Source organism: Arachis stenosperma, chromosome 9 (assembly GCF_014773155.1).
Source record: "Arachis stenosperma cultivar V10309 chromosome 9, arast.V10309.gnm1.PFL2, whole genome shotgun sequence".
Taxonomy (NCBI): domain Eukaryota; kingdom Viridiplantae; phylum Streptophyta; class Magnoliopsida; order Fabales; family Fabaceae; genus Arachis; species Arachis stenosperma.
Genome location: NC_080385.1, coordinates 140,030,690 through 140,102,778, shown reverse-complemented (window position 1 = coordinate 140,102,778; position 72,089 = coordinate 140,030,690). Strand labels below are relative to the sequence as shown.

Sequence of the window (72,089 nt, the reverse complement as noted above, 5' to 3'; positions counted from 1 at the left end):
TCTGTGGAGAAAACGCAGTCCTTTTCATGTCGAAGACCCGAAGCAATCCGGATAGATTATTTCTGGGCTGTCCCTTTTACAAGGTATGAAAACGAAATGTGATGCACGTTTGGTTGAAGATTTGTTAGGGTTACTAATTTTTAGGGTTTGAATTATGTGGGTTGATTTGCTGCAGGCAAGACAACCGTATTGCAAATTTTTTGTGTGGCTTGATGAGCACGTTGCTGGACTTGGATTGACAGCAACAAAGTATATGGGAGAGAAAGAATCTGTAGATGTAGAAGATTATCACAGGCAGCAGGACATGGAAATGAGGATAAGTTGCTTGGAGAAGAGGATATTAGCTCTAGAGATGAAAAGAAAGCCAATAAAATGGTGTATCTGTGTCATTGTCATTGTGTTGATTTTTGTTGTTCTAAGTTGTAAGAGTTGACAAATGAATAAAAAAGTGTGTAATATTGTTGCAGCAATTATAGGTGAATTCAGTGTTATTTATATGATTGATGATTATATTGCCTTGAACTTGTTGTGTAAGATGTGGAGGAAATTAAAATTGATTCCCTAATACATAACATACCATTGCATTAGTCATCCAAAAAAGTTGTTTAGTTAACATCCATGTTTATCTGACCCACAAAGGGTGTTCAAAAAGTATGGGACAGAAACCTAAATTGTTTGTACAACTTGTCAACAACCATTACATAGACAAAAAGTTATCACAAAAAGCACCTAATGACAGTAGTCTTCATTCTTTCGAGTCCTTTGTTTTTGGAGAATTTGGCAAACTTTGGGGTCGAGCTTTTTGATTTGGAGCTGCAGATGGGATGGTTGGTGGAGTTGGCTGTTGTGTAGTAGTGTTGATTGTGGATGCAGTGACTGGAGCTGGCGGCCTGAAGATCTTCTGCTTTGGTCTGAACCTGGACTGTTGTGGGCGAGATGTGTCATTGGCTTTCGCTGGAGGTTTAAATGGACGGCCTATAGTTGGGGCTGGTGGCCTGGTTTGAGTAGTTGTTGGCCCTGGAGGTGAAATGATAAGTGTGGATCTTGTCACCCTTGTTGGAGCTTGTGGCATAGGTGGATTGCTTGTGGTAGGTGATTCCACAACAGTGGGATTTGGGGAGCTGGCTGGTTGGCTGATGGATGCATCCTGCAAATATGCATGTAAGATGTGAACAGAGTAGTATTAGGAAGACAGATTAGTCCCCAAGCTTAGCAGTACTAATACAGAATAGTCCCTTGGCATATCAGTAATCAGACATGGTAGTCCTTAACTATTTCTATACTAAGACAGATTAATCCCTAACATTAGTAGTCCTAATACTAAGACAGAGTAATCACTATAGGGTTCTTACCTCTGAACCTGGAGCAGATTGTGACAGTGGAAGCACAATCAGTGCCTGAGAGGCAGTAGCTGATTTCTTGCTAGGGCGCCTTGTCTTCGGCTTCCAGTTTGGGTTGGAAGGGACTCCTTTACATGTTTTGTAGTTGTGACCCTTCTCACCACACTTGCTGCAGGATACAACGAATGACCTTTTCAGTTTTCCTTTTTGCATGAGTGGCTCAGCCGGATCCTTTTGCCTATTATGAACCTTTGGCCGTCCAATTGGCCTTTTGATAATAGGTGGGTTTGGCTTCGAGAACTCAGTTCCAACCCGAAATTCTGGACTTGGAACAGGCTTAATACAGTGTGCATATGTCCTCCTAATGGACTCCATGCATAGCCAAGGGTGAACATAGTCCTGAGGTGTGTCATGTCTCTTCCTTATGGCAACAAATGCATGTAAGCAGGGCATGCCTAAGGTAATGCAGCGAATGTGAGTAATATAACCAAAGTAACAGTAAAGAAAATTCATATCAACATAGCAATGAAACTGGACCAAGTACTGTATAGGAGTTACCAGTCAGTTGCCATCGATTGCATGAGCAACTGTGCCTAATGAGGTCCACATCCACCTTAGTTCCTTTCCGAGAAACCTCAAACCTCTTTCGTTCATTATCACCAACCCATTCAGCCGTCCACTTGGTGCTTAGGTTTAACAGCTTCTCCATCCTCTTTTCCTGAACTGGTGCTAGCCTCCCTGAGTGATTCTCCAAGACCCGTTTATGATTCACCATCCGCCTCATGAGATAGCATCTGATTTCTTCACACATGGTCAGGATAGGCTTGCAGCGATAGCTTACTATTTTTGCATTAAAAACCTCACACATATTGTTTGTGAGGTTATCCACTTTTGGCCCATGGGAGAAGTAAGCCTTCACCCATGTCTCAGGTTGAAATTTGCTGAGGTACTCCCAGGCACCTTTGTTAACTGTCTTCAACTTCTCCATGCATTCCTTGAACTCAGCAACAGTCGTGCACCTGGCACACTCCCACACAACTTGTCGAATGTACAGATCCTTGTAACGATTGATGAAGTTTTTCCACATATGCATAACGCAATTGCGGAGCTTAGCATGAGGCATGACCTCCTTCAACGCAGGCAGCAAACCCTGGCCACAACATAATCAACCACACAGCAATGAAATTAACCAAGTAGGTAGCAATGAATATCATCAACAAATTATAAATGATCTAAATCAAATGCAGAGCAATGACAATAACCATAAACTGGAGTTACCTTCTGTTGGTCTGAAATGAAGTTCCAGCCATGGTTAGCATCGTCTCCTATGTCCCCTTGCAGATTGGTCAGGAACCACTTCCAGGCTTCCTTAGTCTCAGCCCTGACCACTCCATAGGCAACAACATAGAATTGGTTGTTTGCATCCTGAGCAACTGCTGCTAGAAGCCAACCACCGTAATATGTCTTCAGAAAACACCCATCCAAATGCAACAGGGGACGACAACCATCTTTGAAACCTTGTTTGCAGGCCTCTAGGTAAATGTATAGTTTATCAAAAACAGGAGGACCATCTGGAATTGGCATGAGCTCAAGCCTGGCTGATGAGCCTGGATTGCTCCTCAGTATTTCCTCACAATAATCCCTGGATCTCTTGTATTGTTCCTTTTCATTTCCTTGGATCTTCTCCCTAGCCTCCTTCACTGCTCTATAAACCATTTTAGGATGGGGACAGAGGGCAAAGTCCTCCTTAAGAAAATTAGTAGCCTCCTTTGTATTCATGTGTGGTTGGGTGGACATCCGCTTTTCAATCTTCTTACTTAGCCAGTGTTGATCAGCAGCGTTGCTGACCAAATCCCTCGCACAAGTGTGTTCTGGATGGTAGGTCTTCACTTGATAACACTGCAGACTTTTGTTGTATGACAAGTGAACCAGGTAAGGGCACTCCTTATCCCCACACCCCACTCTCACTCTCTCTTTGTCATTTTTTATCCATTTCACTTCCCGACCCTTAGCGATGAAACAATCCTTAACTACCTCCTTGAACCTGTCTACAGTGGACCTAGTTCCTAGCTCAAACCTGCCCTCACCATGAGCATACTCATCATTAAACTCTGGAAACTTTTCACCTCTGCCTTCATCACCAGATGATATGGGAGTATGTAAGTCTTCAGACTCATACTCAAACATTATCTCCTCCACCTCCGTTGGGAGCTCACTGACATAAAACCCACCCCCGACTGCATAATCCGGCTGGACATCAGGTCCTTGATCCCCTGCTTCACCACATGCATCAGTCCCATTCCCACTCCCTTCCCCTCTTTCATTAACCCTTGTGCGAAATTGTCTTTTCTTCTTCCCTTGCTTCCTTGGTGTAACTACCTTCTTCCTAGGAGTATTTACCTTCTTCTTAGGAGTAACTACCTTCTTCTTACCCTTCACACATCTTTTCCTCTTCCCAGCAGTGACCCCACCATTGCTGTCACTCTCACTGCTGTCACTCTCAATTCCAGCCGGTGGAGGTTTGTACAAGATGTCCTCTGTGCTCTCGTACCCGTCCTCAGATGAAGAGGAAGAATTCACTTTCTCTGCAGTTTCATCCACCTCCCCTGCAGTGTCTCTGTCCTGGGCAGCATCCTGAACAACCTCCGGCTCGTCGACAGGATGGTCAAAGTATATATGGAACTTACCTCGCCCTGGGTGCTTCATTAGGTTCTCTCGCATTGCATTGATCCCGACATCGCCAGTCAATATGTTCATCCCGGATTCAAATTCAGTGCTTGATGGATCATACCAGTATACTGCCTTGTATGACTGGTAGCCCAAACCCTTAAATAGTGTCACTAGGTCTCCGAAATTCACAAAGTCTAGGTCCATCTCAGGGAACCTCTCCTCCTTTCCATTCTGATAAACCATTTTTCCACCAACTCCTCTTACGAAGTTCCCTCCATGATGAAAGACCGGAACCACAAACACGTCAACCATCTGAAATTGACCAGTGCAGAACTAGGATTAAAAAAGAAAACACCACAACATATGGAAGACTACATTTCCCGAACACAATCCCTCCCCCTAATCCTACACAGCACGCAATACACCCCTTTTTCACTTTCTTTCTTACTCTGTAAACATGCAAACACATTGCATTCCTAGCTAAGCATAACAATCTTACCTTGTGACGACGACACCAGCCACGACCTCAGACGAAGCTTCTCCTCAGCCTCTGCCACCAGCGATCACCCCTGGCCTTTTGCTCTTCTACGTGTTGTATGTTTTGGAGGGAGAAACAGAGACGCAGGAGTTTGATCATTTGGGTTAGGGTTTTCTGTAATTTTCTCACTCAACTATGGGTCTTCTGGGTATTGTATATGGGGATTCAACTATTTTGAATGGGGGAGGAGACGAAACGGCGTCGTTTTCGTCTCCAGGGACTTATATGTCCTATAACCTTTTGCCCCAATGCCACGTGGCCTCCGTTACGTGCCACCTCAGCGCCAACTGTGCCACCTCAGCCTTCTCCGTTGAGTGAAAACAGAGTAAATCAAGGAGGGACACAAATGTCCACGTTTTTCAACGGTCAGGGGTTTTAATGTATTTTTCATTGCTTGAGGACGAAAATGTCCGCAAAAAAAAAGGTCAGGGACGAAAATGTCCTTTACTCAAATTTTTAATTAGGTCTTTATATTTTTTTTTCTTTTCAATTGAATCTTTATACATTAATTTTTTTTAACTTAATCCCTACTATAATAAATTTGTTTAAAATAACAAAATATTCTGTTAAAAAAATAAAATATTCTCCTAATTGAGTTACAGTACCTAATTGAGATCTCCATGATTTTTTTTAAAATACCAATGATACCCTTTGCATTTTGTTTCCCAAATTAGAGAACCTGACCAGCCCTTACTTAGTTTCCTATGTTTCGAATTGGGTTTCTCCTTCGTCGCACTCTGCTGCCGTCTTCTGTGGTGTCGTCCTTGTTCGTCGCTGGGTGGTCATCGTTCGTCTGCGCTATCCTTGGATACTCTGCTCTGCTCGTCCGCCTTGCCCATTGCATCGCCTCGCCTCGCCTCGCCACGAATCGCCTTGGCACACCGCTGTTCGACTTCGTCTTGCTTCCTAGATTTGCTCTGCAACAACGTGTGGTTGCTAAGACAGAAGAAAAAATATTGGAGTTGCTATTTCTTCGATGGAGTGAGCATTATAAAAGACTAAACAATTTTATAAGGTTTATGAACTTCATAACTAAAATAGATTTATTCTCAGCAAACACCAATGAACTTGCAGGGTAGTTTAAGTCACCAAGACTAGTCAGAGAATGTGCACATGACCTGTTTGCGTATTTGCCAAAGACACTTAACTGGTTTGGAGTTAGATTCTGAGTGCACAGAAAATCAAAGTAATCTTGTGGCTTGATATTATAGACTAAACTTGGCTCTAGTACTTTTGTGGAGTTAATGTGACTGGCACCATCCTCACAAGGACTTGAAGGCTTTTTAGCATTTGATGCATCGTTCAGGGGATGCTTAGCCTTAATCAATGCAGCAACAAAAATATTTTATTTTATGCAAAATAATTTAAAAAATGGCTTAAAAGATGTTAGAAGTACTATAAATATTTGTAATGTCCTAATGACTTAGGACATTAAAGAAATACTCTACATAATCACTTATAATTTAGAAATTAAAGAAAAAATATTTTTATCACGTATTTACCTAAATCACTAGAATATTACATACCTTTATAGTACTCATATCATCTTTTAAGCCTTTTTTAAAATTATTTTGTATAGAATAAAATATATTTTTTAATTGTTTTGTATGGAATAAAATATTTTCTTTCATTTCTAAATTATTATTGACTATGTAGAGTATTTTATTTAAAATTTGAGTACATGCATGTATTTACCTAAGTCATTCGAACATTACAAATTTTTATAGTACTCTTAACATTTTTTAAGCCTTTTTTTAAAATTTTTTTACATAGGATAAAATATTTTTTGTAGTATAATTTAAATAAATTTATTAAAAAAAATTATTAAAAAATATTCATGAATTATTAAAAATTGACAAAAGAGTATTGTACGGAATTCGAATTGATAGCTCATTAATATTTTAAAGAAGTCTCGTCATTAAATATTTTGTTAGTTTTTTTTAATGTATGAAATAAAATATATATTTTTTATTTTTAAATTATTAATTTTTTTAATAAATTATTAATTTTTTAACATCATAATTCGAATTATACCATGAATAATTCGAATCAGTCATATTCGAATTACTTGAAAACGCTTGTGTGGGTGTAGTTCGAATTACCCTGATTCGAAGTACTGTGTGTAATTCGAATCAGGTTGATTCGAATTAGTGTGTGTGCGTGTGTATAATTCAAATCAAGGTGATTCGAATTATATGTAAATGGAGTTCGAATTTAACTGGTTCGAACTACATATAAATGTGCATTGGTTGATTCATGAACTAAATTTTGGTTTGACGAATTTGTGTAAAATTTTTCTCACCATGGTTTAATTAAGTGATTTGCCCTAATATTTGTTAGAAGTGAATTAATTAAAGATTAATGACATGTTGTTGTGTGTGGTTAGATTAGATTAGAATAGTTAGTTAAGAATATTTGTATGTTTATGTTAGGAGTGGACATGTTAAAATTGGTTAGATAGAATAATAATTATTGGAACTGATAATTAAGGTATATTATTATTATTATTATTATTAATATTATTATTATTATTATTATTATTATTATTATTATTATATAGCATGAAGAATGAAACCGAATAAATTTAGTATAGTTTTGGTAATGAATTATGTTAGTAATACTAAATTTTAATTATAAATTTAATAAATGATTTATGACTATTGATAAATTTGGTGGTATAAAATTTATTTGTATAATAATAATTTAATTGGGGTGTTTAAAATTTTTTAAAATTATTTTGATTATATAAATAGAAAAAAAAACTGAATAAAAAATTTATTATAAAATAAATAGATTTTAGACATTAAAAAAATGTAGTTTTAACCTATAGAAATAATTAGATTTATATTTAAGAGTTGATTAAGGTTTGTTGATAATTATAAGTATCTAATAAATATGAATGTGAACTTATTTGTAAAATAGATTTAGTATATTTCGAGCAGTACTTTTTGGACATTTTATTAACCTTGATCAACCAATCACAACCTGCGCCATACTGGGTACATTTAACATAAAATGTCGTCGGTTCCGACTCATGCACCCGATAATCTATACCTTTACGGATGGTATAATCTTTCATTGTCTTAATTATTGTCTCCCTAGAACTGAATTTCATTCCCACGATGAATTCACTATCCGTCATAACAGGAAGCTATGCTGCATTCACGCCACAAAATTTACATTTCAATAAATAATTCTTAAATACGTGTCTCATTAATAAAATCTATCTATGACCCGTAAATCAACATTAAATCATTCAAAAGTTAATAAATTAATCAACTAGGTCATCAAATACTATTTAATAAATTAATAATCACACAAAAATGCAAAATACTAAATTCCTTAACATACATGCTTACTTGATAATTAAAAATTAAACAATTACTAATTATATGCTATATTTTACCTCTTTACCGTTGCCTTAAATATTTGTCTCAAACTCAAAACATATGTATAAATCATAATTTAAAATTATCATATACCTGCATTTATATATTGAGAAAATTTTGGTGCATACATGACCTTCAAATCCAACGACAGCATGAAAGTCGGCTCCTCAAACAGTTGTTGGTTTGCTACGCTAGTGCATTTGCCACATCCGCCACATATGCCGTCATAGCATCGTCAGCTTAATCTTCGTCTACACCCGGATCAACGACCTCATAGTTACTTTCAAACTCTTCCTCGCTATCATTGTTGTAATCTTCCAATTCAATATCTCAGTCCGCTGCAGATTGGTCAAACTCAATATACAGTTCGATGAACGATATTCGGGACCGACTTTCAAGATACATTGAAAATATTTTTTGTATGCTCGCTTCATCGGTCATATATTTTGTTTGAAATTGAACGAACTCACCAAATACAGATATAGGATATCAGTACAGAATACACGACACTCTCCTAGATATTTGAGAATACATCTTTTCACAAATCATACCTTTTAATTCTTCAAATGACCGTGTAAATAGAATTATAATATCTAATGAATTTTCACACACAAACTTTACTCCTTCAAATGTTTATAATAAAATTTGATCATGATAATACACTTTTAATATAACTCTATCATCCATGATAACATACACATATTTGCAACTCTCAACCTTGGAATTAATCTTTTTCAAGTAATAGAGAAGAAGAAAAACAACAAAGAGGAGCTTCAGAGATTTGAAGATGGTGAGAAGAAGAAGATGAAGTGGAGAGCTCGGTGATGGAATTGGTATATATAAAATTGAAATTGGACCGTTAGACCGCCTGTTTGACTGGTTCAAATTTTTTGAAAACATAAATCGGACAGTCCGATTAGAGGCACGGCCCGCAAAAAAAATTGTTTGCATCAAATCGGTGGATTTGATTTCATTGTCCAAAAAAAATTTGATCTCTAGCCTAGAAATCGGCAGGTTTAATTTCTTTGGACAAAAAAAAAAATTCATTCTGCCTGCATGAAATCGGTAGGTTCGATTTCTTTGCAAAAAACATATGCCCAACATAAATCGGACGGTCTGATTTGTGTCCCTTTTCACCTCCAAGAAATCAGGCCGTCTAATTTCTTTTCGTCAGTTAACTGTCATCACAACAGTGTAAAAGATCCCTAACTTTCATAACACAGCGTTACACCAACTTAGGTGTCATATTGAAAAAAATTAGCCATATCTTGCATATGTTAACGAGACATTAGATAAATTAAAAATTACATATAGTTATTCTCATGTAAAATTATTAATTAAAAATTATTAAATAATTGAACATATCTAATTAAATTATTATTAACTATTAATTTTAAAAATATTAGTACTTGACTTTTTTTTTAAGTTAGAAGTGAGTTTTAAATTTGAGACTTTTAGGTGAGAATAAAAATACTATGTTAATTAAATTATAACTTGTTACTTGAATCTTTGTTGTTAAGAAAATTTAAGAAAAAAAATTAAAAAAGAAAATAAAATTACAAAGACAATAGAGAAAGTGTGTAGAGGGATATTCAATATTGACAAAAAAAAAAGAAAAAAAATGGAGTGGATAGATCATAGAAAAAAATTTACAGTCATTTTAATATGACATCACTTATCGGAATCCAAAATCAGAAAAAAATCTTCGTTATCTGTACAACTTACATCTTCGGCGGTATTTTTACAAGCCTCAATTGTCCCTCCATGCTGGACGGTCATACGGGGGAGTGGAGGTTTTGGCCCCAACTCCTTTTTTTTTAATTAATAGTAATAAATTATTAAGTATAATTTAATTTTTTTAAAAAAATTATTTAATATTTAGTCTAGTATAAATAAAAGTTCAATTCAATTTAAATATCAATAATTTTTAATATTTAAAAAATAAGTAAAAATATTAAAAAATTTTAAAAAATATATTATTACTAATATTTTTTAATTAAATAAAAATATTCAAATCTCATAAAGTGAATTCTTTTTTTCTGTGACCGTTATTTTTTATTTATTTGGTATTAATTCTTTCTGTTTCAACGGCTACAATTAAGAGATCTTTTTTAACTATGAATATTATGAAAAATAATTTTGAAATAAAATGAAAGATAAATTTCTTGCTAATTATCTTTTAATTATATTGAAAAGAAAATTGCTGAAAAATTTGACACAAATTCTATTATCGATGAATTTTATCATACGGAGAATTGACCACTTCGTTAATGAAGAGTACGCACATATTTTTTTACTTTAAAATATATTTTCTATGGCGAAAGCTAGTGCACTCCAGGTAAAGTAGGGAGTGCAGCACTCTTTAAAAGTTAACCTACTATCAAAAGTGATCAGGTAAATTAAATTTATTTATTATTGTTATTATTTTTTTGTTATGGGGTGAACAAACAAACCGACACTAACAAAAAAAACTAATTCGCTTGTTTAACAGAGTACTATCTTTACACCAAAAAAATACTCAGAAAAATTTAATCTAATTCCTCTGTTACTTGTTATTGTTGATGTGATATCTTCAAGCATTTTCACTGTTTTGTTATTTTTACTATTGTTCTGTCTAGCCACAGATTTTGACGCTCTTGAACCCACTCCATTCCACCTCTACCATAAATGGACCTTGAAAGCTGAAAAAATTGCTGCCATAGAAAAGGAAGACGCTGTCTGTCGCTGCTGCTAGTTGGCTAACTCCAAACTGATTCTGTAGAAGAACCGGTCTCCATGAAGGCGCCATGATTCTCAGATGATGATGTAGTCAAAGTACAAAATACATGACAGTTATAACAAGTCCATTATCTTTTATTTCAAATTATCCTCAACTTGTACGTAATAGAATGAAAAATTAAAATATAATTTTATTTAAACAATTATTTGTATTATTTTTTATTAATTTATTCAAAAAATAATTAAATTTTAAAGCTAATTGGTATAAAATATTACAGATATAAAACTAAGAAAAATTTTTATTTGTATAAGAATGAGTCTAATAAATAATTATTCTATTTAAATATAATTAAGAGTATTTCTTTCTTTGTCAACGAGTTATAATTCAAATGACATAGTCTCTATATTCGCCTAAAAGTTGGTAAAAAAAAAGAATACTTCTTTTTTTATTAACTTTTTTAAACATTAATTATTTATTTTACATACTATATAGAAATAAATGAATATAATATTTATTGAGTAGACATAGTTACGTAAAAAAATTTTATTGTCATAATATTTGAACCAAAGAAAAGAAAGTATTATTTTAAGAAAAACTAACAATATATTTTTAATAATATTTTTAATACAAAATAATAAATTTTAAATATTTTTTAAATAATATATATTAACTAAAATAATATAATTATCCCAAATAATATATTATAAATATAATAAAATGACATATTTCAATAAAAAAATTGTTAATAAAAAATTATATGAATTTTTGTTTTGCACAAAATAAAATTATTATATGTTTGTTTGCTTTTTATGTTATATATATTGTTTTTTAAATTAAATTAATATAATACAAAATCTTTTATTATTCTATTCATATTTAATGTTTTAATTTTGTTTCTCACAAAATAAAATTATATATATATATATATATATATATAACACAAAAATTTTTATCATTGTGTTTATATTTAATATTATAATTTTATTTCACATAAAACAAAATTTATTTAAATTTTAATATTATATACATAAAATATATATATAACACAATTTTTTATCATTGTGTTAATATTCAATATTATAATTTTATTTCACATAAAATAAAATTTATTTAAATTTTAATATTATTTAAATTTTTTTCTAGATTTAGTACATGAATTTTTAACTTATTTTTTATGTATTATTTATTTTAATTCTAAAGTCCAATAATTTTTTTACAGACATATTTTTAATATTTATATACTATATTTTTATTTTGAATTTCAGCCCAATATCTGAGACTTATAAAAAAATTCTAAAATTTGTAAAAAATGATTAACCTGATTAATAGGTTACCTTTTTAAATTCAGACCATTCAAATAAAATATAACAAATGAAGAGTTTAGATTTAACGAATTTACAAGGTGTGCAGCACTCCATACTTAACAAGGAGCGTTTAAGAATGAGCCATTTTCTATCGATATATTTTTTTAATACATCTTATATTATATAATTTTTTACATAATTTTTAATATTATATATGTCATTGGTCCCTATAACAATATTTCTAGATCCGTCCCTGCCAGCACGCTACTCTTATTTGGCGATTTTTTTTGCCCAGTTGAAAAAACTGGACCGACCTAAACAGACAGATCGCAAAGCGATAACCCGGCTTCTTGGCCGGTCCGAGCAAAGTATTGGACCGTAAAAGGAACAAAATCGGTCTGAAATTGGTTTGAATCGGCCGGGTTTGCAAAAAGGTAAATCAGAGGGTTTGAAAAACCCAGACCAGTTCAAACATAAAATGCAGCCACAACAGCACATACAACAATAACAACACAACAAGCTAAGGGGTTTTTTTTCTTCTCCAGCATAGTAACCTTCTCCTCCAGAATAGCAATCCTATGATGGAATCCCTCATCCTCTTCAACAACTTCTGGCTCTTTCTCAACCACAGGTCTTTTATCAAAGACGCAACCACTGCTTCCAATTCTAGCCAAATGCTCATCCACCCAAAGAAAAAACTTGCAGTGCGGTTGGTTTCCCTGACAAAAACCCAAAATAAATGCACCATACAAAACCATTCCAACAGAACAAAATTCACAGGTTTCTTATCTTACCTTATAGAATGGGCAACCCATGAAGACTCTGTTTGGGTTCCTAATCGTCCTCGAGATATACATTATCGCATAAACTCCACAGAAGCATCTCCGGGCGACATCGTCCTTCGGGTCTCCGTCGTAAAGAACATAAGGGTCTGAGCTTGAGGCAGAATCTTCCTCTCCTACTCCCCTGTGGCTTCTTCTCGACGTTGCTGATGCTCCATTAGCAGCCATGGTTGATGCACGTCCAACTCCTCACCACTGGCCTCCAGAGACAAGGGCAATCAATTTAAGAATTAGGGTAGGGTGGCAAAACGATGTAGTTTAGTGGTGCAGGGACTTCATTGTCCAATTTTTGAAGGGAGCTTTCTACTCAGCAGTCCAGCTGTCAACCATGCGTGCCACATCATCCTCAGGGGAGCCAGATCAGACTTCTCCGATGGGTCCGGCGGAGGCAAATCCACGGAGGGACTCATCCGTCCAAAATTTCCTAAGGTCGGGGATTTAAAAGTATTTTCAAATGCTCAGGGACAAAAATGTCCAAGGGCCAAAAGCTCAGGGACCTATTTGTCCTTTTGTCATTTTTTTTTAATCGTCCACCCCAAATGACGTTGTTTGTCGTTTTAATTTAAAATGGAAAAAAATCTAGCTGAACGAACCCCACGCCCCCGGCCAGTTCTCTCACTCACTCTCTAGTCTCTACGGCACCCCATTGCCCATAGATACAGGGCAGAGCTGGGAGCTCACCTCGGTTCACTGCCAGCACATGCTCGCCGCCTTCGCCGCACCTCTCTCCGGATCCTCCTCGTCGTGTGCTCGCGTCTGACCTCTCTCCTCCGTCTGAATTCGGCTGCTCGCGCCTCTCTTGCCTCCGCGTCTGCTCGAGCGGTGCTTCCTGCTCGTGTCGTCGCCGCGCCCCCACGCCTCTCCCCCTCCTCACGTCTCTAATCGATCTTTGTCGTCCCTCGCGTGCTCGTTGCCGGCGGTCTTGCTCCTTATCTCTCATATGCTGCTGGTTCTCCGCGTTGTAAACATAAGGAGAAGGACTGCCGCAGTGCCGCCAGCTTATCCGCGTCACATTTTTGCTCCTTCTTCATACTCTGCTTGTTGGAAGGTCATCGAAGGTTACTTCATTTTTCTTGCTTAATTTTTTCGTTTTTAATCTGTTTTAAAAAAAATGCGATTTGGTTAATTTAGTTTTTAATGTGATCAAGATGATTTAGTTAAAAACAAGGGTAATGCTAGGTAGCCAAAAAATAATTATAATATAGAAATGTTATGTAAAAATTTTTATTCTCTTGATAAGCAAGTGAGATACACTTTCTTATCACTTATCCTCCTTATCACCTATCATTTTGCTGCATATTTAGAGTCATTAATGTTCTTTCCAAAATCAACTTCAGTTTCTCTCAAATCAAATCTCTAACATCTCTCAATCACATTATTATCCATTAAATGTAATAATTCTATGCAAAAATTATGAAAGTTAAATAATTAAAAAAATTTAACAACTTCTACTATACAACTTATATTTTATATATAGACTATTAAAAAATAAAAAATAAAATATAAAATATAAACAAAAATGGATGTTAAAAACAATTAATAAGATTCTTACGGTTTGTTATAAGTAATTCTCGGCGTTTATCTTAATGTAATTAATTAGCAATTTGATTTAATATAAGAAAAATATTAAAAGGTTATTAGAATTATTAATTATTTTTAATTATCATTTTTAGCTATCAATTTAATTTTTTTAATCTAATAATTTAATTAAGATGCTATTAACTTAACTAATTCATTTTGATTGGATTAGTTTGTAGTGAATTTACTTCGTGGTCATAAAAGGCATGGAATATATCCTATTATATCCATATATATGTGTGTGGGCAATTAGTTTTGTCTGCTTATTTTAGGTGTATCGACACAAAATGTTAGCTACAAAAGTCTAATAAATTATGGATGTTATTAATATGAAATTATAGATGTTATGTGGATAAATTTATGGATGTTATGAGTAAATTTATTATTTGAATAAATTAATTTAAGAATTTGATATTTTTTAAAATTCAATTATGATAAAATTTAAAAATATTTGTGTTAACTTAATAGTTACTTATGCAATAACTAAAAAATGATACGTATATAGTTGTAATATTTAATAAACATGAATTTAATTTTTAGATGTTAGTTGTATGTAATTATGGATGTTATGTATATAAACGTATGAATGTTATGTGTATGAACATAGTAGTACAATATAATTATAAATACACATAAAAACACACAAAAAAAAATCGGTTTATTATCATACCTTATCAAAACTAGTTAAAAACAATTTCTTGTAAAATTTTTTGACTTATACACTATTGTGCTTGCAATTGTGTTATTCTTGTGATTTTTGAATGAATATGATTGAATTAACATAAAGTATATATTAGGATAGGTTTCATGTTTCATATCTCCAATAATTGATGATAAATACCATAACGGACAAAGAATTAATTGTAATTATTTAATGTAATTGATATTATAATTACCGTTTTTAAATATAATTATTATTAATCTTTATTGTATTTATATATATATAAATCAAATTATAAAAAGGAATATTAAGTATTGATTACAATAATACCTAATAAAAAGGGATATGATTTTATAATTAATATCATTAATAAGTAGATTTGATAAGAACGGTGATAAGTAGAATGATAAGAGAGTGGAATAAAAAATAAAACTGATATTAAATGATATAAATGAAGTGAATTATGGAAAGTTTTGACTAATTATGGCTGAAAAATTTTGGTTGCCAAACTTTTTCCAAAAACAATTAGCTAATTTGTGTGTGTTGGTGAGCTCTGATCTCTTATGATGCTATGAATGAAATGTAACTGACTAATTGTTTGGTTTTGAATTTATGATGAGACTTGAATTTGTTAATTTGTTGAATGGAAGACTTGAATTTGTTGAATGAAAAGCTTTCTAATTACTAATTTAGTTATCGATTGCTGATTTTGTGTTGGTTTACTAATTTCGAATTTGGAAAGAAAATCTTGTGGAGAATGGTATTTAGTTATTTAGTTTTACTTTGTGGTTATGATATTATGATTCTGCTAATAAAAATAATAGGAATGCACCTTATTTTCAATTTTAATTTTGAGGGCCCTGCAATTGCTATTGTTAGAATTGATTGTTAATTGTTAATAGGTCTGTTGCTACAATCACATTCTTAATTGCCTAATTTGAATTGATTGCTAATTGTCTAATTGATTGTCATTGTAATAGTGTGATACAATTAGATAATAGTCTCTTTTAGAATTGATTGTTAATTGCCTAATTATTAATAGGCTCCATTACTGCAGTGTGATTGTTAATTGCTTAATTGGAATTGATTGCTAATTGCCTAATTGATTATCACTATTATTGTGTCAAATTAAGATATTATTGTAATATTGAGTAATAATCTGTCTATTTTCGTATTAGTGATTTTAAAAATTGAGACTTAATTGTTAAAAGTGTTGGTGAAGATATATATTTTAAAATTTAATTTTAAGATTTTGATTATTTTATATTTTTATTTAAGTAGGACCAGGTTAGTAGGTTCAACCCGTAACTTGCCGGTTAAACCAGTCACTTAGAGCCCGTTTGGAAAGTAGCAGAAGCTATTTTTTTAACTTTTGGATTATAAAAAGTCACAATCTACGTGTTTGGCACTATTTTAAAAAAAAGCTTTTTAACTTCTCGAAAAGTTAATTTGCAGCTTTTTAAAGAAGTAGAAATATATGACTTCTTGCTTCTCGAGAAGTCATTCTACCACTTACTTAAAAAAAATTAATTTTAAAACAAAAAAATCTACTTTCCTTCTTGACTCTATAAAAAATACTGACCCTTCATCACCATTTTCACACAAGGTCTGCTAGAAGCATTGGCCTTCCACCATCATTCTCACGCAATGTTCCAAGTCTCACCATTTTTACGTAATGAAACATCTGATGGAAGTATTGATCCTCCACTACATTTTTAGACAATATCACATCTAAACAACTTACTGCATATATTCCTTCTAAGTATTTTTTTTTATCATTTTATCACTATTTTTTATTATTAAATTTGTATTCAAGTATGGTATGAAATTTCAGTTTTAATTTTATTTTTTCATATGTAATTTTATAACTTATTATTATTTTCATAGTTAATTATAACAAGTTCTTGACCTCAATAAAAGAGAAGAGAGTTCTAATAGGAGTAAAAATAAAAAATAAAAAACAGTAATAAAATATACATTGACACACATTTTATATTTATTTTTTATTTTCACCTACCATATCATACACAATATTAGTGATTAGGTTATGTAAAATCAACATTCAATATTGGAAAATATTTGTTATTATGGTTATTTTAATATTAATTCTCTTTTATAAAAAAATTTATCTTTTGCGTTATTTATCCAAACGCTACAACTTTAAAATAAGTACTTTTATAACTAAAAAACCAAACACAAAATAACTTATTTATAAGCTGCTTTTAATAAAAGTCCTTATGTTTTAAGCTTCTTTTTCAAAAGAACTTATTTAAGTTATTTATCCAAATTGGGCCTTAGTAGTCTGACTTATGCTTTTTTGTTTTCCATCTCCGGGTACCTCATTCCTTCCCTGCATCCCTATTGTTTCTGCCCTGATAATGGTGAACAAAATTGCTTGCTGAAATTGATTTGAAATTGATCTCCCAAACTTAATCTGAGGTGCTTCTGTTTTATTATCAAATGTGCTATGCAGAGCATGACGTAATAGCTCCTGGATTGCTGAAACATTGTGATTTGATCTTCGAATTCAGTTTCCTTTTAGTACCATGTAGAAAATTGGTTAATTTGTTGCATGGTTTTGATTATTTGTTTACTTTTGTTATTCCTGGTTTGTGCAAAAGTACACTGATGGTGGTTTTCTTTTAGATTTTATCAAAAAATTATTGCTGGAACTTGAAGTGTCTGAATATTATGTATATTCAAATGTACAGGAAATTATCTTTTTATAGAGGAATTACAGAAATAGAAATAACTAGAGAATGGAGAAAATACTAGCCTAAAATAAGGAAAGATTTCTAATCATAAAATTCCTAAAATAAGCTAAACTAAAACTGGAAAGGATATTATAATTAATTCTATTTACAGAAAAGAATCATGAAATAAATTAGGAATCTGATCTTGATTTGATCTAGTCAACACTCCCCCTTCAATTTGCTTCATTGACAGCTTGCTTATTATGCTATCAAAGGTCTTCTTAGGTAATCCTTTAGTTAGAACATCTGCCAATTGTTCCATAGTTGGAACATATGGGATACAAATTTGTCCTCTCTCAATCTTTTCCTTTATAAAATGCTTGTCAACTTCAACATGTTTAGTTCTATCATGCAGAACTGGATTATGGGCAATAGAAATTGCAGATTTGTTGTCACAATACAACCTTATTGGTGGAGAAATGGGAACCTTTAGTTCTTGTAGGATTTTCTCTACCCATAGTGCTTCACATATTCCATGAGCCACTGCTTTAAACTCAGCTTCAGCACTACTTCGTGCCACAACACTCTGCTTTTTACTCCTCCAACTAACCAGGTTTCCTCCAACAAAGGTGCAATACCCAGATGTTGACCTTCTATCCATGACATTCCTAGCCCAATCTGCATCTGTATAGGCTTCTACTTAAAGATGTCCATAGTTTTTATAAAGTAACCCTTTTCCAAGCGACCCCTTCAAGTACCTTAGGATTCTAAAGACAGCATCCATGTGTTCCTGGCCAGGTGAATGCATAAACTGGCTTACCATGCTCACAGCAAAGGCTATATCCGGGCGTGTATGGTATAAATAGATTAGCCTCCCCACTAACCGCTGATATCTCCCTTTGTCCATTACATTTTATGGTTCAACTGGCTTCAATTTTAAGTTAGGCTCTATAGGTGTTTCAGCAGCTTTACAACCAAGTAATCCTGTCTCTTTTAAAAGATCTAGGATGTACTTTCGTTGGTTCATAAAAATGCCTTCCTTAGACCTTGCAAATTCAATTCCAAGGAAGTATTTTAATGAGCCAAGTTCTTTGATTTCAAAAACTTTGGCAAGCTTTTCTTTCAAGTCTTTTAGCTCCAAGCTATCATCTCCTGTCAAAATAATGTCATCCACATATACAATTAAGATGGCAGTTTTATTAATTGCTGAATGTTTATAGAAAAGTGTATGGTCAGTTTGGCTTTGAGTATAACTAAGTCCCTTCACCACCATTCCAAGTCGTTCAAACCAAGCTCTTGGGGATTGTTTCAATCCATAGAGAGATTTCTTTAGTTTGCACACTTTATTCCTCCCTAGTTCAGCCTCAAATCCAGGTGGAAGTTTCATGAACACCTCTTCCTCTAGCTCCTCATTTAGGAAAGTATTCTTTACATCCAATTGATGTAAAGGCCAATTGTAATTCGCAGCAAGAGATAAGAGAATCCGCACAGAGTTGAGTTTAGCAACTGGAGCAAAGGTCTCTCGATAATCTACTCCATAGGTTTGTGTAAATCCCCTAGCTACTAACCTAGCCTTATACCTCTCTATGTTTCCATCAGCATTGCACTTGATGTTGAAAACCCACCTGCAGCCAACCAATTTTGTATTCTGTGGCAGATCTACAATCTCCCAAGTTTTATTCTTCTTGAGTGCATGCCACTCTTCCATCATTGCTAATTTCCGGATCATCTAGTGCTTCCTCTATATTCCTAGGCTCAAACAGATTTGTAATTTTAGAAGTAAAAGCTTGATGTTTTTGAGAGAGATTTTGGTAAGAGACATAATTGGAAATAGGATGGTTGGTGCTGGTTTTGAGTACCTTTTTGGTGCAGGTTCTGGTTTCTTTCCTAAGAGCTATTGGCAAATTATTATTAGAAGTAGCAATATCAGATTTACTTGGAAGATCCTCAGGTACTACAGTTGGGCTGTCTTCCAGGTTTTCAGATTGGGTTGGTACATAGATGATGGGCTGGTCTCTATTCTTCTTGGGATATTTCCCAACATAACATCGAAGCTCCTTTTCTGATTGTGGTATTTCTTTTTCTGTTTGTGTTCCAGCTAATTCTGGCATAATTTCAGAATTGATTTTCACATCTTTTTTGGCAATTATTTTAGAATTTGTTTGATCAGTGAAAGTTGTATCCTCAATATGTAAGATAGGAGTGGGTAAAGGTTTATGCAAAAACTTTTCTTCACTTAGACTCTCCCCCTGAAGAAATTTTTTCTGAAAAAATGTTTCATGTTCCAAAAAAGTAACATCTATGCTTACATGACATTTCTTTGTGTGTGGATTGAAACATTTATAACCCTTTTGACTTGGTGAATAGCCAATAAAAATGTATTTTTTTGCCCTTGGATCAAGTTTATTTCGAGGTGAAGGTGTATGCAAAAATACAGTACAACCAAATACTTTTAAAGGTAAATCAAAATGCAATCTACATGTTGAAAAATTCTTTTTGAAAGTAACCAACGGTGTGCAGTAATTTAACACACGTGTAGGCATTCGATTTATGAGATAGGCTGCTGTTAGGACAGCATCTCCCCATAAATACTTTGGAACATTACCCTCAAACATAATGGCACGTGCTATTTCAAGAAGATGTTTATTCTTCCGTTCAGCAATGCCATTTTGTTGGTGTGTATTGGGGTATGTAGATTGATGTTGAATACTTTTTTTTTGAAGAAATTCACCAAGATTTTTGTTAAAGAATTCAGTACCATTATCACTTCTTAATATCAAGGTTCGAAAAATCGGACCGGTCATCGAACCGCTTTAGTCACTAGTTCACTGGTTTATTGGTCTAATCGGTTCAACTGTGGTCCAACAAAAAAAACTGTTTTAGAATAAAATAATAAATAAATTATAAATATACATCCTAAAATATAATTATAATCTAATATAAATCTTAAAATATCTTCTACCATATGATCTTATCAAAATACAAACTCGATTTTTTTTAAAACACTCTTAAAACATGTTTCCGAGCACTTTTGTCATCATCATCTTCAGCTTTACACTCATCACTCAGTTAAACAATTCACAACCCTAATCCTCTATGATTTCTTTTGGAAAAATAAAATTCCGTTCAAGAAGAAAACTATAGCGGTAAGTAATTGAGAATATTTGTCAGACTTGGCACCAAGATATAAAACAAGTATACATATAGGACAATACCAAACAATCCAATTCTCAATTCCATGAATCATAAACAAAAGGGTGTCTAAAATATCCACATAATCAATCAAATTCAACATTAAAAAATATCAAAAATTTAATTTTGCAATTGAAAAAAATGAAGTAAAGATAGGATTTTATACTAACAAATTTCCCTTAATCTTGAACCATATCTCAGCACATACTTTGTGGGCAGCAGCAAGATCATCTTTACAAGCACAACCCAATTCAATTGGAATATCAAACTCAAAACTATCACTCTCCAAACCCATGTGATAAATTCTACAATTCCTCTCCACTTTGTGATTAGTATTACTAATAATATTATTAAAAATATTAACATTGCCAACTAATTAGTGGATATTGGAACTTTAAATACTCTTTAACTACAAGCTGTAACATGACCTAAATAACAAATTAACCAATTTAATTAGTACATAACTCCAAACACAGCAAGTAATCTGCTTCATACACACCTCAAAAGTGGTCTCGAATCATTTGCAATAACAGTGAATTATGCTTCATAAACAACTCAATTTGTCGAAATCAGAAACATGAAGCACACTATTTAAAATCTATAGAGTCATACCAATTTCAAGAAATACATAATTGGCACAATTTATCAAGCATGAAAAAACTAAGTTCTAAAAGAAAAAATTTAATTGAAAACAAAAACACAGCACCACAGTCAACAGAGCACAGCAGCAAAGAAGACACAAAACAGTACAGTACATCAATATAGAACAATAGCAGTGAATAGAGCTAATCAATAATCAATTAATTATTCAATAATCCATATAATTGCTGAACAAAAAATAAAACAAAAAAAGAACAAGCATTAGCAGTGAGTAGAGAAGCCATTGCCTTCTTCGATCTGAGCAATCTGGGCAGAGTATGAGAGAAAGTGGTTAAGCATGATGGACGACGGCGACTAGGCAACAAGTACGACGATGGACGGCAGCAGAAGCGCAAATGAGCAGAGGTAGACCAGACGACGAACGCTAAGCTCGACAAAGAAGCTGCGATTGGAGTGAATATGGGTTGGAGAGCTCAAGACGACGCGGCGGTGGAGGCTACTGTAAACTATGGTTTGTTTTTAGGAGAAGAAAGCTTCGTCTGAGAGAGTGAAAGTTGAGAGGAGTTGGAGTAAACAAGAGTTGGAGAGCTCAAGAACGACGACGGCAGTGCCTCCCTCCTTGCAGCGGCGGTGGAGGCTACTGCTAGTCTGCTAGGGTTTTTGTTTTGGGGGAAGAGAGCTGCTTGAGAGAGTGAGAGTTGAGAGGAGGCACTGAACATCTGAAGGCTTCCCATTTTTCTTTTATCCAAAACGTGAAACGACACCGTTTTAGGAAAACTGGCCGGCTCTCAGTTCGGTCCAACCGACCGGTTCTTGGCCGGTTCAGCGGTTTCTAAACGGTTTTGTAACTAACGATTTTATAGATTAAACTAAACCGTAAAAGCATTCGGTTCATGGTTAAACCGGTCAGATCGACTGGTCCGGTCCGATTTTCAGAACATTGCTTAATATTGAAATTTTAGTGTCAAATTGGGTTTCTACCATTTTTGAAAAATACTGAAAAATTTTAGAAACCTCAGACTTTTTATGCATGAGATAGATCCAACATAGTCGTGTGTGGTCATCGATAAAAGTCACAAACCATTTCTTTCCAAATTGAGTTGTTATTTTCGATGGATCCCATACATCACTATAAATCATAGGGGTGTCCGCGGATCGGATCGGATCGGATATGGCCAAAAATTCGATCCGATCCGCATTAAAATCATCGGATCGGATCGGATCCAATATCCGCAGCTTTTAAGGTTGGATCCGATCCGATCCGATCCGCACATTTGCGGATCGGATCGGATCGGATATCGGATATATCCGCAAAACATAAAAATATTTTTAAAAGTATATTTTTATTAAAAAAATATCAATAAAATTCATTTTTTCTATTCTTTTAAATATGTTTACTCTTAAAATAATATTTAACATACTTTTTTCAAATAATAAATTAAAATAATATAACATATACGATAATTATTAATTGAAATAAAACATAAAAAGAATATTTACTTATTTATTTCTTTAATTTTGCAGATACGCGGATATGCGGATACTAACACAAAATCCGCAATCCGATCCGATTAGTGTGCGGATCTGATCCGATTCGATCCGAAAGCCTTGCGGATCGGATCCATATCCGCAATTTTCGGATCGGATTCGGATAAACACCGCGGATATGCGGATCCAATCCGATTCATGGACACCCCTAATAAATCAATTGGAAAGGTTTAGATGCATGAGAAGGTTGAGAGTAATAAGGAACTCTATGGCTCTTTGCACGAATACAACTTTCACATTTAAGTAAGAAAGAATCAATATTCTTAAACAAACTTGGAAACAAATGTTTGAGATATGGAAAATTAGGATGTCCTAGTCTATTGTGCCAGAGCATTATTTGGTCCTTTATAGGCATAGAACTTATACCACTAAATCCTTGAGATACTTTATCTTCCGAAATATCCTCAAAATGATAGAGCCCATCCATCATCTTAGCACTGCCAATCATCTTCCCCGAGGTCCGGTCCTGAAAAATACCATGAGTGTCAAAGAATGTCACAGCACAATTAGAATCCTTGCAGATTTTACTAATAGAGAGAAGATTACAAGAAAGTTTTGGTACATGAAGGACATTTCTTAGGTCAATGTTTTTGGACAATTTAATTGTACCTTTTCCAGCAATGGATGAAAAACTACCATAAGCAACTCTAATTTTCTCATTTTCAAAAGAAGGAGAATAAGTTTTAAATAAAGGAGAGAGGCTGGTCATATAGTCAGATGCACCTGAATCGACAATCCATGGTGCATTCAAGTTTGAGGTGCAGGTAAGGGACATAGGAATACTAAAATTACCTGTTTGAGCCAAAGAACCACTAGGAGTACTAGATAAAGAACTGGAATTTAACAGCCTTATGAGCTGCTCAACCTGTTCCTTACTCAAAGATGATTTTTCAGCCTCATGAGCAGTTGGGGTATAACGTATTTTGGGACTAGGTTTGCTGCCTTTAAGATGTGCTGGTTTTTCAGGAATCTTCCAGCAGGTTTCTCGGGTGTGACGAGGTTTATTGCAGTGGTCACACCAAAGTTTGGAGGGATGCTTCTGATTTGATGAACTTTTAAGTGCAGCAGGTGCCAATAAGAGTGCATTAGACTCCAAAGAAGTCTGTTCAGTCTTGCCTTTCCCCATCATCACAGCTCTACGAGTTTCCTCTCTTCTAACCTCAGCAAAATCTTCTCCAATTGAGGGTAGGATTGCCCTTCCAATAATTCTGCCACGAACTTCATCTAGCTCCACATTGAGGCCTGCAAGAAATTGAAATATCCTTCCTTCTTCCACTGTTTGTTGGTGGTGTTTGGCATCAGCGGCTGAAATCCACTTGTAGTTATTGAAGTGGTCAAGGTCCTGCCACACCCACTTCAATGTGTGGAAATATTTGGTGACATTGTCACTCCCTTGTTGAATTTCTCTAGCTTTTAGAGTAAGTTTATAAATCTGGGATTTATTCCCAAGATCAGAGTACATCTCCTTGACACTATCCCACAATTCTTTGGCAGTGGTATAGTACATATAGTTACTACTGATATCCTCCTCCATTGAGTTCACCAGCCATGTCATCACCATGGAATTTTCGGTATCCCACACATTATATTGTGTGTCAGTGACGTTAGGCTGGCTTCGCTCACCGGTGAGATATCCAATCTTCCCTCTTCCACGAATGTACATCTGAACTGATTGAGACCACCTAATGTAGTTTGACCTATTGAGTCGAAATGTGGTGATCTGAACTGAATGGGAGTCACCACTAACTAGTACCCGTTGCTCAGATTTTAAATCTGATGGAGTAGGAGTGGTGTTCTCCTTTTGTTCATGATTAATGACTGAGGAACTGTCAGCCATATCTACAAATCAGAGGCACAGTGCAGAGATTCTGCTCTGATACCAACTTGAAGTGTCTGAATATTATGTATATTCAAATGTACAGGAAATCATCTCTTTATAGAGGAATTACAGAAATAGAAATAACTAGAGAATGGGAAAAATACTAGCCTAAAATAAGGAAAGATTTCTACTCATAAAATCCCTAAAATAAGCTAAACTAAAACTGGAAAGATATTATAATTAATTCTATTTACCATGGTTCTGAAAATCGGACCGGACCGGCCAGTTGAACCGATCCGACCGGGAACCGGCAACATAAACGGTTTGGTTCTTTGCTTAAAACCGCTTATCATAGAACCGGAAGCAAACCACTGAACCGGCCAAAAACCGGACGGTTGGACCGAACTGGTAACCGGCCGGTTTTTCGGAAACGACGCCGTTTCAGTTACAAGAACGCATTGCTCTGTGCTGTGCGCCTCCCCATTTCGTTCCTAACTTTCCTTCCTTCATTCTCCTCAATTCAAAGAAAGAAAACCCTAGCTAGCCTCCACAGTCGTCGAACGGAGTGAGTGAGCCATTGCCGCCGTCCGTGGTTGTCCGAGGCTTCTCTCTTCGTCTTGTCCTCAACCCCCTGTTCGCACTTTGGTCTTTTCTTCCTCGCTCGGCATCCATCCTCCATCGTCTTCGTCCTGCGCGCCGTCCTCTCGTCGCCGTTTCGTTTATAACAAAAGAAAAACGAAGCTTCGGTAGCGCTGAGAGCCCCTTGTCCCCTTCTCTCCTTCTTCACTCTCCAGAACTCAACTCAACCTCAAGTCCTCTCAACCAAAGAAAAAGTTCAAAACCCTAGCCTCAGCTGCTGTTCGTTTGTCCGTCGAGCCACTGCCGCCATCTGTTCGTCAAGCCCCAGAGCCCAGATCCCCAAACTTCAAAGGTTAGTTCACTGCTCACTTCTTCTGCATTTTTTTTTATGTCCTGTTCAATGATTATTTGATTACTGATGAGCTCTGGTTCTGCTATGTTCCTGTTTTGTGTGTTGCGATTTTGCTGATTATTGAAGGTCTTGTGATAATTGATTATTTGATTACTGCATTATCGTCTTTTTGCATCTTTGTTGTCAATTCATATGTAGATGTTAATGGTTTGACATTCAACAGGATTTAAGATAGTTTTTGTTATTATTTGTGTTTATTTTTTAATTTTTTTTATGGCGAATTGATATTAAATTGGCCCTTCTGTGTCTTTCTCTTTATAGATGCTTACCTGGGTATCCCTTCAAGTGTCCCAAGCTATAGATTACTCCTGAGAATGGCTTATCCGAGAGTGACACTGATAAACTATTGTCACTCCGCCATGATCAGGTATCATCCAAGTTTATACCTCAGTATACGTCTCTACTCGTACACTTCGATGTTGTTGTTGAATTGTTGACCTTTGGTGCATTTATTGTGCTGTAGGTAGTGTTGTAGTAATATTTATGGCTAGGATGAAGTATTGGTTAGCAATGGAATGCTTTGATGTTTTTGGTTCCTTGGTGTCAATGCTGAGAGTAATTAAGAGCAAGCATGTGTTATGATGTCCAAGTTGGGAGAAAGGGAGCCACAAGGTGGAAGAAGTATCAAGTATGTATTATTGAATTAAAAGATTTTTAAAAGCATGATTTGTACATTATCTAAAGAAAATTGAGGTAGGATTCAATATTGAGGTAGTTGAGACCTGAATGGCAAGAACAAGTTACTAAACCAAGCATATTTCTATGTGATCTTATTTTGAATTCTTCATGTGTTCCTCTTTCTTTTAATTCTTTGAATGTAACTACTGATCTTTTTTGGTACCCAAGAGTTTACTAGACATATTTCAGTTTAATTCTTTTCTCACTTCATTTCATGTAATCATATATTCATGTTCTTTTTTCTTTTTCATAATTAGTTGCTCTTTTTATTTGCATATCTGTTGTGACATAGTTTGTTTATTGAAGCTTTAATTTTTAGGGTAACTCATGGTCTAGTTATAATTAAATTAAAAATGTATGGTTTTTTTTTAGCCGGAAGTAGGGGAATACAATTTCAAGTTTCTAGCACAAAATCAAAAATAGACAAAAACTAAAATTGAAGCCTTTCTCTTAATTAATGTATTTTTATTTCTTGTTTATTCTGAATTTTGGTTACAATTTGATCTAGTTGGAGGCAGGGAAGCAACTTTCAACTCAGCGAGGCTATCTTTGCTTTCAACCGTAAATGAAGGAGGAGAAGGCATCCCAGTGAAGCTTTCTAACAGCATTTAGTTGTTTGTCATCAAAATTAGAAACATTGGACAATGATTCTTTAGAGTGTTTTATACTTTTATAATTATATTTTAGTGTGTTTATTTATAATTTATTTATTATTTTATTATAAAACGGTTTTTCCGGTTGGACCACGGTTGAACCGGTTAAACCAGTAAACCAGTGAACCAGTAACAAAAACGGTTTAATGACCGGTCCGGTTTTCCGAACCTTGCTATATACAGAAAAGATTCATGAAATAAATTAGGAATCTGATTTTGATTTGATCTAGTCAACATGGGATATTAACTAACGTGACCTACTAAAACGGACATTGCAGTGTCAAAATCTTATTAACATGCTTTTGAAATGAGATCTCCTTTGAAAAAACATGGCTAGATTATTGAAACTCAAAAATACTAAAAACTTGTTATAGTTGAGTGATGTGGAAGGAGAAGGAGCAATTGGGTTGCAATGGTCCAGGAAACTGTTTTTAGGGTCTGCACTCTCCATAGAAACTCAGCTCCTCCTTTTATGTACCCATTATGGATCTTCTCTCTTCTTTTTCATCGAATCATGTCTCCTCTTTTTCTTCAATTTTTCACTTTAGTTGTTTGTCATAGAGTTTGCACAGAGTTGTCTAAAATTGTGATTATTTTATTAGATTTTTGGGCCAAAAAATAATCTGATGTAATTTGAAAATTTTCCTCTTTAATGAAACAGAGAATCATGAAATTGCCTGTGTCGAGGTGTTAAATAGAGGATCTTGGCTTTCTTAATTTACAAATAGCAAATGGGTACATCTGCTGCGAATAAGGAAAACTTCAAAGGCAGTAGAATTGAGCCCTGGAAGCAGAAAGAACTGTATTTTTTGGTGACTTATGCTTTTGTTTTCTATGTCATCATCATTTGCCGTTCCCTTCAACTCTCCCATGGTGAAACACTTATTTCACATCCTCCCCCCACCCCCCTCCCCCAACAATTATCGTTTGTTCGATTGTATTTTCACTTCCTGTACTTAATTGGTGAGCATTGGTATTGATTTTCACAGATTATGGCAAGCAATTATTTGGTTTACGCCCAGGATGGCTCATACCTAGGCAACTCAATGTATGTGCTCTTTTCTTATTATTATGAATTTATGATCATTCTATAAAAAGAAAATTGAATTTATGATCATCTTCTTTCTAAGAATTTCGGTAGTTGGCTAGGTTGCTCATGCGTTTCTTTTCTGTTGCTGTTATTCTTGGCTTGATCTCTTCATGCTAATAAAATATATGCTTGTTCTGTTATGTATAAAGGATGTCACAGATGCTCAATGGAGGAATTTGCGAGGAAATATACCTGTTCTTACTGTTGTCTTTGGCATTTTCACTCTGCTTGCTAACTTGATGAGGGCTTTTTTCAATTTAAAAGTGGGGGGAATGTCCATTATCTGGCTTTTATTTTCTTTGACCTATCTATCATATCTACACGGAGCTTGGTACAGTTTTTCTTTATGTTCTGCATTTAATGTTCTTTCTTTCTTTCACTATTGGCACTCTTTACCTTGTTCACTCTAACTAGGGGTGGCAACACTACCCGAACCCGCAGGTACCCACCCCGCCCCTACCCGTTCGGGGCGGGTAATTACCCGCACCCGCACCGGAGCGGGTTTTAGCGGGGCGGGTTCTTGGACGGGGCGGGGCGGGGTCGGGTTTAAGTTAAACCCGCCCCTACCCGCCCCGGTATATATAATAGATATATAAATATATATTTTTAATATATAATATATGTAATATATATAAAATAATTAGTAAAATGATTAATAAGATTGTATTATATTTAATATTTTACTTTAATTTATGTTATGAATATAAATAATGGTTATATAATTTTTAAAATTTTATTTTATTTTTTAGATTTAATAATTATTAGAGCGGGTAGGGGCGGGGCGGGTACCCGCAGGGGCGGGGCGGGTACCCGCAGGGGCGGGTTAGGGTTTAACATTTTACTACCCGCGGGTAGAAGCGGGGCGGGTTCGATGCGGGTTTTTGTTGAGCGGGGCGGGGTCGGGTAGAGCAAAAACCCGCCCCTACCCGCCCCGTTGCCACCCCTAACTCTAACTCCGTGTCTGTTTCACTTTGCAGCATCATATTTGTTCTATCAATAGCAACTGTTAATTTTCTTCTTGTGAAGGTGCCTGTTGTGAAACAATAAATAATATTTCAATATTTCATCTGTGGAATGAATAACATTGACTTCCATTGTTAATTTATCATGTCATAACAGCGCTAGTTTTCATTAAAGGTTATTTCCATCTGACTGCTTAATATTGATGTCTATATTAAATTTATTAAGGCTCCTTGTAGTTCATTTTTCCAATTTCAAATATTGTGATGACTGAAGGTAGCTTCAAAGGACAGTCTTAAGAGTTTTGTTGTTAAATGTTGGAGTAATGTGTATCCCAATGACGAGCATAGAAGGATCTTCTTTTGTAGGTTGGTTTTGGGCTTACAATGTAACAGATTTTAGTCTAAAAGAATAAGAATGATCAAAATATAAAATGGCTTTAAACTTCTGGACACCACTATAAATATACTTACGAGTTAAGTTGCTTTTGCTTCTTCTTTTTCTTTTCCTTTTTATTTTGTTTTCCTTTTTTTATTTTAAATAGATCTGTAATGTTCTTATGTTCAGTTCCACATTTATCATGTTATTGTTATTTCCACAGTTGTCATGTAAACTTCTGTTTCTGCAGATATTTGCACAGAAGAAGTACTTTCCACTTGTAATTTGGAGTTACAACTCTTTTTTTCTTGTCTGTAATCGCATTTATGAAGGATATTCATTCTCATTTTTTGGGTAAGATGAGTCATATTGGTTACATCGATATTATTTGGTAGGAGTAATTCTATTCTCGCTTAAGGTTATGTATTATATTGCAGGCAACAGTGGGCATTTTTGGACAATTTCCGAGGGACTTTTAGGTGGCACATATGCTTCAACTTTGGTATCTATTTTTTATTATTTGTTTTTGTTCCCATAATACCTATAATAAGACTATGTGTTGCTAACCATATATCTCTGGCCGCTTTCTTTTACCCATTCTGTTGGTGGAACTATTCTCATGCATATCCAGCTGATGCATAAAATTTGACACAGCCGTTTATTGTCGACTTTAATAGTAGTTTCAGTTTACAGTGACATATTTAGAATACTTATCGTCAAGAATATTAAAGTTCGGTGATATGAACATTTAAAATTAAAAGGGACTTATTGTGCTTTTTCTAAGATATATATATATATGTGCCTGTCTTTATATTTTGGTTTTTGCATAATCAGTGTGTAATGTGATAAGAAACATCACTCAATGTGTTTGTTTGTGGCAGTTGTTTTACGCATGATTAGCTTTGGCTTTGATTATCATTGGAGAAATCAAGATTCTCATTTTGATATGGAGGTATTTTTCTTTTAGTGCACCACTTTTCTGTTCTGAATATAAGTTTATACTCTACGGTCTCTCTGAATGGTGATGACAGTTTGAGGATCTGGGAATAAATAATGCAGCTTTATTACCTTGTAACTTTTGACATAACCTTTAGAAGCTTGATTTTTTCAGTATCATGCATAGTGTAGGCTGAATTAAACTTTCATATAAATCTTGAATACCTCTTACAAAGGCCGTGTTTTGTAATGTAACCCTTGCTTGATTAGGTTCTAGTTTTCTATTATAGTTTATGAACAACCTGGTTACGTTCATGTTTTTAAGAGAAGACTATTATGAGGTTGTACTTATGTTCCTTAAGCCATCAAATTTATCATTTGCTATCATGATTTAGTTATATCTAGTACACATGACCTCTTCTAGCTCAAGACCTGTTGCCAAATTCTGTGACTTTATGCTTTTGTGTATTTTACATGATTCATAAATATTTGGCAATATTTTAGTCTTTTATTATTGCAGAAGCATTGCAAACGTTGTCATATTTGTAAATCAGGAAAATCTTGCTATCAAGCTTTACAGGTTAGGATATCTGCCAGTTAATCAAGAATCTTCTGTTATTTTTATGCTTTTTAAATGTTTACTTCTATTGTTCTTCTTTAAGTTTGGCATGTGGATGCACAGTTTTCTGGTTCATAATTTTAATTCCATTATCAGGAGAGCAGACTACAGAATGACAAGTTTGCATATACCACATACCTTTGTTACTTGCTGTATGCCCCTCTTTACATTGCTGGTCCAATATTGAGTTTCAAAGCTTTTGCCTCACAGGTCTGACTCTAACTTATATTTCTCTTATAAGCTCCATGTTTGATTTTCAGTTACATTTTTTATAGTTCTAGGCTTTCTGAAATTTCGATTGATGAAGTGAACCCTGACCTGTCATTTTCCAACATAAAATTATATGTAAGATATGATTTATTTGAATATTAAGAGAAACCAAATTTGTTATTGTTTGGAGATTCAATCTTAATTGACAATTGTTAAATGTATTACAATAACAACAATGACAACTAGGTAGATGTTATACTTTCTCTTCCTTAACATTTCTCGTGTCAGTAATTGCTGGCAAATGTTTTTAAATGGCAAAGTTTCTGGTTTGTTGATGGTATTTTTCTATTGTTTCTGCAGCTAGAAGTTCCTCAAAATACTCATTCAGTTAAAAATGTGGTACTCTATGGTTTCCGTTGGCTATTTAGTCTTCTCCTCATGGAATTGATGACACATTTGTTCTATTATAATTCATTTGCTAATAGGTTAGAGTACTATCAAGAAAGTCCATGTGTTATAATTAATATTTTATCCAATTTTTATTCTGTTAACTGAAATAGTTTCTTCATTACTTAGTGGTTTGTGGAAGCACATGTCTCCCATGGATATCTTCATCATTGGATATGGGGTAAGAGGATACATGTTCATCATCTTTAAATGTTATTATTGAGACTAATGGCAACTCCTGATTCACTCAACAACCTAACCCAGTGGGATAAAGTTCAGCATAGGTGGTTGCTGTTGCTGTATCAAAAATATTGAAAAAATAAAATTTCCAAATTCACTCACCATAGTGTTTCTCATTCTCTGTTACATATTTGTTTCAGGTCTTAAACTTCATGTGGCTAAAATTTTTATTGATCTGGCGCTTTTTCCGATTCTGGTCATTGGTATGCTACTTGCTCTTTAACCCTCCAGAATAAATGTTAAAAGTAGATGTTTGAATTTAGGTCATTAATTTGGAATGATAAGTTGTAGATAAATGGAATTGAGGCTCCAGAGAATATGCCAAAATGTATTAATAATTGCCACAGCTTGGAAGACTTCTGGAAAAATTGGCATGCTTCCTTTAACAAGTGGCTTGTGAGGTGGAACTGATTCTTTTGGACTGATTTTGCATTTTATTTTTCTTGGATGATAGCAAATTATTGACTGAGTAGAAATTCAGGTACATATACATTCCTCTTGGGGGATCTCAGAAAAAGCTACTGAATGTATGGGTCGTGTTCACATTTGTTGCCATCTGGCATGATTTAGAGTGGTATGCACCCTTCATTGGTAACTTAAATCCATTCTACTTGTAATATTGGCATATTCTTTGACCTGATATCATATTCTTGATTATCCTCTTGGACCTTAGGAAGCTTCTTTCATGGGCATGGTTAACATGTTTATTCTTTATCCCTGAGTTGGCTTTAAAATCAGCAGCAAATGCATTTCAGGTAAAGCATATCCTTGCATTTCTTCTTCAGTCTTCCATTGTTCCAAAGTCATTAATCTTTTTGTTTGACATCAAGTTAAATGTGGTTCATCAGGCTGAGTTTTCTTTTGGGGAATTCATATTTCGTGAAATCAGTGCTGTTGCTGGTGCAATCACAATTACTTCCCTCATGGTTTGTCCTTGGATGTACTTTGGAAAGCTATAGCACATATGAATGTTTTAATTCTTAGTTATTCTACATCTCTACTTGCGGCTTACTTGATCACAATTAATTATGTGGAAATCAACGATAGTTAATTTCTAATTTTAGTGCAATGACTTTTCTTGACAGGTGGCAAATCTGGTTGGTTTTGTTATTGGACCCAAAGGCATTAATTGGCTTCTTGATTCTTTCCTTAGCAAGGAAGGTTTGCCAATATTTTTAGTCTTCTAAACTTTGTTGCAGTTAAATACAGTTTAAAATTAATCTGGTAATTCCATCACTCAGGGCTGCCTGTTCTCGGTGCAATGTTTATCACATTTTACGTGGGAACAAAGGTGTGACATTTTCGTCATTTGCATTGCGAATCATTCCAAATAGTTTTTATTCTCTTTGTTTCCTTTTTTTAGTTTAGTAATCTTATGTCTAAAGTTTCTTGCAGCTTATGTTCCACATAGAGGAGGCCAGAAAAAGGTCACGTTGAAATGAGACAATTACTCTGATCATAATACTTGATGCCAATGGCCGAATTCATGTTTACTGCCACAAGTTTCAATCCTGAAACCAAGAACAGCATGGTTGGCTGATTGCAGGTATGTGTGAGTGGTGGTTCTTGACCAAACAAATTCCCCAATGCATTGTACATCGAATTGGGATCCAGTGCCTTCGAATTTTGTACACTAAATGGAAAAATCACAGTTGACTGGGGACACGGGAATTAGAAGTTGATCACATCTCACTTCTGCTTTGATCCTTTGTTTGGTTCGTTTTAGCTCCTTGGACTATGTTTTTTGCAAGTTGTCATTAGTAATTACCGTGAGCAGGTGCAATATTGTTGCGAAACTTTTCGAACCCCATTTTTTGGGTTTTATTTGTCCATACTCAGTTATGACTTATAATAGATGCGCATCACGGTTTACATGCACGTTTATCTACATTATTAAGCTTCGAATGAAACATATCATAACAAAATAACATTGGCCGATTCAAATAATAAATACTCGTAATAACAAATGAACACTTGTGAGGCTGAACATATGAGCAAGCCCATTCTTATATCAATATAATATAATTAAGAAATTTGTTACCTAGAGTACCAACCAACGATGTACGGATACAGGATACATGATACGATTTGGGAAATTTTTATAAGACATAGAAATACGTCATATATATAAAATATAAAGTATTTTTTAGATACATTGTAATGATATTTTGATATTTTATTAATATTAAAATATAAATTAAATTTTAATTATTTTTAATATTTTTTTAATTATATAAAATATTTAAAATATTTTTTTTTAATCGTTAATAAGATATTATTTCTAAATTCATTTTAATAATTCATGTTAAGAATAAGGTTGAACATATTGACACGTGATGGTATTTAAGTGTGTTCAAACGTGTTTAGGAAAATTTTTTTTATTGTGATATAGATGACGTGTGTCGGACGAGTGTCGATGAGTGTTATGTCCGATATGCGAACATAGAAAATTAGATAAGTGTCTGTGTTTTATAGGATATTAATATTTCAAACTTTTTCAAGTTATGAAGTGAGAAGATGAAACGAAAACGATGTGGTGTTGCATGGAAGGACAATAAAATATCTTGTCCATTGACAAAGGATATTCAGCAAATCAATGCCAATTGTGAAACTTCTCATGGTGTTATGAGAACCTTTTTAAGGAAGACTTGTGTAGTATCGTGATTTTTTCGTAACTAAATGATGTTTTGGTTTTTAGTGATTAATTTTATTTTGTTGTTTCTGAGCCTTACAAATAAAATAAATTTTATTATTATGTTATTTATTTATTTTATATGTTATAGTTATAATAAGGTTTAGATAATAATATTATTTTTTTATTATCCTTATCGATTTCGATATCCGCCGATATAAGTAAATATTGGTATTCTTTGATGGATTTAGAGTTGCTAATGCTCTATCATATACCTTTTATCATTAAGTTACTAATGTCATTTATATTAGTAACTCATATATATTTAACCCTATATATAATATTACTTGTGTTTTGATATACCTAGTTTTCATAATTATCCGTTTAAGACATTTAAAACTTAAATCGCTGACGCAGCAACTTAAGGAAGTGACATCCAACCCCGAAGCAATGGCAACGAGAGACAACGTTCATAAGGCTGTAATGTCGGACGCGAGTCGAAAACCGACGGATGAGCTCATTACCTGCACTAGGGCTAGACATGCATTATACTTGTTTGCACATATCTCTTGCGTGTTTTGAATTCGATCTTGTATTGTATGTTATGTTGCTGTTTGCTTTTGTTTGTTGTTTGCTCTATGCTCTTTTGTTGTGGTATGATTGATTTGGGACATGTGACCATTATATAAAAAGTAAATTAACTTATTTCACCCCAACTCTACTAAGAACTCCCCAGTTCTTACCCCCTATCTTCCTACCGGCTTAAGATGGAGACAGGTGTTATCTTTTATAAGCTCGATTAGCCTTTTGTGTACGAGGATTTTGTCCTTCACAGCTTCTACGTGGTGACCGCGGAGCCTCGAGTCCGTATGTACGTAGTTAGAGATCATCCCTTTTAGCATCCGCTAGCTTCATCTCTCTCTGATCCTGATGCACTGTATGCTTTTCCACTATCTTGGTTACATTCCGATTTTGTCCATCATCCTTTTGATCACATGCATGGAGGTCCTGTTCCAGCACAGCAGGATGGTCAGGCGGTGCCTGAGCCTAGCCCTGTCGTCGATGACTACATCCCTAAGTATCCTCCAGTAGATTTGCATATGTCGATAGAGTCTTTTTCTACTCGTTCCTCTGACCCTTTCACCATAGAGCCTATCAGGACTTCCGCCACAGTTTCTGGTCAGCCCTCAGCAGTTGAGTAGATTTCTCTTAGTGGTACAGTTTCCACAGGTGATAGCAGTGATGGCAGTCTCCAGAATACATTAGAGGTCATTGTTATTTCTGACAACAAGGAGAGATTGTGGATCTGACTTCTAAGGACGATGAGGATCCTGAGATAGATATAGAGATCATGGACTTGACTTCTGATAGCAATTAGGTAGCGACATCAGTATCTGCTTTTGGCAACTCTTCAGTTTAGTGTTTCTTTTGTCTTAGACTCACTTTTATTTTTTGAGAGATCAGGTTAGAAGACTAGGCAAGTTTGGGCGTCAAATTAGGGGCTTGCTATATGGGCTAGACCTCGGAGATCTTTTGAGTTGTATATATGTACATAACTGTGAGGTAGTAACTAACTTTTCATCTTTTGGGTGCTATATATATATATATATATATATATATATATATATATATATATATATATATATATATATATATATACCAGATGGCCCTAGGTGGATCAAGGAGGGAAAAGGGGAAGAAGGAGATAGCAGTCAGTATAAATGCAGTTTGATGTGCAAGAACAGGGAAGTAAATATGAAGTTAGATGCGGCGGTAGTCCGCACGCATATGCAAGTTAGTTATGTAGTTAGATGTGGCGGTAGTCCGCACACATATGCAACTGCAGTAATGTAAATATGGAAACACAAATATGAAGAACTGAATAAAAGATTCTTATTGAATGTATTGAAAAGGGAGAAGAGGGTAGAGGAGCTGAAGAGCTTACAAGGGAAAATCTCAGAGCATCTCTCTCTAACTTCTCTCTATGTTTTTGTAAAAATGAAAAGGGTGCCTTACTATGAAAGCGTAGCCTCCTTTTATAATTGAAAAAATACTGTTTCTACAGTGCCGGTTATGTTAACCGGAACTATTTCTACAGAACAAGTTGATACAATTTATTTTGCAAATTGTCTTCTAATCTTCTCCTAGATTGATTCCAAAGCAATCGTCTTCATTTTGATTGTAATCACTTGATGATTCTTCTGAGGGAGTAGGATCATCTTTGTGTTTTTGTCTTTTTTGTCTTCTTCGATCATCTGCATGATTTCTTGAAGGTGTCTTGCTAAGGTTTCTTTTGATTGGGCCCCTGCAAGGGCTGCTGCAATTTGGGCTTTCTGGTTGAGAAATACTGATTCTTCATGGTCGAATGGTTTGGTGAACTTGGGGTGCTCTTTAAACCAATTACGAACTTTGTCTGGATGAGCCATGGAGGCGTCAAACTGAGACCACCATTTTACATAGGCATTTCTTTGAAGCATAGGTGGTGATTTTGGATGTTCTTGTTTGCCGTACCTGTACTGCCATGAGAATACCCAGGCCAGGGAGAAAACAGAGAAAAATTGGAGATCTGCAGGAATGCTTGTTTCCTGTTGGTCAAATTTTTTGGTGAAAATTTTGAACCCCTCATCGACAGGTGGGGGCAAGATTTCTGGTAGAGGGCCAAAGTAATCCCACCATTGGGTGAACCAATTTGGGAATTGATAATTGGTATTTTTCTTGAAATAAATGAGCCAAGAATGTCTATTCTGATTATTTTGCAACCAAAATACTCTTGTCCAGGCATCCACATAATCCCAATAGGAATATCCCATCGGGTCATAAGGATTAGAAAATTTTTTTTTGTATTGTTTGGGTTTTTACCAAATTGATTAGGGGTGAGTACTTTGAGAATTTGAAGGGTTGAATGAGTTATGTTGGTGGCATCTTTAGGATCTTTGTAATGTTTTATTGAGACTGAATCTGAATCCACTAATATGAATTCATAAAACTGTCTGGTTTTATTCAAGGCTGTTGGTTTAAAATGGAATCCTGGTGGAAAGACTTTAGGAATGACTTTAAAAGGTGATTTTTCCCAAAACTCAGGTTCCATTAGAAGAACAGAAGAGAACTTGTTTTTTGAAATGTATGTGGTTGGTTGTTTTAATTGAGTGTTGACAGGATGGGTTTGGTTTGATTGAGGTGGCATGGTTTGGGCAATTGTTTTTCCTTTTGGATCATTGCAAATGGTTTTTTGAGTTGCCATTTGTGATATAAGTTTGGTAAGGTCTATTTCATCTTCATCTGAGCTGTCACATATGTCAGCCCAGGATTTTTATGAAGTTTTGTAAGGCCCGCATCTTGTAAGGCCAACAAGGTTTGGATTGGGAAGGCATAGTCTGCCTTTGTTTGTTTTGCTGTTTGGCTGCTTGGGGGTTGAGTAGATGACTCAACTACATTTTTTGTGATCTGAGTAGATGACCCAGTCGGTTCTTGGGTTAAAGGGGAAGGTTGTTGGGTAGATGACCCAGTCGGGGTACTTGACCCAGACCTCTTTGTTGGCCCAGGAAGGGCTAAGCGAATTCCTCTGCCTCTTACCGAGGCTAGTGCTGCCTTTCTAGGCATCTTTTCCTTGATTATCTCCCTGCAAATATTCACGTGTGAGAAAGTCAGGGAGAGAGTTTGAGTTACCCTTGATGTGCTCAATGTCGAAATCAAAGACACTTAAAATTGCTTGCCATCTGGCAAAAATTTGTTTTGATGCAAGATTTTTTACATCATTTTGTAACACGTCTTTAGCTGATTTACAATCAACTCGGACTAAAAATTTTTGATTGAGTAAATCTGATTGAAATTTTGTGATGCATAAAACAATGGCTAAAATTTCTTTTTTGATAGTGGAATATTTTTGTTGAGTAGAATTCCAGTGTTTGGATGTAAATGCAATGATACCTTCTTTATCATGCAATTTTTGTTTTAATATACCACCATATCCTAAATCTGATGCATCAGTTTCTACGATTTTGAATGCATGAGGAATGGGTAGGTAAAGACATGGAAGATTGCGAACTTTGGTTTTAAGAAATCTGATGATATCCGAATGTTTGTCCGTCCAAGGTGGGGGATTTTTCTTAAGCCTATCATGGAGGGGCTTAAGGAGGTTGTTCAGATTCGGGATGAAATCTGAAACATAATTAAGACATCCTAGGAACCTCTGGAGCTGAGGTTTATCGAGGATATAATCTGGAAACTTTTCTGCAAACAGAATTGATCTTTCAATAGGAGTTATTGTTCCTTGGAAAATAATGTGACCAAGAAATCGGATTTTTGTTTGAAAAAGAACAATTTTTGGTTTAGAAACAGCAAGTCCATTTTTTTGGATGATGTACATAAAAGTTTTAACATGTTTGAAATGTTCATCCAGAGTTTGGGAAAAAATTAAGACATCATCAATATAGACAATTGCAAAGTTTGAGTATGGATTGAAAATATCATTCATGATTTTTTGAAATTCTGAAGGGGCATTTTTCAGGCCAAAAGGCATTACATTCCATTCATATTGCCCGAATGGAACTGTAAAAGCTGTTTTATATCGATCTGATTCAGTAATTTGGATTTGCCAAAAGCCTGACTTCATATCAAATTTTGAAAAAATATTTGCCGAGTTTAGCCTGTTAAGCAAATCCTTTTTATTTGGGATGGGATAACGAATCCACTGTAAAGCTTGATTCAAAGGTTTATAATTGATAACAAGCCTGGGAGTTCCTCTTTCTATCTCAGCTTGTTTATTAACGTAAAAAGCAGAGCAAGACCAAGGACTTTTGCTAGGCCTGATTAATTTTTTATCCAAGAGATCATTAATTTCTTGTTGACAATGCTGCAAAAGCTGCTCATTCATTTGAATGGGACGGGCTTTTGTAGGGATTTTAGATTCTTTGAAATCCTTTTCATATGGAAGATCAACTATATGTTGTTTCCTATCCCAGAAGGCATGAGGCAAATCAGAACAAATAGATGTTTCAATTTGGTTTAAAAGATTTTTTATTTTTTCTTGAACCTTTGGTTGTGAAAGCTGCGATTCAAGAGTTTTGAAAGAGATTTCTTGTTTTAGAAAACAAATCTGTTTGGTTTTGGATTCGATTAGGTTTAAAGATCTTTGCTTTGGTGAGTCTAAGAACTCAAAGAAAGTTATTTGTCCTCCTACAAAAGAGGTAAGTCCAGGCCAATCTGCCAGATAAGGAAACAAAAGATTTATAAAAGGTGTCCCCAAAACTACATCATTTTTTATCTCTTTTGAGATGATGAAATCGGTGGGAATACTGATATTTCCTTTTTCAATAAAAACATTGGTTATTTTAAAATTGATACTTAGCCTTTCACCCGTTATTGAGCTAAGGCGTTCAGTAGTTTTTTCAAAATATTTTGTGGGGACCAGACCTTCCATAATACAGTTTGAATCTGCACCTGAATCAAAGAGTGCAATGGTATCAAAAACAAAATCTTTAACGACAATTCGGACATTAACACGATGCTTCATGAAGGAGAATACATTTATTATTCTCAAAATTTGTTTTACCTCGTTGTCGTTAGAAATTTGTTTTCTTGTTCCTTAGAGGACTCAGTTTGGTTTAAAAGAGAACCAAGATCCTCATCACCAGATTCTTCTTCTTGTACTAATTGTGAGAGAATATGATGATGATCGCTTTGGTTTCTTTTAATTTCCTGTATTTCTCTTTTAAGGTTGTTAACCTCACTTTGGAGGTCCTGAATGGTTATAGGACGAATAACTTGTTTTTCTAATTTTTTGAAAATAGGTTTGACATCATATTTGTTATTAAGGACCAAACTTTTGGGTTTTTTCTCCTTTTGTAAAGATCTTTTTAGTTTCAAAAGAAAATCTTTCTTTTGTTCTGGATTGTCAATAGCCTCGATTGCATCAAATAAGAGATCTTGATCTTTGGATAAAACATTAATTTGTTTGATATCTGAATCTGAGGATGACTCAATATCATCAACTTGGATGTTGTTGATATTATTATTATCAGAAGATTCGGGTCCAGAATTATCATCTGAACTTTCAATCATAAGATTATTAATCTGGTCCTCAATCTGAGGATCAAGGTTCAGATTATTAATCTTTCCTTTTAACCGACAATATTGCTAACATGACCTGGTTTTTTACATGTGTAACAGATAATGGGATTTTTCTGGGGATACTTTTGGAAATTCTTTTGGAAACCTGTTTCATTTTTAGGTTTTTGAAAATTCCTTTTGAAGCGTCTGAAATTCTTTTCAGGGTTAGGTTTAAAAACTTTTCGGTTGGAAGGTCTTTTAGATTTCCTTGGATGACAAGCAGGAAGACCAAATTGTTCACAGAAAGTGCCCAAATCGATACGATTTTGAGTTTTCTCACGAGCAAGTTGCCTTTGGATTTTATCATCTTGACAAATCTTTAGGGCAACCTTTTGGATAAAAGAAATGAGTTGGCCATAACTTAACTCATCATAGGGTATTATCCCATCTGGAGTTAAGCTACGGATTTTGTCCCTTACCTTATCTCCAAGTGATTTGGGGAGTCCAGCAAGGAATTTTTCTTTCCAGAAAGGTTGCTGACTGTCTTCTCTGGTATAAACCCTAGTAAGAAAGGTATCTTTATACCATCGAAAGTCAGACAAAGTTTTGCATCTAAGATTGGAAAGTAGTTCCGCAGAACGATCTTTCCAAAGAGATGGATCACCAATGAAGTGGCTTGCTATGGTAAAAATCAAGGTATTGACAGCATCAGGGATAGGTTCCCCATCGTCACTAATGATGGGTTCGTTCTGGTCGTTGACTTTTATGGCAGAAAGATTGAGTGTTTTTGGTTATCGGAAAGGTAGTTATCCCACCATCCCTTCAGCTGGCCACTAAACCCAGAAACAATAACATTGGCTATAGCTTCTTCAGAGGTGTCATGGGCTGCTTGATAGGCTGTACCTACCATTGTCATGTGCTGGAGCATACTCATGATATTATATTCCGTTTTGCCATCTATATTCCATTCATAGACATTATTGGCATTGAAGCTAACAAAACCTAGTTCTCTTTCTTCAAGAGCTAGATCTGGAGCGGATACACGATTATAACCATACGTAGAGGGTTTAGTTAAACCCTTCCACTTGGTTAGGGAGTTGGTCAGAATGGGACTGATCTTGAGGGATGATTTGCCAGAATCATCACTTTGCTCAGAGCAAGATTCATTGGACTCAAGGCCAAGGGCATTAATAGCCTTAGAAGCACGTGTTTGAATACGAGAAGTAGATTCACCTGAGTTTGTAGGAGTTTCAGGGATAGTAGTAAAACGGCTCAAAAGTTGGTCAATCTTTTGAATAACTTCCGAATCACTAGATTGTTGTTTTAAAATGGAGGTTTTAAGACTTTGCTTAGCCTTGCTACTTATTTTAAAAGGTTTAAAAAGAGGTTTCTCAATACTTTTAGAAGTAGATGTTTCAGAAACATTTTTCAAGGAGAAAGTAGATCCTGAAGATGAAAGATTGTCACCCAAGCATTGTAAAAATTTGTTGGTATAATTTGATTGTTCAATGAGATTTTTAATATCTTTAGGGGCGACAGCTTCATCTATATTCTTTGTTTTAAAGGGAGAGGCCATAACAGGATTATGTCCTTCCGTATTTGAAATAATAAAAGCTCCTTTTGGAGGAAACTCAGATCTAACTAAGTTCCCATCTTTGACTTTCCATGTTGAAATAACATTTGCTGAAAATGAAGTTTGTTTATTTTTAAAAGGATACTCAATGTTGTTTTTTATGGAATAAGCATGAAACCATTCAAAAAAAGGAATATGCAATCTAACATCATTTAAAAATTTGTAATATTTTTCTTTGAATGATGAAATTTGAGAAGCTGTATAATTACTTAAATACCATTCTCTTTGGAGATCATACTCTTTAGAGTTAAGGTTTTTAAGTAAGGCTTCTCTGTTTATAGTAAATTCCGTGTTATTCATTTACCATTCAAAGAAGAATATGTTGGAGATTGATGGGATGGAATAGAAGATTCAACTTCAAATTCTACATCACCATCATCTTCTTGGTAAACTGCTTGAGAAATGCTTGAATTATTTTGTAATCCAGAAATATGTATTTCAGAATTAGCTGGTCTTGACATTTTTGAAAACTGAGATTGGGAAGTTACTGAAAAAGATCTTCTTGCTGAAGCAAAATCATTAGAAGTTCCTGCTTCAGATCTGGAAGAAAAAGAGTTTCGTCTATCAAAGAAAATCTCTACTTTCCCTGATTCATCTTGTTTTACTTCTCGTAAAAGAGGTGCTTGTCTAGGTTGCGTTGGAATGGCTCGGTCAATTGACCATGATTGTGGGAGGTCAATTTCATCCCATCTTATGAGCCTTGGGATCATAACGTTAGCCTTTGTCATGTCTGTGACAAACAAAGTGGTTTCACGATCTTGGGACTTAAGAAGGACTCTGGAGTTACAAGTGTTCATGACCTTGTATTGAATCCTATAGATTAAAGCGGCTGGAATGGAACCTTCTTTCATGTTAAGACCATGAATTCGGATGTTTAGAAAAAGAAAGTCAAGAATATTAAGGTCTAACAGGCTGACCGTCTTGTTTGGGAAACAGTTGAAGTAAACTGGACCATGTCCTAGACTTGTTTCAACTGTTCCGATTAAGGAGTCTTGGAAGTCATTGTGTCTGATATCTCTAAGACACATGAGGATAGAGGCATTCAAACCTTCTCGGATGAGTGGTTTGACTGCAACTTGGACACACCCTATGTGAAGATATCTGTAGTGGCGGGCATGTTCTCTAACTGATTGTTTAGTCAGAAGATGAAATTCCTCACCGGAATCGGGTCCTAGAGGAATATTATTTTCAGCCGTTTTGATGATATAATCAGATTTTCGCTTGTTATCATCAGGGACATATAACTCATCTTGAGGGATTTTGGGTATTTCCCAATTGTCAATGGCTTGATTGATATCTTCGAAGCAGACTTCTTCTTCAAAGATATTGTGTTTGGGGGAAAGTTCCTCAGGGCGAGTAACTTTCTCAGTAAGGGGATTGGAAGAAGAATGGATTGAAGAGGAGGAAGAAGAGGATGGTGAAGAAAAGGAAAGGCGTCTAGAGAGAGAGCGAAAGAGTTTAGACATGATTACATAAGATCTGATATCATAGCCCTCCTTTGGTTCAGAGAGAACATATATATTATCACTAAACTATCACTCAAATTTTGAATCTGGGTTTTTAACTCTTTTTTTTTTTTTTAAAGCTTTAAATCTATAGCCACCAGGAGTTCTTATGTTTGGACCATTATTACCTTTGGGAACATCATCAAGCTAGTCTTACTGCCCGAATTCCAGGGTCTTACTGCTACAGTTCCTTTGAGTAATAAGGTTAAACGGCCTGTACTTATTATCATTAATCATGTCTGGTATCAGAGCCTGATGGGGAAGTAGGAATATACATATTATCATTAAACTTTCTCTGAGATTCATGGATCTGGGATTTTACTGTTCACATTCTTATTTACTGTTAATGTTCTTATTCGCTGTTCATTTTGTACATAAGAAACAATACTTTAAATCTGGAAGTACAGGCCGTTTAACCTTATTACTCAAAGGAACTGTAGCAGTAAGACCCTGGAATTCGGGCAGTAAGACTAGCTTGATGATGTTCCCAAAGGTAATAATGGTCCAAACATAAGAACTCCTGGTGGCTATAGATTTAAAGCTTTAAAAAAAAAAAAAGAGTTAAAAACCCAGATTCAAAATTTGAGTGATAGTTTAGTGATAATATATATGTTCTCTCTGAACCAAAGGAGGGCTATGATATCAGATCTTATGTAATCATGTCTAAACTCTTTCGCTCTCTCTCTAGACGCCTTTCCTTTTCTTCACCATCCTCTTCTTCCTCCTCTTCAATCCATTCTTCTTCCAATCCCCTTACTGAGAAAGTTACTCGCCCTGAGGAACTTTCCCCCAAACACAATATCTTTGAAGAAGAAGTCTGCTTCGAAGATATCAATCAAGCCATTGACAATTGGGAAATACCCAAAATCCCTCAAGATGAGTTATATGTCCCTGATGATAACAAGCGAAAATCTGATTATATCATCAAAACGGCTGAAAATAATATTCCTCTAGGACCCGATTCCGGTGAGGAATTTCATGTTCTGACTAAACAATCAGTTAGAGAACATGCCCGCCACTACAGATATCTTCACATAGGGTGTGTCCAAGTTGCAGTCAAACCACTCATCCGAGAAGGTTTGAATGCCTCTATCCTCATGTGTCTTAGAGATATCAGACACAATGACTTCCAAGACTCCTTAATCGGAACAGTTGAAACAAGTCTAGGACATGGTCCAGTTTACTTCAACTGTTTCCCAAACAAGACGGTCAGCCTGTTAGACCTTAATATTCTTGACTCTCTTTTTCTAAACATCCGAATTCATGGTCTTAACATGAAAGAAGGTTCCATTCCAGCCGCTTTAATCTATAGGATTCAATACAAGGTCATGAACACTTGTAACTCCAGAGTCCTTCTTAAGTCCCAAGATCGTGAAACCACTTTGTTTGTCACAGACATGACAAAGGCTAACGTTATGATCCCAAGGCTCATAAGATGGGATGAAATTGACCTCCCACAATCATGGTCAATTGACCGAGCCATTCCAACGCAACCTAGACAAGCACCTCTTTTACGAGAAGTAAAACAAGATGAATCAGGGAAAGTAGAGATTTTCTTTGATAGACGAAACTCTTTTTCTTCCAGATCTGAAGCAGGAACTTCTAATGATTTTGCTTCAGCAAGAAGATCTTTTTCAGTAACTTCCCAATCTCAGTTTTCAAAAATGTCAAGACCAGCTAATTCTGAAATACATATTTCTGGATTACAAAATAATTCAAGCATTTCTCAAGCAGTTTACCAAGAAGATGATGGTGATGTAGAATTTGAAGTTGAATCTTCTATTCCATCCCATCAATCTCCAACATATTCTTCTTTGAATGGTAAATGAATAACACGGAATTTACTATAAACAGAGAAGCCTTACTTAAAAACCTTAACTCTAAAGAGTATGATCTCCAAAGAGAATGGTATTTAAGTAATTATACAGCTTCTCAAATTTCATCATTCAAAGAAAAATATTACAAATTTTTAAATGATGTTAGATTGCATATTCCTTTTTTTGAATGGTTTCATGCTTATTCCATAAAAACAACATTGAGTATCCTTTTAAAAATAAACAAACTTCATTTTCAGCAAATGTTATTTCAACATGGAAAGTCAAAGATGGGAACTTAGTTAGATCTGAGTTTCCTCCAAAAGGAGCTTTTATTATTTCAAATACGGAAGGACATAATCCTGTTATGGCCTCTCCCTTTAAAACAAAGAATATAGATGAAGCTGTCGCCCCTAAAGATATTAAAAATCTCATTGAACAATCAAATTATACCAACAAATTTTTACAATGCTTGGGTGACAATCTTTCATCTTCAGGATCTACTTTCTCCTTGAAAAATGTTTCTGAAACATCTACTTCTAAAAGTATTGAGAAACCTCTTTTTAAACCTTTTAAAATAAGTAGCAAGGCTAAGCAAAGTCTTAAAACCTCCATTTTAAAACAACAATCTAGTGATTCGGAAGTTATTCAAAAGATTGACCAACTTTTGAGCCGTTTTACTACTATCCCTGAAACTCCTACAAACTCAGGTGAATCTACTTCTCGTATTCAAACACGTGCTTCTAAGGCTATTAATGCCCTTGGCCTTGAGTCCAATGAATCTTGCTCTGAGCAAAGTGATGATTCTGGCAAATCATCCCTCAAGATCAGTCCCATTCTGACCAACTCCCTAACCAAGTGGAAGGGTTTAACTAAACCCTCTACGTATGGTTATAATCGTGTATCCGCTCCAGATCTAGCTCTTGAAGAAAGAGAACTAGGTTTTGTTAGCTTCAATGCCAATAATGTCTATGAATGGAATATAGATGGCAAAACGGAATATAATATCATGAGTATGCTCCAGCACATGACAATGGTAGGTACAGCCTATCAAGCAGCCCATGACACCTCTGAAGAAGCTATAGCCAATGTTATTGTTTCTGGGTTTAGTGGCCAGCTGAAGGGATGGTGGGATAACTACCTTTCCGATAACCAAAAACACTCAATCTTTTCTGCCATAAAAGTCAACGACCAGAACGAACCCATCATTAGTGACGATGGGGAACCTATCCCTGATGCTGTCAATACCTTGATTTTTACCATAGCAAGCCACTTCATTGGTGATCCATCTCTTTGGAAAGATCGTTCTGCGGAACTACTTTCCAATCTTAGATGCAAAACTTTGTCTGACTTTCGATGGTATAAAGATACCTTTCTTACTAGGGTTTATACCAGAGAAGACAGTCAGCAACCTTTCTGGAAAGAAAAATTCCTTGCTGGACTCCCCAAATCACTTGGAGATAAGGTAAGGGACAAAATCCGTAGCTTAACTCCAGATGGGATAATACCCTATGATGAGTTAAGTTATGGCCAACTCATTTCTTTTATCCAAAAGGTTGCCCTAAAGATTTGTCAAGATGATAAAATCCAAAGGCAACTTGCTCGTGAGAAAACTCAAAATCGTATCGATTTGGGCACTTTCTGTGAACAATTTGGTCTTCCTGCTTGTCATCCAAGGAAATCTAAAAGACCTTCCAACCGAAAAGTTTTTAAACCTAACCCTGAAAAGAATTTCAGACGCTTCAAAAGGAATTTTCAAAAACCTAAAAATGAAACAGGTTTCCAAAAGAATTTCCAAAAGTATCCCCAGAAAAATCCCATTATCTGTTACACATGTAAAAAACCAGGTCATGTTAGCAAATATTGTCGGTTAAAAGGAAAGATTAATAATCTGAACCTTGATCCTCAGATTGAGGACCAGATTAATAATCTTATGATTGAAAGTTCAGATGATAATTCTGGACCCGAATCTTCTGATAATAATAATATCAACAACATCCAAGTTGATGATATTGAGTCATCCTCAGATTCAGATATCAAACAAATTAATGTTTTATCCAAAGATCAAGATCTCTTATTTGATGCAATCGAGGCTATTGACAATCCAGAACAAAAGAAAGATTTTCTTTTGAAACTAAAAAGATCTTTACAAAAGGAGAAAAAACCCAAAAGTTTGGTCCTTAATAACAAATATGATGTCAAACCTATTTTCAAAAAATTAGAAAAACAAGTTATTCGTCCTATAACCATTCAGGACCTCCAAAGTGAGGTTAACAACCTTAAAAGAGAAATACAGGAAATTAAAAGAAACCAAAGCGATCATCATCATATTCTCTCACAATTAGTACAAGAAGAAGAATCTGGTGATGAGGATCTTGGTTCTCTTTTAAACCAAACTGAGTCCTCTAAGGAACAAGAAAACAAAATTTCTAACGACAACGAGGTAAAACAAATTTTGAGAATAATAAATGTATTCTCCTTCATGAAGCATCGTGTTAATGTCCGAATTGTCGTTAAAGATTTTGTTTTTGATACCATTGCACTCTTTGATTCAGGTGCAGATTCAAACTGTATTATGGAAGGTCTGGTCCCCACAAAATATTTTGAAAAAACTACTGAACGCCTTAGCTCAATAACGGGTGAAAGGCTAAGTATCAATTTTAAAATAACCAATGTTTTTATTGAAAAAGGAAATATCAGTATTCCCACCGATTTCATCATCTCAAAAGAGATAAAAAATGATGTAGTTTTGGGGACACCTTTTATAAATCTTTTGTTTCCTTATCTGGCAGATTGGCCTGGACTTACCTCTTTTGTAGGAGGACAAATAACTTTCTTTGAGTTCTTAGACTCACCAAAGCAAAGATCTTTAAACCTAATCGAATCCAAAACCAAACAGATTTGTTTTCTAAAACAAGAAATCTCTTTCAAAACTCTTGAATCGCAGCTTTCACAACCAAAGGTTCAAGAAAAAATAAAAAATCTTTTAAACCAAATTGAAACATCTATTTGTTCTGATTTGCCTCATGCCTTCTGGGATAGGAAACAACATATAGTTGATCTTCCATATGAAAAGGATTTCAAAGAATCTAAAATCCCTACAAAAGCCCGTCCCATTCAAATGAATGAGCAGCTTTTGCAGCATTGTCAACAAGAAATTAATGATCTCTTGGATAAAAAATTAATCAGGCCTAGCAAAAGTCCTTGGTCTTGCTCTGCTTTTTACGTTAATAAACAAGCTGAGATAGAAAGAGGAACTCCCAGGCTTGTTATCAATTATAAACCTTTGAATCAAGCTTTACAGTGGATTCGTTATCCCATCCCAAATAAAAAGGATTTGCTTAACAGGCTAAACTCGGCAAATATTTTTTCAAAATTTGATATGAAGTCAGGCTTTTGGCAAATCCAAATTACTGAATCAGATCGATATAAAACAGCTTTTACAGTTCCATTCGGGCAATATGAATGGAATGTAATGCCTTTTGGCCTGAAAAATGCCCCTTCAGAATTTCAAAAAATCATGAATGATATTTTCAATCCATACTCAAACTTTGCAATTGTCTATATTGATGATGTCTTAATTTTTTCCCAAACTCTGGATGAACATTTCAAACATGTTAAAACTTTTATGTACATCATCCAAAAAAATGGACTTGCTGTTTCTAAACCAAAAATTGTTCTTTTTCAAACAAAAATCCGATTTCTTGGTCACATTATTTTCCAAGGAACAATAACTCCTATTGAAAGATCAATTCTGTTTGCAGAAAAGTTTCCAGATTATATCCTCGATAAACCTCAGCTCCAGAGGTTCCTAGGATGTCTTAATTATGTTTCAGATTTCATCCCGAATCTGAACAACCTCCTTAAGCCCCTCCATGATAGGCTTAAGAAAAATCCCCCACCTTGGACGGACAAACATTCGGATATCATCAGATTTCTTAAAACCAAAGTTCGCAATCTTCCATGTCTTTACCTACCCATTCCTCATGCATTCAAAATCGTAGAAACTGATGCATCAGATTTAGGATATGGTGGTATATTAAAACAAAAACTGCATGATAAAGAAGGTATCATTGCATTTACATCCAAACACTGGAATTCTACTCAACAAAAATATTCCACTATCAAAAAAGAAATTTTAGCCATTGTTTTATGCATCACAAAATTTCAATCAGATTTACTCAATCAAAAATTTTTAGTCCGAGTTGATTGTAAATCAGCTAAAGACGTGTTACAAAATGATGTAAAAAATCTTGCATCAAAACAAATTTTTGCCAGATGGCAAGCAATTTTAAGTGTCTTTGATTTCGACATTGAGCACATCAAGGGTAACTCAAACTCTCTCCCTGACTTTCTCACACGTGAATATTTGCAGGGAGATAATCAAGGAAAAGATGCCTAGAAAGGCAGCACTAGCCTCGGTAAGAGGCAGAGGAATTCGCTTAGCCCTTCCTGGGCCAACAAAGAGGTCTGGGTCAAGTACCCCGACTGGGTCATCTACCCAACAACCTTCCCCTTTAACCCAAGAACCGACTGGGTCATCTACTCAGATCACAAAAAATGTAGTTGAGTCATCTACTCAACCCCCAAGCAGCCAAACAGCAAAACAAACAAAGGCAGACTATGCCTTCCCAATCCAAACCTTGTTGGCCTTACAAGATGCGGGCCTTACAAAACTTCATAAAAAATCCTGGGCTGACATATGTGACAGCTCAGATGAAGATGAAATAGACCTTACCAAACTTATATCACAAATGGCAACTCAAAAAACCATTTGCAATGATCCAAAAGGAAAAACAATTGCCCAAACCATGCCACCTCAATCAAACCAAACCCATCCTGTCAACACTCAATTAAAACAACCAACCACATACATTTCAAAAAACAAGTTCTCTTCTGTTCTTCTAATGGAACCTGAGTTTTGGGAAAAATCACCTTTTAAAGTCATTCCTAAAGTCTTTCCACCAGGATTCCATTTTAAACCAACAGCCTTGAATAAAACCAGACAGTTTTATGAATTCATATTAGTGGATTCAGATTCAGTCTCAATAAAACATTACAAAGATCCTAAAGATGCCACCAACATAACTCATTCAACCCTTCAAATTCTCAAAGTACTCACCCCTAATCAATTTGGTAAAAACCCAAACAATACAAAAAAATTTTCTAATCCTTATGACCCGATGGGATATTCCTATTGGGATTATGTGGATGCCTGGACAAGAGTATTTTGGTTGCAAAATAATCAGAATAGACATTCTTGGCTCATTTATTTCAAGAAAAATACCAATTATCAATTCCCAAATTGGTTCACCCAATGGTGGGATTACTTTGGCCCTCTACCAGAAATCTTGCCCCCACCTGTCGATGAGGGGTTCAAAATTTTCACCAAAAAATTTGACCAACAGGAAACAAGCATTCCTGCAGATCTCCAATTTTTCTCTGTTTTCTCCCTGGCCTGGGTATTCTCATGGCAGTACAGGTACGGCAAACAAGAACATCCAAAATCACCACCTATGCTTCAAAGAAATGCCTATGTAAAATGGTGGTCTCAGTTTGACGCCTCCATGGCTCATCCAGACAAAGTTCGTAATTGGTTTAAAGAGCACCCCAAGTTCACCAAACCATTCGACCATGAAGAATCAGTATTTCTCAACCAGAAATCCCAAATTGCAGCAGCCCTTGCAGGGGCCCAATCAAAAGAAACCTTAGCAAGACACCTTCAAGAAATCATGCAGATGATCGAAGAAGACAAAAAAGACAAAAAACACAAAGATGATCCTACTCCCTCAGAAGAATCATCAAGTGATTACAATCAAAATGAAGACGATTGCTTTGGAATCAATCTAGGAGAAGATTAGAAGACAATTTGCAAAATAAATTGTATCAACTTGTTCTGTAGAAATAGTTCCGGTTAACATAACCGGCACTGTAGAAACAGTATTTTTTCAATTATAAAAGGAGGCTACGCTTTCATAGTAAGGCACCCTTTTCATTTTTACAAAAACATAGAGAGAAGTTAGAGAGAGATGCTCTGAGATTTTCCCTTGTAAGCTCTTCAGCTCCTCTACCCTCTTCTCCCTTTTCAATACATTCAATAAGAATCTTTTATTCAGTTCTTCATATTTGTGTTTCCATATTTACATTACTGCAGTTGCATATGTGTGCGGACTACCGCCACATCTAACTACATAACTAACTTGCATATGCGTGCGGACTACCGCCGCATCTAACTTCATATTTACTTCCCTGTTCTTGCACATCAAACTGCATTTATACTGACTGCTATCTCCTTCTTCCCCTTTTCCCTCCTTGATCCACCTAGGGCCATCTGGTATCAGAGCCTGATGGGGAAGTAGGAATATACATATTATCATTAAAATTTCTCTGAGATTCATGGATCTGGGATTTTACTGTTCACATTCTTATTTACTGTTAATGTTCTTATTCGCTGTTCATTTTGTACATAAGAAACAATACTTTAAATCTGGAAGTACAGGCCGTTTAACCTTATTACTCAAAGGAACTGTAGCAGTAAGACCCTGGAATTCGGGCAGTAAGACTAGCTTGATGATGTTCCCAAAGGTAATAATGGTCCAAACATAAGAACTCCTGGTGGCTATAGATTTAAAGCTTTAATAAAAAAAAAAAGAGTTAAAAACCCAGATTCAAAATTTGAGTGATAGTTTAGTGATAATATATATGTTCTCTCTGAACCAAAGGAGGGCTATGATATCAGATCTTATGTAATCATGTCTAAACTCTTTCGCTCTCTCTCTAGACGCCTTTCCTTTTCTTCACCATCCTCTTCTTCCTCCTCTTCAATCCATTCTTCTTCCAATCCCCTTACTGAGAAAGTTACTCGCCCTGAGGAACTTTCCCCCAAACACAATATCTTTGAAGAAGAAGTCTGCTTCGAAGATATCAATCAAGCCATTGACAATTGGGAAATACCCAAAATCCCTCAAGATGAGTTATATGTCCCTGATGATAACAAGCGAAAATCTGATTATATCATCAAAACGGCTGAAAATAATATTCCTCTAGGACCCGATTCCGGTGAGGAATTTCATCTTCTGACTAAACAATCAGTTAGAGAACATGCCCGCCACTACAGATATCTTCACATAGGGTGTGTCCAAGTTGCAGTCAAACCACTCATCCGAGAAGGTTTGAATGCCTCTATCCTCATGTGTCTTAGAGATATCAGACACAATGACTTCCAAGACTCCTTAATCGGAACAGTTGAAACAAGTCTAGGACATGGTCCAGTTTACTTCAACTGTTTCCCAAACAAGACGGTCAGCCTGTTAGACCTTAATATTCTTGACTCTCTTTTTCTAAACATCCGAATTCATGGTCTTAACATGAAAGAAGGTTCCATTCCAGCCGCTTTAATCTATAGGATTCAATACAAGGTCATGAACACTTGTAACTCCAGAGTCCTTCTTAAGTCCCAAGATCGTGAAACCACTTTGTTTGTCACAGACATGACAAAGGCTAACGTTATGATCCCAAGGCTCATAAGATGGGATGAAATTGACCTCCCACAATCATGGTCAATTGACCGAGCCATTCCAACACAACCTAGACAAGCACCTCTTTTACGAGAAGTAAAACAAGATGAATCAGGGAAAGTAGAGATTTTCTTTGATAGACGAAACTCTTTTTCTTCCAGATCTGAAGCAGGAACTTCTAATGATTTTGCTTCAGCAAGAAGATCTTTTTCAGTAACTTCCCAATCTCAGTTTTCAAAAATGTCAAGACCAGCTAATTCTGAAATACATATTTCTGGATTACAAAATAATTCAAGCATTTCTCAAGCAGTTTACCAAGAAGATGATGGTGATGTAGAATTTGAAGTTGAATCTTCTATTCCATCCCATCAATCTCCAACATATTCTTCTTTGAATGGTAAATGAATAACACGGAATTTACTATAAACAGAGAAGCCTTACTTAAAAACCTTAACTCTAAAGAGTATGATCTCCAAAGAGAATGGTATTTAAGTAATTATACAGCTTCTCAAATTTCATCATTCAAAGAAAAATATTACAAATTTTTAAATGATGTTAGATTGCATATTCCTTTTTTGAATGGTTTCATGCTTATTCCATAAAAAACAACATTGAGTATCCTTTTAAAAATAAACAAACTTCATTTTCAGCAAATGTTATTTCAACATGGAAAGTCAAAGATGGGAACTTAGTTAGATCTGAGTTTCCTCCAAAAGGAGCTTTTATTATTTCAAATACGGAAGGACATAATCCTGTTATGGCCTCTCCCTTTAAAACAAAGAATATAGATGAAGCTGTCGCCCCTAAAGATATTAAAAATCTCATTGAACAATCAAATTATACCAACAAATTTTTACAATGCTTGGGTGACAATCTTTCATCTTCAGGATCTACTTTCTCCTTGAAAAATGTTTCTGAAACATCTACTTCTAAAAGTATTGAGAAACCTCTTTTTAAACCTTTTAAAATAAGTAGCAAGGCTAAGCAAAGTCTTAAAACCTCCATTTTAAAACAACAATCTAGTGATTCGGAAGTTATTCAAAAGATTGACCAACTTTTGAGCCGTTTTACTACTATCCCTGAAACTCCTACAAACTCAGGTGAATCTACTTCTCGTATTCAAACACGTGCTTCTAAGGCTATTAATGCCCTTGGCCTTGAGTCCAATGAATCTTGCTCTGAGCAAAGTGATGATTCTGGCAAATCATCCCTCAAGATCAGTCCCATTCTGACCAACTCCCTAACCAAGTGGAAGGGTTTAACTAAACCCTCTACGTATGGTTATAATCGTGTATCCGCTCCAGATCTAGCTCTTGAAGAAAGAGAACTAGGTTTTGTTAGCTTCAATGCCAATAATGTCTATGAATGGAATATAGATGGCAAAACGGAATATAATATCATGAGTATGCTCCAGCACATGACAATGGTAGGTACAGCCTATCAAGCAGCCCATGACACCTCTGAAGAAGCTATAGCCAATGTTATTGTTTCTGGGTTTAGTGGCCAGCTGAAGGGATGGTGGGATAACTACCTTTCCGATAACCAAAAACACTCAATCTTTTCTGCCATAAAAGTCAACGACCAGAACGAACCCATCATTAGTGACGATGGGGAACCTATCCCTGATGCTGTCAATACCTTGATTTTTACCATAGCAAGCCACTTCATTGGTGATCCATCTCTTTGGAAAGATCGTTCTGCGGAACTACTTTCCAATCTTAGATGCAAAACTTTGTCTGACTTTCGATGGTATAAAGATACCTTTCTTACTAGGGTTTATACCAGAGAAGACAGTCAGCAACCTTTCTGGAAAGAAAAATTCCTTGCTGGACTCCCCAAATCACTTGGAGATAAGGTAAGGGACAAAATCCGTAGCTTAACTCCAGATGGGATAATACCCTATGATGAGTTAAGTTATGGCCAACTCATTTCTTTTATCCAAAAGGTTGCCCTAAAGATTTGTCAAGATGATAAAATCCAAAGGCAACTTGCTCGTGAGAAAACTCAAAATCGTATCGATTTGGGCACTTTCTGTGAACAATTTGGTCTTCCTGCTTGTCATCCAAGGAAATCTAAAAGACCTTCCAACCGAAAAGTTTTTAAACCTAACCCTGAAAAGAATTTCAGACGCTTCAAAAGGAATTTTCAAAAACCTAAAAATGAAACAGGTTTCCAAAAGAATTTCCAAAAGTATCCCCAGAAAAATCCCATTATCTGTTACACATGTAAAAAACCAGGTCATGTTAGCAAATATTGTCGGTTAAAAGGAAAGATTAATAATCTGAACCTTGATCCTCAGATTGAGGACCAGATTAATAATCTTATGATTGAAAGTTCAGATGATAATTCTGGACCCGAATCTTCTGATAATAATAATATCAACAACATCCAAGTTGATGATATTGAGTCATCCTCAGATTCAGATATCAAACAAATTAATGTTTTATCCAAAGATCAAGATCTCTTATTTGATGCAATCGAGGCTATTGACAATCCAGAACAAAAGAAAGATTTTCTTTTGAAACTAAAAAGATCTTTACAAAAGGAGAAAAAACCCAAAAGTTTGGTCCTTAATAACAAATATGATGTCAAACCTATTTTCAAAAAATTAGAAAAACAAGTTATTCGTCCTATAACCATTCAGGACCTCCAAAGTGAGGTTAACAACCTTAAAAGAGAAATACAGGAAATTAAAAGAAACCAAAGCGATCATCATCATATTCTCTCACAATTAGTACAAGAAGAAGAATCTGGTGATGAGGATCTTGGTTCTCTTTTAAACCAAACTGAGTCCTCTAAGGAACAAGAAAACAAAATTTCTAACGACAACGAGGTAAAACAAATTTTGAGAATAATAAATGTATTCTCCTTCATGAAGCATCGTGTTAATGTCCGAATTGTCGTTAAAGATTTTGTTTTTGATACCATTGCACTCTTTGATTCAGGTGCAGATTCAAACTGTATTATGGAAGGTCTGGTCCCCACAAAATATTTTGAAAAAACTACTGAACGCCTTAGCTCAATAACGGGTGAAAGGCTAAGTATCAATTTTAAAATAACCAATGTTTTTATTGAAAAAGGAAATATCAGTATTCCCACCGATTTCATCATCTCAAAAGAGATAAAAAATGATGTAGTTTTGGGGACACCTTTTATAAATCTTTTGTTTCCTTATCTGGCAGATTGGCCTGGACTTACCTCTTTTGTAGGAGGACAAATAACTTTCTTTGAGTTCTTAGACTCACCAAAGCAAAGATCTTTAAACCTAATCGAATCCAAAACCAAACAGATTTGTTTTCTAAAACAAGAAATCTCTTTCAAAACTCTTGAATCGCAGCTTTCACAACCAAAGGTTCAAGAAAAAATAAAAAATCTTTTAAACCAAATTGAAACATCTATTTGTTCTGATTTGCCTCATGCCTTCTGGGATAGGAAACAACATATAGTTGATCTTCCATATGAAAAGGATTTCAAAGAATCTAAAATCCCTACAAAAGCCCGTCCCATTCAAATGAATGAGCAGCTTTTGCAGCATTGTCAACAAGAAATTAATGATCTCTTGGATAAAAAATTAATCAGGCCTAGCAAAAGTCCTTGGTCTTGCTCTGCTTTTTACGTTAATAAACAAGCTGAGATAGAAAGAGGAACTCCCAGGCTTGTTATCAATTATAAACCTTTGAATCAAGCTTTACAGTGGATTCGTTATCCCATCCCAAATAAAAAGGATTTGCTTAACAGGCTAAACTCGGCAAATATTTTTTCAAAATTTGATATGAAGTCAGGCTTTTGGCAAATCCAAATTACTGAATCAGATCGATATAAAACAGCTTTTACAGTTCCATTCGGGCAATATGAATGGAATGTAATGCCTTTTGGCCTGAAAAATGCCCCTTCAGAATTTCAAAAAATCATGAATGATATTTTCAATCCATACTCAAACTTTGCAATTGTCTATATTGATGATGTCTTAATTTTTTCCCAAACTCTGGATGAACATTTCAAACATGTTAAAACTTTTATGTACATCATCCAAAAAAATGGACTTGCTGTTTCTAAACCAAAAATTGTTCTTTTTCAAACAAAAATCCGATTTCTTGGTCACATTATTTTCCAAGGAACAATAACTCCTATTGAAAGATCAATTCTGTTTGCAGAAAAGTTTCCAGATTATATCCTCGATAAACCTCAGCTCCAGAGGTTCCTAGGATGTCTTAATTATGTTTCAGATTTCATCCCGAATCTGAACAACCTCCTTAAGCCCCTCCATGATAGGCTTAAGAAAAATCCCCCACCTTGGACGGACAAACATTCGGATATCATCAGATTTCTTAAAACCAAAGTTCGCAATCTTCCATGTCTTTACCTACCCATTCCTCATGCATTCAAAATCGTAGAAACTGATGCATCAGATTTAGGATATGGTGGTATATTAAAACAAAAACTGCATGATAAAGAAGGTATCATTGCATTTACATCCAAACACTGGAATTCTACTCAACAAAAATATTCCACTATCAAAAAAGAAATTTTAGCCATTGTTTTATGCATCACAAAATTTCAATCAGATTTACTCAATCAAAAATTTTTAGTCCGAGTTGATTGTAAATCAGCTAAAGACGTGTTACAAAATGATGTAAAAAATCTTGCATCAAAACAAATTTTTGCCAGATGGCAAGCAATTTTAAGTGTCTTTGATTTCGACATTGAGCACATCAAGGGTAACTCAAACTCTCTCCCTGACTTTCTCACACGTGAATATTTGCAGGGAGATAATCAAGGAAAAGATGCCTAGAAAGGCAGCACTAGCCTCGGTAAGAGGCAGAGGAATTCGCTTAGCCCTTCCTGGGCCAACAAAGAGGTCTGGGTCAAGTACCCCGACTGGGTCATCTACCCAACAACCTTCCCCTTTAACCCAAGAACCGACTGGGTCATCTACTCAGATCACAAAAAATGTAGTTGAGTCATCTACTCAACCCCCAAGCAGCCAAACAGCAAAACAAACAAAGGCAGACTATGCCTTCCCAATCCAAACCTTGTTGGCCTTACAAGATGCGGGCCTTACAAAACTTCATAAAAAATCCTGGGCTGACATATGTGACAGCTCAGATGAAGATGAAATAGACCTTACCAAACTTATATCACAAATGGCAACTCAAAAAACCATTTGCAATGATCCAAAAGGAAAAACAATTGCCCAAACCATGCCACCTCAATCAAACCAAACCCATCCTGTCAACACTCAATTAAAACAACCAACCACATACATTTCAAAAAACAAGTTCTCTTCTGTTCTTCTAATGGAACCTGAGTTTTGGGAAAAATCACCTTTTAAAGTCATTCCTAAAGTCTTTCCACCAGGATTCCATTTTAAACCAACAGCCTTGAATAAAACCAGACAGTTTTATGAATTCATATTAGTGGATTCAGATTCAGTCTCAATAAAACATTACAAAGATCCTAAAGATGCCACCAACATAACTCATTCAACCCTTCAAATTCTCAAAGTACTCACCCCTAATCAATTTGGTAAAAACCCAAACAATACAAAAAAATTTTCTAATCCTTATGACCCGATGGGATATTCCTATTGGGATTATGTGGATGCCTGGACAAGAGTATTTTGGTTGCAAAATAATCAGAATAGACATTCTTGGCTCATTTATTTCAAGAAAAATACCAATTATCAATTCCCAAATTGGTTCACCCAATGGTGGGATTACTTTGGCCCTCTACCAGAAATCTTGCCCCCACCTGTCGATGAGGGGTTCAAAATTTTCACCAAAAAATTTGACCAACAGGAAACAAGCATTCCTGCAGATCTCCAATTTTTCTCTGTTTTCTCCCTGGCCTGGGTATTCTCATGGCAGTACAGGTACGGCAAACAAGAACATCCAAAATCACCACCTATGCTTCAAAGAAATGCCTATGTAAAATGGTGGTCTCAGTTTGACGCCTCCATGGCTCATCCAGACAAAGTTCGTAATTGGTTTAAAGAGCACCCCAAGTTCACCAAACCATTCGACCATGAAGAATCAGTATTTCTCAACCAGAAAGCCCAAATTGCAGCAGCCCTTGCAGGGGCCCAATCAAAAGAAACCTTAGCAAGACACCTTCAAGAAATCATGCAGATGATCGAAGAAGACAAAAAAGACAAAAAACACAAAGATGATCCTACTCCCTCAGAAGAATCATCAAGTGATTACAATCAAAATGAAGACGATTGCTTTGGAATCAATCTAGGAGAAGATTAGAAGATAATTTGCAAAATAAATTGTATCAACTTGTTCTGTAGAAATAGTTCCGGTTAACATAACCGGCACTGTAGAAACAGTATTTTTTCAATTATAAAAGGAGGCTACGCTTTCATAGTAAGGCACCCTTTTCATTTTTACAAAAACATAGAGAGAAGTTAGAGAGAGATACTTTGAGATTTTCCCTTGTAAGCTCTTCAGCTCCTCTACCCTCTTCTCCCTTTTCAATACATTCAATAAGAATCTTTTATTCAGTTCTTCATATTTGTGTTTCCATATTTACATTACTGCAGTTGCATATGTGTGCGGACTACCGCCACATCTAACTACATAACTAACTTGCATATGCGTGCGGACTACCGCCGCATCTAACTTCATATTTACTTCCCTATTCTTGCACATCAAACTGCATTTATACTGACTGCTATCTCCTTCTTCCCCTTTTCCCTCCTTGATCCACCTAGCGAGAAAAAATATATATATTATCGGGTAAAGTATATTTTTTGTCCTTGAAGTTTACTAAAAGTTTTAAAATTACCCCTAAGTTTCAATTTGTTTCAATTTTATCTTAGAAGTTTTCGATTTGCATCAATTTTATCCCTGAACGTTAACAGCATTGAAATCACTAACAGACGTTAGTGACGTGGCAATAAAGGAGTTCTATGTGGCAACTATGTGTGTGAGTCATTTCTAAAACGTTTTTTAAAATAATTTTTAATTTTTTGTTTAAAAATTTATATTACAAAAATGATATGGCTAAAAATCACAACCTCAAACCCTAAAATTAACTTCTTCATTTACGTCTTCCTCTTCATCTTCTTCACTGTGTGTAAGAATAAGAAACCCTAACGAATGGCTTCCCAAGGCTCTGTATCATCACAAAAAAGCAGTCGGAGACGAGGAACGCTTACATGCAACTGTGGTGAACCCCCTGTACTGAGATGGTCGAAGACACCAGAAAATCCCGTCCGGAGATTTTGGGGCTGTGTATACTTTGATGTAAGTTTTGAGTGCTTTTTATTTCGATGTCTTCATGAGTTTCTTCAAGTTCTTTTTTTTTGTTTATGTTGCAGATTGGGAAGGAGTGCATATTTTTTTCCTGGGCAGATGGAGTTGCAGAGACAGAAGAGGCTGAGGTTGCAAGGTTGAAGATGAAGATTTCCACCTTGAAGACTAAATTAGTTTATGCTAAATGCAAACTGTTGGTGGCTGTTATTTTTGGTGTGTTGGGTTGGTTTATGGTGATGTTAATGGTTTATTTGTGGGTGAAGAATGGAACCCATTTGAGATTAGGGTATTAATGCGTTTGGGACAGCTGAAATTAGCAGAAGTAAGAATAGATTGACTGGTTGTAATCAGTTACAAAACTGTACTCAACTCGAAAACTTGTTAATATAGTTGTCCTTGAAGTTTAATTTATGTTTCAAAAATATCCCTGAAAGGATTAAAATAGTTTGGCACTAAAATTGGCATTAAGAACCTATTATGGTAGAGATAAACTCAAGTAATGAGAGATAATTTCAGCAGTGAACTAAAATAAATTTGCATGAATGAATCCATCACATTAGTCATTATCAAAATAACATTAGTTGTTAATCAACATAATCTCTAATTAACATAAGTCATAACCAAAGTAAAAACTTAATTACATAAGTCCTAAGCAAAATAATTCAGCAACAAAGAAAGAATTGAAGTCATAAGTCATAAGTTATAATACAAAATGCCAACATTTTTCAATCTTCCAAAATAAACACCAAACACCAGATGTGACATAACTAAGACCCTGTGAGAGCACTCTGAGTCTGACTCCCTTGTGATGAGGGTTGTCCCTGTGCAGTTGAAGTAGAGTTGCTCCTAAGAATTCTAGTTGGTCTTGGTGGCTGAAATTTTTTGTGTGCATTTGGTTGGGTATTAGGCCTTGTTGCAACACTGGCCAACCTGGTCCTCTTATGCACTGAGCCAGTAGATCCAGCATTCCTTGCAGTGCTGTACTGGGCTGGTGATGTTGTAGCAGTTCCAGCATTATTGTTTTGGGCTGGCGATGCTGAGGATGGGGCAGCAGTTGTTTCCTATGATGGACATGAACAAAAAACAGCAACAAGTTACAGTTATGAAGAGGTAAACAGCATAAGAAACAGTGTTATGTATGAAACTATATTTAATAGACAAGTACTCACGTTTGGCCTTTTAAGAGGGCAGCCTCGCTTGTTGTGACCCAATTTCAGACAACGAGAGCATTTTTGTTGTAACCCCAGCCTAGATGTGCTTGGGCCCTGTGGTTCTTCACCCTCCCCCCTTGTTCTTTTCTTCTTAGGCCTCCCAATTGGCACTCTATGTGGTGGAGGCATCACATCTGGGTGAGTAGTTCTCTCCCACATTGTATGTCCATTACAAGGGTTAATCATGGGGGTATAACAAGCCACATAAGCAGCTTTAGTGTAACAGCTTGCAACATATTTTCGAATATCATCCTTAGCACAATTAATTGCACTAACTGCATGCGGACAAGGTAAACCTGTCATTTGAAACTTTCTACAAGTACACTCTTTTTTCAGAAGATCCACTACAAATTTGTCCCTGCCTCTTATGACTTCAAATTTTGAAATACCGGCAGCAACCGGAAACCACCACCTAGAAGCATCTATTTCCTTTTGTAACTTAAGCTTAATCCTAGGAAGAATATCATCCTTATACTTCTCAATAAGTACCCTATTTTCAGCCCATCTCTTCATCAAATAAACTCTAATATCTTCTAGCATTGTCAATATTGGTTTTTCCCTTGATTCAACAATTGCAGAGTTAAAGCTTTCACACATATTATTGACAAGAGCGTCACATTTAGGATAGAGTTCAAACCTTGATTTAGTCCAATACTTTGGACGAATTCCTATAAAGTGTCGATAGGCACCCTCACTAATGGCTCGGATTTCCATCAACTCCTTTTCCCATGCTGCTAGATATGTACATTTTGCAGCTCTCCACATCCTTTTCTTAAGATTCAGCCCTATAAATTTTTTTTTGAAGTTGGCATAAGGGTGTCTCACACAGAATATGTGATCAACACCTGGAAGTAATTCATCAAACGTTGGCACCAGGCCCTGTTGGTGCAAAGTGCACAATTTTAATATAATGATCAAATAATTAGTTTAATACAGCAGCAAATACCATCGTTTACATATACTGATTCACATGAACTAACTAATTCACAGCAATTTATAACAGCAATATATAACTATATATAAAAGAACATTACAAGAACAGCAACATATAGTGCAGAAGCCACATGACTAACTAATTCACAACAATTTATAACTATATATAAAAGAACATTAACATATAGTGCAGCTCTCCACATGACTAACTAATTCACAGCAATTTATAACAGGGCTTTATAACTAATTATAAAAGAACATTACAAGAACATTAACATATAGTGCAGAAGCCACATTACTAACTAATTCACAGCAATTTATAACTAATTATAAAAGAACATTACAAGAACATTAACATATAGTGCAGAAGCCACATTACTAACTAATTCACAGCAATTTATAACTATTTATAAAAGAACATTACAAGAACATTAACATATAGTGCAGAAGCCATGAACGTGCTAATTATAAAAGAACATTACAAGAACATTAACATTAACTAATTATAACTGGACATAAAAATATAGTGCAAAATCTTAATTACACTAAAATACAAGTTAGTAAATTACCTTTTGTTGGTCAGACATGAACGTGCTACGTAATAATTTATCCGCTCCTATATCATCAATTAGGTTTGAGAGGAACCACGTCCATGAATCTTTTGTCTCAGCCTCCACGACCGCATATGCTATAGGTAGCATCTGGTCATTCGGATCCCACCCCATAGCAACCAATAGCCATCCTCCATATGGTGTCTTCAAAAAGCAACCATCAAGCCCTATCATAGGCCTACACTTCATGAAACTCTCCTTGCAAGCCTTTAAGCAAATATAAATCCTATGAAATCGTGGACTTAGGTCGACTGATGTATCGGGGTGCTCAGTTTGGGCTGCTGGAGGTAATTGAACATGCAGCTTCACAGATGAACCAGGATTGGTGCGCAGCAACTCATGGCAATAGTCGTAAAGTCTTCTATATTGCTCCCTAAAAGTTCCATTAATGTCAACCAGTGCAATCTGCTTGGCCCGAAATTCCTTTGCTCTTGAAATCTGCACATTCCACTTCCTAAGAGTCCTACTTTGTATGGTGCCCAGCTTCAACTTCGGATTCTCTTCTACTTTTCTCCTGAAGACCTTCGCTAGCCACTTCGACTTCATCACTTTTATGTCAAATACAGTGTTACAAGAATGATGATCATTAACTATTCTTAGCTGCCAACTATCTTCATTGGCCATCTTCACCGTATATGCAAACCATTCACAACCATCTCCACACTTAGGCCTCACCCGGACATTGTCCACCACTGAAAATTTTATGTTTCTCCCAGTATGAACAGCATATGATGTCACAGCTTCCTTGAACTCCTCTCTCGTTGCATAGAGAGTTCCAGCCTCCCACTTATACTTACTCATATCCTTCAACTCCTTGTGAACGGGAAATTTCTTCTTGCTGGCTTCATCATCCTCACTCGATACCTCCTCTAATTCATCACTGTTCAATCCTTCATCATCGCTTAAACGAGAGTTCTTTCTCTTCCCAGCAGCCACCTTTTGAGTTTTCTTTAACTTCTCGACAGCACTCTTACTTTTCTTATACTTTCTTATATCTTGGTGCATCTCCCCAAGAGTTATATCAACATCAAATAGCCCATCATCACCACAATAATCATCTTCACTATCACTAAAATGCAGATCAGAACCAGCCTCATAATCTGGGTCATCAGTGTCATCCTCTTCTTCACTATTGTCACCATCACCAATATTCTGTAGCACTTCTTCAGCAGATAAATGGGCATCAACTAATCCCTGCATTTGGGCCTCCATATCCACCCTCCACCTTGGGCTTCTGCTTGAATATTTTGGGCCTGCCTAATATCACTTGGCCCACTATCAGCATCCATACACTCCTCCTCAACAACTTTGCTGCCACCCCCAACATCTAAATAACCAATGTCGTAACAAAAATCATCAGGGATTGAGGCCTTATGCACCACATACAAATCAACTACCTTTTTTTCAACTCCTATATTTGCCATTTCCATTACTTCTTCATCACCTTTCAACAACTTCAACCCTTCTAATCCTAATTCAGTATCTTTATACCACAGTACCCCAATGTTCTCAGCAATGTACCCAAGTTTTCCAACCACATCATAAGCCTCTATAACATTCCATCTATCTCTGTCACACCAGTCAACCGTTGTCACCTCACCATCAATATACTCATTTTTACCCTTATCACTACAAAACCTACCCCTGTGATGAACTCTAACACTGAAATCATCCATCCTGCCGTTATAAAAAGATGTTCAGACCAAAGAACAGAGTAACTAATCATTAAAAAATATAGACCACCTCAAAGTTATATTTTTCACTAAAACAGAACAGAAATCCCTCAATCCCTCAATGCAATAGAACCCTAACAGCAATCAACGGTGATTAAAAAAAACCCTAAATCCTAACCGTTCAGACATGCAGTAGCAAAATTGACTAGAATGGTGGCCTACCTCGTCAGAAACCTTAATCAGAATGGTGCTATCCAAGTTTGAATGGTTGATGACTGAATGCTATCTGATGAGCGGATAATTTGTATGCTTTTTGGCATTGTTTTTAGTATGTTTTTAGTATGATCTAGTTAGTTTTTAGTATATTTTTATTAGTTTTTAATTAAAATTCACTTTTCTGGACTTCACTATGAGTTTGTGTGTTTTTCTGTGATTTCAGGTATTTTCTGGCTGAAATTGAGGGATCTGAGCAAAAATCTGATTCAGAGACTGAAAAGGACTGCAGATGCTGTTGGATTCTGACCTCCCTGCACTCGAAGTGGATTTTCTGGAGCTACAGAAGCCCAATTGGCGCGCTCTCAACGGCGTTGGAAAGTAGACATCCTGAGCTTTCCAGCAATATATGATAGTTCATACTTTGCCCAAGATTTGATGGCCCAAACCGGCGTTCAAAGTCACCTCAAGAAATTCCAGCGTTAAACGCCGGAATTGGCACCTAAATGGGAGTTAAACGCCCAAACTGGCATAAAAGCTGGCGTTTAACTCCAAGGAGAGTCTCTACACGAAAATGCTTCATTTCTCAGCCCAAGCACACACCAAGTGGGCCCGGAAGTGGATTTTTATGTCATTTACTCATCTCTGTACACCCTAGGCTACTAGTTTTCTATAAGTAGGACCTTTTGCTATTGTATTTGTACAAAATCTGGGTAGCTATCTTCTAATTTTATGCTATCTTAGATCATTTGGGAGGCTGGCCATTCGGCCATGCCTAGACCTTGTTCTTATGTATTTTCAACGGTGGAGTTTCTACACACCATAGATTAAGGTGTGGAGCTCTGCTGTACCTCGAGTATTAATGCAATTACTATTGTTCTTCTATTCAATTCCGCTTGTTCTTTGTCCAAGATATCACTTGTTCTTCAACTTGATGAAGGTGATGATTGACACTCATCACCATTCTCACTCATGAACAAGGTGACTGACAACCATTCTTGTTCTACAAGCATCTGAGGCTTAGTGAATATCTCTTGGATTTCTGATTACACGATGCATGGTTGATCGCCTGACAACCGAGTGCTCGCCTGACAAACGAGCCAGCCATTCCGTGAGATCAGAGTCTTCGTGGTATAGGCGAGAACTGATGGCGGCATTCAAGAGAATCCGGAAGGTCTAACCTTGTCTGTGGTATTCTGAGTAGGATTCAATGATTGAATGACTGTGACGTGCTTCAAACTCCTGAGGGCGGGGCGTTAGTGACAGACGCAAAAGAATCAATGGATTCTATTCCGGCCTGATTGAGAACCGACAGATGAATTCCGCTATGACTGTGACAGGGCATATGCAATCGCTTTCAATGAGAGGATGGGAGGTAGCCACTGACAACGGTGAAACCCTACACAAGCTTGCCATGGAAAGGAGTAAGAAGGATTGGATGAAGACAGTAGGAAAGCAGAGAGACAGAAGGGAAGGCATCTTCATACGCTTGTCTGAAGCTCTTACACCAATGATATACATAAGTATCTCTATCTTTATCTTTATGCTTTATTCATCATCTATACCCAATTGAGTCTGCCTGACTGAGATTTACAAGGTGACTATAGCTTGCTTCATACCACCAATCTCCGTGGGATCGACCCTTACTCGCGTAAGGTTTATTACTTGGACGACCCAGTGCACTTGCTGGTTAGTTGTGCGAAGTTGTGTTTATGCCATGGTATTGAGCACCAAGTCTTTGGAGCCATTACTAGGGATTGTTTATGTTTTGAAAAGTATTGATCACAATTTCGTGCACCAAGTTTTTGGCGCCGTTGCCGGGGATTGTTTGTGTGTGGACAACTGACGGTTCATCTTGTTGCTTAGATTAGGCATTTATTTTTTTTCGAAATTCTTGAAGATGAATTCTAGAGTTTCATGATGATTTGCTGAAATCTGGCTGGCTGTAAAGCCATGTCTAATTTCATTGGACCGAGGTTTCAACTTATCATCACAAGAGCTTGTTGATCTTGCTTTTGGAGCAGTGATCTGCTAAGGCTTGGCTGGCCTTTGGCCAAGTCTAGTGTTTTGGACCAAAGCTTTCTTTGAAAGCTTGGCTGGCTGTGAAGCCATGTCTAATTCCTGGACCGGAGTCTTAGACTAGCATTGCACTGATTCCTGGAGTTCTCATTAAGAATTTTGATATCTTTTTCCACTTAATTTTCGAAAATCACAAAAAAATTTACAAAATCATAAAAACAAAAATTTTTTTTTCTTTTAAGAAACAAGAAACATCAAGTATTTTCTATTTCTTCTCTTTTTTTTTCTTGCTTGAGTCTAGTGTCTCATCTTAAGTTTGGTGTCAATTGCATGCATTCATTCATGTGTCTTAAAGATCTTCAAGTAATTCTTGATGATTTCTTACTCTGATCTTTGAATTCTTTTGACTTGAGTGTTTATGTGTCTCATATAGTGTCAATAGTATACAAACTGCTAAGTTTGGTGTCTTGCATGCATTGTTATTTGATTCTTGATTGCATTTTGATTATTAAAAATCCAAAAATATTTTTTATTTGTGTCTTTTCAAGTCAATAATACAGAGAATTGAAGATTCAGAACATACTGCAGAGGAATTATACAGAAAAAGCTGGGCATTCAAAAATGCCCAGTGAAGAAGGCAGACTGGCGTTTAAACGCCAGCCAGGGTACCTGGTTGGGCGTTTAACGCCCAAAAAGGGTGCATTTTGGGCGTTAAACGCCAGAATGGATACCATTCTGGGCGTTTAACGCCAAGATGGCAAAGGGGGAAGATTTTGTTTTCAAAATCAATTTTTTTCAAGTTTCCAAAGTTTTTCAAAATCAAATCTTTTTCAAATCATATCTTTTCAATCAAATGTTTTCAAAAATTAATTTCTTTCCTTTTTCAAAGATACTTACTAACAATTAATGATTTGATTGAACATTTTTTGCCTTTTCTGTTGGGGAAGGTTTTATGTTTGAATCATATCTTTTCTTGTTAGGCAAGTCATTAATTTTTAAAATCAAATCTTTTTTTAATTGTTTTCAAATCATATCTTTTTAAAATTGTTTTCAAATCATATCTTTTCAATCACATCTTTTTAAAACCAATCATATCTTCTTAACCACATCTTTTTCAAAATAGTTTTCAATCGAATCTTTTTGATTTCTAATTTAAAATTCTTTTTCAAAAATCACTTGATTTCTTTTCCACTTTTATTTTCGAAAATCAATTAGTGTTTTTCAAAAATGTTTTCAAAATATTTTAATTGATTTTCGAAAAATTACTTCCCTCCTTCTCACATCCTTCTATTTATGGAGTACCACTCCTTCTCAATGCACAATTCGAACCTTATCTAATTAAAGTTCGAATTCTTCTTCTCCTTCTTCTTTCTATTTCTCTTTTTCCTCTGACACCTCAAGGAATCTCTATACTGTGACATAGAGGATTCCACATTTTCTTGTTCTCTTCTCTTTCATATGAGCAGGAGCAGAGACAAAGGCATTCTTGTTGAAGCTGACCCTGAACCCGAAAGGACCTTGAAGAGAAAGCTAAGAGAAGCCAAAGCACAACTCTCTTTAGAGGACCTGACCGAATTCTTCAAAGTAGAAGAAGACATGGCAGCCGAAAACAACAATAATACAAACAATGCAAGGAAGGTGCTGGGTGACTTTACTGCACCCACTCCTGATTTTTATGGGAGAAGCATCTCTATCCCTGCCATTGGAGCAAACAACTTTGAGCTTAAGCCTCAATTAGTTTCTCTAATGCAACAGAATTGCAAGTTCCATGGACTTCCAATGGAAGATCCTCATCAGTTCTTAGCTGAATTCTTGCAAATCTGTGACACAGTCAAGACTAATGGGGTTGACCCTGAGGTCTATAGACTGATGCTATTCCCTTTTGCTGTAAGAGACAGAGCTAGAATATGGTTGGACTCTCAACCTAAAGAAAGCTTGGACTCTTGGGAAAAGCTAGTCAATGCCTTCTTGGCAAGGTTCTTTCCACCACAAAGATGGAGTAAGCTTAGAGTGGAAGTCCAAACCTTCAGACAGAAGGAAGGAGAATCCCTCTATGAAGCTTGGGAAAGATACAAACTTTAATCAGAAAATGTCCTTCTGACATGCTTTCTGAATGGAGTATCATAGGTATTTTCTATGATGGTCTCTCTGAACTATCTAAGATGTCCTTGGATAGCTCTGCTGGAGGATCTCTTCATCTGAAGAAGACGCCTACAGAAGCTCAAGAGCTCATTGAAATGGTTGCAAATAACCAATTCATGTACACTTCTGAGAGAAATCCTGTGAACAATGGGACAAGTCAGAAGAAAGGAGTTCTTGAGATTGATACTCTGAACGCCATTTTGGCTCAGAATAAAATATTGACTCAACAAGTCAACTTGATTTCTCAAAGTCTGTCTGGAATGCAAAATGCACCTGGCAGTACTAAGGACGCTTCATCTGAGGAAGAAGCTTATGATCCTGAGAACCCTTCAATGGAAGAGGTGAATTACCTAGGAGAACCCTATGGTAACACCTATAATTCTTCATGGAGAAATCACCCAAATCTCTCATGGAAGAATCAAGAGAGACCCCAACAAGGTTTCAACAACAACAATGGTGGAAGAAACAGGTTTAGCAATGGCAAGCCTTTTCCATCATCTTCTCAGCAACAGACAGAGAATTCTAAGCAGAACCCCTCTGACTTAGCAACCATGGTCTCTGATCTAATCAAAACCACTCAAAGTTTCATGACTGAGACAAGGTCTTCCATTAGGAATTTGGAAGGACAAGTGGGACAGCTGAGCAAGAAAGTTACTGAACTCCCTCCAAGTACTCTTCCAAGCAACACAGAAGAAAATCCAAAAGGAGAGTGCAAAGCCATCAATATGGCCGAATTTGGAGAGGAAGGGGAGGAAGTGAACGCCACTGAGGAAGACCTCAATGGGCGTGCACTAGCCTCCAATGAGTTCCCCAATGAGGAACCATGGGAATCTGGGACTCAAAATGAGACCATAGAGATTCCAATGGACTTACTTCTGCCTTTCATGAGCTCTGATGAGTATTCTTCCTCTGAAGAGGATGAGTATGTCACTGAAGAGCAAGTTGCTAAATACCTTGGAGCAATCATGAAGCTAAATGACAAGTTATTTGGAAATGAGACTTGGGAGGATGAACCTCCTTTGCTCACCAAAGAACTGGATGACTTGTCTAGGCAGAAATTACCTCAAAAGAGACAAGACCCTGGGAAGTTTTCTATACCTTGTACCATAGGCACCATGACCTTCAAGAAGGCTCTGTGTGACTTAGGGTCAAGTGTGAACCTCATGCCTCTCTCTGTAATGGAGAAGCTAAGGATCTTTGAGGTACAAGCTGCAAAAATCTCACTAGAGATGGCAGACAACTCAAGAAAACAAGCTTATGGACTTGTAGAGAATGTTCTGGTTAAGATTGAAGACCATTACATCCCTACTGATTTCATAGTCCTAGAGACTGGGAAATGCATGGATGAAACCATCATCCTTGGCAGACCTTTTCTAGCCACAGCAAAGGCTGTGATTGATGTTGATAGAGGTGAACTGATCATTCAAGTGAATGGAGAATCCTTTGTGTTTAAGGCTCAAGGATATCCCTCTATCACCATGGAGAGGAAGCATGAAGAGCTTCTCTCAATTCAGAGACAAACAGAGCCCCCACAGTCAAACTCTAAGTTTGGTGTTGGGAGGCCACAACCAAACTCTAAGTTTGGTGTTGAACCCCCACATTCAAACTCTAAGTTTGGTGTTGGGAGGTTCCAACATTGCTCTGAGAATCCGTGAGGCTCCATGAGAGCCCTCTGTCAAGCTATTGACATTAAAGAAGCGCTTGTTGGGAGGCAACCCAATGATTATATTTTATATAGTTTCTTTTGTTATTATATGTGTTGAACCTATGTACAATTACTCAAGAGGGGGGGGGGGTGAATTGAGTAATGCAACAACAATTTATCTTTTTGCGAAATTTAAGGACAATATATAAAAGTGTTATTGTACTAGTATTTTTCCAAGAGCTTAACTCAATTGCTAAGCATTTATAAGGAGCTTTTACTTTCCAATAGACACCGACTCAAATAAATTGATCAAGATTTTCACCAATCGGACTTAAGCCACTCCTTAAGTACTTACGAAGCTACTTTTCGATCACAATTTATTTGCTCAAAAATAAAGAGACAATATTATTTAAAAGATGAGTTTGGAGAGAAGCAAATGCTATTTAGAGTGGTTCGGCACAATCCTTGTCCTACGTCCACTTTCTTTCTCAATCGCAATTGAGAAGTTCCACTATTGCCGAGCTTCAAGGTGCTCGCGCAAAACCTTTTACAATCCGAGTCCTTAGTTTCTAACACCTCACGGTATATGATCACCACTCGTATACTAACCCACTCCACTTAGAGATACCTTCTCTAAGATTTGCCTTGAGTACTTAGTATACCTCTTTGGTATCCTCACCGACTATAGTGTTTATAACTCTTGACTCAACCTTGGAGATCACACTCCAATTTACAAGGTGTACAAGAAAAACAATTCTCAAAGAATTGTTGAGATGAAATGAGTGCTCTCTAGAAGAGTGTGTGATTACAAGTTTAGCACTATTGAACCAAAATGATATTACTCTCTCAAATTGTGTATTATATCACTTAAAAATGTGTAGAATGAAAGAATATGAACAAGATAGTTTTCTGAAATCAAAACTTATGAAATGAGGCTTCAATCCATCCATTTATAGATTCCCCAAACCTTAGAAACGTTGGGGAATTAATGGGATGGAGCATTTATGTCAAAACTAGCCGTTTTTTTATGTTTTTGAATTATTTGCATCGATGCATAACACTTTGCATCGATGCAAATGTGCCTTTGATGCTGAAATTTGAATTTTCAGCTAGGTTGCATCGATGCAAATATTTTTGCA

The 72,089-nt window shown here is 35.7% G+C and overlaps 1 protein-coding gene across 6 annotated transcripts; it reads left to right on the top strand.

The window, feature by feature from the left end:
* Positions 1–25,386: 25,386 nt before the first annotated feature.
* LOC130948571 (membrane-bound O-acyltransferase gup1-like) lies at positions 25,387–33,983 on the top strand. Of its 6 annotated transcripts, none has more exons than XM_057877341.1 (23): positions 25,387–25,824; positions 26,146–26,251; positions 26,348–26,512; positions 27,071–27,142; positions 27,877–28,088; positions 28,205–28,263; positions 28,455–28,636; positions 29,283–29,331; positions 29,894–29,997; positions 30,081–30,145; positions 30,525–30,595; positions 31,100–31,159; positions 31,295–31,408; positions 31,769–31,893; positions 31,985–32,036; positions 32,236–32,298; positions 32,387–32,496; positions 32,577–32,669; positions 32,769–32,850; positions 32,944–33,021; positions 33,181–33,256; positions 33,337–33,386; positions 33,491–33,983. In XM_057877341.1, exons 5-23 carry the CDS (start codon positions 27,947–27,949, stop codon positions 33,530–33,532), a joined length of 1,617 nt encoding a protein of 538 aa, XP_057733324.1. In that variant the 5' UTR covers positions 25,387–25,824; positions 26,146–26,251; positions 26,348–26,512; positions 27,071–27,142; positions 27,877–27,946; the 3' UTR covers positions 33,533–33,983. The 6 variants fall into 6 exon arrangements, with proteins under 6 accessions (XP_057733324.1, XP_057733323.1, XP_057733325.1 ...); XM_057877340.1 differs by having other exon boundaries at positions 27,071–27,150; XM_057877342.1 differs by lacking the exon at positions 26,348–26,512.
* The last annotated feature ends 38,106 nt before the right edge of the window (positions 33,984–72,089 follow it).

What these genes read in the sequence shown, in the direction of transcription:
- LOC130948571 (XM_057877343.1), top strand. Translation starts at nt 27,947, where the DNA reads ATGGGTACATCTGCTGCGAATAAGGAAAACTTCAAAGGCAGTAGAATT. An exon ending in TTCCCTTCAACTCTCCCATG is followed by an intron (nt 28,089 to 28,204) that starts GTGAAACACTTA and finishes TGATTTTCACAG; the next exon opens with ATTATGGCAAGCAATTATTT. An exon ending in TTCTTTCCTTAGCAAGGAAG is followed by an intron (nt 33,257 to 33,336) that starts GTTTGCCAATAT and finishes TCCATCACTCAG; the next exon opens with GGCTGCCTGTTCTCGGTGCA.